Source organism: Primulina tabacum, chromosome 6, assembly GCF_025594145.1.
Source record: "Primulina tabacum isolate GXHZ01 chromosome 6, ASM2559414v2, whole genome shotgun sequence".
Classification (NCBI taxonomy): Eukaryota; Viridiplantae; Streptophyta; class Magnoliopsida; order Lamiales; family Gesneriaceae; genus Primulina; species Primulina tabacum.
The window spans coordinates 17,928,334-18,000,422 of NC_134555.1; the positions used below are offsets into that span (position 1 = coordinate 17,928,334).

The 72,089-nt window shown below is 38.9% G+C and overlaps 1 protein-coding gene across 2 annotated transcripts; it reads right to left on the reverse strand.

Moving 5' to 3' along the window:
• Positions 1-5,121: 5,121 nt before the first annotated feature.
• LOC142549179 (protein yippee-like) lies at positions 5,122-36,594 on the reverse strand. 2 transcript variants are annotated; one of them, XM_075658006.1, is made up of 6 exons: positions 36,152-36,594; positions 34,922-34,965; positions 33,561-33,669; positions 33,427-33,482; positions 33,221-33,331; positions 5,122-5,264 (listed from the first exon to the last, which is right to left on the reverse strand). In XM_075658006.1, exons 1-5 carry the CDS (start codon positions 36,245-36,247, stop codon positions 33,247-33,249), a joined length of 390 nt encoding a protein of 129 aa, XP_075514121.1. In that variant the 5' UTR covers positions 36,248-36,594; the 3' UTR covers positions 5,122-5,264; positions 33,221-33,246. The 2 variants fall into 2 exon arrangements, with proteins under 2 accessions (XP_075514121.1, XP_075514120.1); XM_075658005.1 differs by lacking the exon at positions 5,122-5,264 and having other exon boundaries at positions 33,072-33,331; positions 36,152-36,583.
• Positions 36,595-72,089: the final 35,495 nt, after the last annotated feature.

The window sequence follows — 72,089 nt, forward strand, 5'->3', positions numbered from 1 at the left end:
TAAGAAGAACGTTCCATTCCATTGGGGCGAAGAGCAAGAGAAGTCTTTTAATATTATTAAACAAAAGTTAATTAATGCGCATTTACTTGTTTTGCCTGATTTTTCTAATACTTTTGAAATTGAATGTGATGCTTCAGGTGTAGGTATTGGTGGTGTTTTGATGCAAGGAGGACGACCAGTGGCGTATTTTAGTGAGAAACTCAATGGAGCAGCGCTGAACTATCCAACGTATGACAAAGAGTTGTACGCGCTTGTGAGGACTTTGGAGGTGTGGCAACACTAGTTGAGGCCTAAAGAGTTTGTGATTCACACAGATCATGAGTCTCTTAAGCACCTTAAGGGGCAGCAGAAGTTGAACAAGCGGCATGCCAAGTGGGTTGCATTCATAGGTACATTTCCCTACATCATCAAGTACAAACAAGGTAAGGAAAATGTAGTGGCTGACGCATTATCACGGAGGTATGTACTAATCTCTACTTTGGAGTCTAAAGTTTTGGGGTTTGAGCATGTGAATGAATTATATGTGCTAGATGAGGATTTTAAGAATGTATTTGAAACATGTATGCATGGTCCACATGACAAATTTTATTTGCATCATGGTTTCTTGTTTAAAGAAGATAGGTTGTGCGTCCCTAGATCATCCATTCGTGAATTACTTGTTAGGGAGGCACATAGAGGTGGCTTAATGAGGCATTTTGGTGTGGCTAAAACTTTAAGTGCATTGCATGAACATTTCTATTGGCCACACATGAAACGTGACGTTGAGCGTGTTTGTAATAAGTGCATTACTTGTAGACAAGCTAAATCTAAAACACAACCACATGGCTTGTATACACCACTTCCCGTCCCTAGTGAACCTTGGGTTGATATTTCTATGGACTTTGTTTTGGGGTTGCCTAGGACAAAGAAGGGGAGAGATTCTATATTTGTTGTTGTGGATAGATTTTCTAAGATGGCTCATTTTATTGCTTGTGACAAAACTGATGATGCATCTCACATTGCAGATCTATTCTTTAGAAAAGTCGTTAGGTTGCATGGCATGCCTAGGACTATTGTTTCGGACCGTGATGTTAAATTCTTGAGTTATTTTTGGAAAACGTTATGGGCTAAACTTAGCACAAAATTGTTGTTTTCTACTACATGTCATCCTCAAACGGATGGGCAAACTGAAGTTGTCAATAGAACTTTAGGAACACTTTTGCGTGCTATTCTTAAAAAGAACTTAAAGAATTGGGAGGATTGTTTACCATTTGTTGAGTTTGCTTATAATCGTAGTGTGCATTCTACTACGAATTATTTATCATTTGAAATTGTATATGGTTTTAATCCTTTGACTCCGTTGGATTTGATGTCTTTACATGTGAGTGAAAGGTTGAATATGGATGGCAAGAAGAAAGCTGAATTCGTTAGAAGTTTGCATGAGAAGGTCAAGGATAACATCGAGAAGAAGAATTTACAATACACGAAGCAAGCCAACAAGGGAAGGAAAAAGATGGTTTTTGAAAAGGGAGATTGGGTGTGGTTGCACTTAAGGAAGGAAAGATTTCCACAAAAGCGACGTTCAAAACTCTTACCTAGGGGTGACGGACCATTTCAAGTGCTTAAAAAAAACAATGACAATGCCTACAAATTAGACCTACCAGGTGAGTATAACGTCAGCTCTACTTTTAATGTTAGTGATCTTTCGTTGTTTGATGTAGGAGATGATCAAGATTTGAGGACAAATCCTTTTCAAGAAGGGGAGAATGATGCAAATGTGGTTGATCAAGCACCAAAGAAAGCATGGGAGTCGTTGGAGTTGCCCGAAGGACCTATAACGAGGGGACGAAGCAAGAAGTTTAAAGATGCACTTTAAGGACTCATGATGAGCTATCAAGGAAGTCAAGGAAGTCCTACAAGTTGGATGTCTAAATTAGAGGAGGTTGAGAATCATGGGAATAATATTGGAGGTTTTTGGAATGTTATTCAAGTGCAATTGCCGAAGGTACAGCGCACCCGCGCCAGTTCAGGGACTGCACCTGCGGTCCATAATAATCAAATTTAAGAGAATATTGCCGAAGCTATACCGTACCCGCGGTCAGAAGGCGAGCGCACCTGCGGAAGGCGAGCGCACCCGCGCTCCTAAAAGGACCGCACCCGCGGTCCTTTGCATCCGAACTTCGCCGAAGCGGCACCGCACCCGCGGTCCAGTTTGCAGCGCACCCGCGGTCTTTTGTCAACTTCCGTGTCAAATTTGCTTGTTATCATAATTAAGCCTTTTTACACTACTTTTTCATACTTTATTGAATATATATTCAGTGTATCAGACCATGAACGAAAAAGGATGAATGATAGATAAAAGTTCTTGAGTTTTCTCTCAATTTGCAAAGCTTGTGCTTTGTGTTTATCAAAATCAAACTTATCAAAGATTGCATCTTTGTGGCGTTTGTCGATTGTTCTTCGCACGGATTGTCAAAACAAGTTCTTTGAAGGTTCGTTTGAAATTCAATTGTTTTATCGTTGATATTTGTTGCTAAGTTATAATCGCTTAGAGGTGAATATCACAAAATCGTTACTTGTTTCAAAAGATCGGGACAAAATAATCGTTCCTTGTTTGATATTGAATTGAGGGTGCGATTTATATATTCGTGCTTGCCTTTCATTCGTACGAGGATTCGTATCAAACATTGTAATGAACCAGCACAAAGCACTCACGGCTTTTTGTTCTTGACTTCACGGTTTTGCTGAATTTTGTTGCTTACAGGATGTTGTTCGGTTCCAGGCACTCAAGGCTGCTTCTAGGCATAAATTAGAATGTGTTAGGGTGTTATTGGTTCAATGGTTCAAGTCCATACACGCACAACAAAGAATTGACAGCAATATTTCCATGAGTTACAGTTTTGTGTCAAAGTTTCTGTCATTGAGTTGTCTAAGGGGTGTATTCGAATCCTGGCTGTCCTAGGGGATGTAGCCATGGTTAGAACCCTCCCTTGTCATGTCTAGGACGTGACCAAATCATCCTTTCAAGGTTTGGTTCACGGCTTCATCAGATTTTTACATTTACATGGCAAATGTCCCTCGGTTTTGAAATTTCTGAAATCCGTAGGAGTGAGCTTCGGTTTTGGAGTGTTGTGTGGTTTGTGGTTGGCTTCTAGCCCATTGCCATGGTTCATACAACACTTCATTATGTCTAGATCGAGCCACGGTTGATCACGTAGCCACTGGAACGATCTAAGATGACAAAACAATGCAATACATCCCACTGCACAGAATGGGTATGCTCGGTAGAAGCTTGATACTGTCCAAGGTGATTGATTGGGTTGTGGCTTGCTTTTAGCCCTTAGCCATGGTCCAAGCCATGCTTTAGGATGTTGGTAAGAGTCTTTGGTCGGTGGGTCAAGTCAGTGGTCATTAAATTTCAGAGTTTACACCACAAACACACAAGCTGCTACTGCTGTATTTTGACAGCAACTTTCAGTTTCGGTTTTGGTGCTTGTTTGAGTTCTTGGTTGGCTTTTAGCCCATGGCCTTGGACTAGACAGTACCTCAATGAGTTAGGAAAGTCATGTTTTTGGCCGTTCGTGATTCGGTTAAGTTTACAGGTCGTACGAGAATTTACGGTGCAATGTGCCAAAGTGACTCTCGAAAGAGCGTTTCATGATTTTGGCCTCCATTCACCAATTTTCAGTGTTTTCCAGTCCTCATGAGTATTTTTCAGTATGTTAGGGGTATTTTTAATCATGGTTAAACGTCGGTTTAATGTTGGTTCGGTTTAGTACGAAGCCATGATTGAAAAATTAAGTTGTTGGTCATAATAGTCTCGTTTTTGGTTCTATTGTTAAGTTTTGGTCAAGATAAGAATATTTGCATGTGTCACATAATAGAATTAGGTTGCACCAAGCCTGGGAGCGATCCAACTCATCCGGTAAAAAATTAAGGTTATAATTATATTACGTCCATAAAAATATAAAATGTTTATTTTTGAGATATATGCGATATGTCTTGTGGCCACCTTATGTTTATGGGTTTGGAAGTCGGTAGGCGCAACCGAGGACCTCTCCACCCGGTGACTTACGACCGGTTTACGATTATGTATGGGTACGGATATCCAGTCTAAGGGCTGTGGTGATCTCTACCGCCCAGTATGCTGTGGTTTAGTCTGATCAAGCACTCACGTTATGTTATGGGCCACTTGCTTAGAGACATTATCTCTACCAGAAAATTATGATATGATATGACTGAGCTCTATTCAAAGCTTTTACGTATGATTTTCAGATATGTACGTAGTCATAATTATTCATGATACGATTTTCACCATGCGTTTTACGATACCATATTTTGACTTTGCAGGCGATTTTATGATATATTTACTTGTTATTCACGATATATACATGTTGAGTCTTTAGACTCACTAGAATTGATTGTTGTAGGTATTGATGAGGTCGAGACTGCGGGCGGAGACCAGTGAGCTATTTTGGGGCAGCAGTAGTAAACCCGAGGACCTCATGTTTTAGTTTATGCACCTTTTAGCGTTCAAACTAAATTTTATTATGTTGGATTATTTTAAGTTGTTGTTGGAAATACAATGTTGACTTCCGCTGTTATTTTAAAGTTAAAATTATTTACATGTTTATTTTATAAATGAAGCAAGATAATTATTTATTTAGGAAAATTTTAATAATTCCGCTAAAATATGAATACGAAATACGGGCTTTTACACATTTTTTTCGTCAGTTAAAGGTTTTTGGCATCACCTTGGTCGTCTCTCTTTGGTATAATAAGGATTCAGTACCAAAGGATGGTAATAATCTTCCTACCGAAGTCCTTTTACTAAAACATGCTTGTTATTCTAGAGTTTGGATTCTTGTTTGAATATCTTTTAGTGTTACAAAAATTTCTTCTTTTCTTTCAAGGATTTTTTTTCACATATTGTGATACATAATACAACATATTGTCATAATTTTTTACCATCTTTTATATTTCTCTAAGAGAGGAATCTGGTACTATTTTCAAGAAAACTTATTAGATTGAATCATAATTTTACCTTTGGATTCTGATAAGTTATACTTTGCTCATGATATCTAACTTTGATTATATCTTCTTATTTCAAATATTCCAAAGTATTGGAATAAGTTCTGCAAATAATTAATCTCGAACCCGTGTTCGGATCCATATAATTTGAGAAAAATCTCTTCCTTGAACATTTAATTACATAGTAATAATAATTTTTTATGTTTGAAATAATGTTGCATCGGGTCTGATACCATTTCTGGGCCAGTAAATAATCAATCAATAAAATCAACAAATATAAGTTATGTATATTTGTCATTTTTCGCACTGTAGGGAATTTGAACAAAGTTTTTTGAACCTAAGAAAATATAATAAATGTGGCGTTGACGCATTTTAAAAATAACCAAACTCAACCAAATTATACGTAAATATAAACGAATAAAAATCTTAAAATCATCATCATTTGAAAATGTTCATCTGCTCTCAAATCTCATAAATCATAATGCGGAAATCATGCGGTCCTCGGGTCGTGTCACCGCACCAGGCCTGTCTACTCAGAGTTCGGCATGTCCAGTCCCCTCATCATCAAGCTCACCTGCACTACACACACCTAGTGAGTCTAAAGACTCAATACACATGTATCAGGAATAACAAGTACATATACATGGCACACATCAGTGAAAAATACCATAACCAACGTATACTTCGTGAACATAAAATTGTCGTATAAGCTCAAACGTGTCAAAGCATAACTCACCATGTCATCATATACGTATAAATTTTCTTTTCAATTGAATTCAGTTCATTAGTTGTGACTTTCGTATCAGCTCTATCGTATCTGCTATATTCTATGAATCCATCTACGTATAACCATGGTATCGGGCAACGGGGACATCAGCGACAGCATTACCCGTCCACTGAGCCTTGGCCTCAGCTCATCATATCTCATGTCATCGTATATATATACATCGTCAGTCACAACCAATTCTCATCATTCAAAAACATCATCATATTCATTACTTATTAAAAACATTCATATACTTAATTTTTTCCTTAAATAAGGCATGCACCGTATTTATCATAATTTCATAAAAAAAATCATAAACATGATGCATAAACATTTAAAAAATGATAAAATGTGCTCAGAACGCTGCCAGGACCAAAATCTTATCCCGATGGCAAAATGACCATTTTACTCCTGGACCTCTAAAATTTGACCCGAAGCTTATCAAACTCCTTAAAACATCCCAAAATATTTTATAATTATTTCTTAGACGTAAACTCGAGCCGTTTCAAAACTTATCAAATTCGTTTTAAAACTTGGATCGGGGTTACGGTTTTAATCTTAATCAACCTGAAACATTACCAAAAGTTTCCCTACTCAAACCATGTCTTAAATTTACTAAATCAGCTCCTAAAAAATTAATTCCAGACCATCTAAGCTCATGAGAACTAGCCCCAAATTTGGTGGAAAATGTTAGCTATTATCCCTATCAAAACCTCAATACACCAACTCGAAAATTAGCACCCTTAGGCTCCACCAGCTCGCACCAGCCACGAACCAAGCCACCTAGGACCTAGACCACACGGACCCATCTCCATGCAGCCCGTAACAACGCATATGATTTTTAGAACCCAACATCACCTCACCGAGCTTCACCCCTCCCACACGCACGGCTGACTACATGGACGGTCCCAACGATGGTTCAGTCTCCCTGAGCCGTGACACAGACCCACCAGGGTCTGGTCCATACCTCAGTCAGCCTTTGCATCGCCAGCACCACCCCTCACTCGATCTACAGCCCACGCGAGACAAGCCTCCGAGTACACCTCTCGGCCTTTCAACCTACATCAAACCACAACCGATTCTAACCCCAAAATAGCATCTTGACACCATAATCAGCCCCTTAACAACCAGAAACTGCAGCCCCTTGCGCAACAATAAGAAAAACTTGAGTAACAATCATGGAATTTGCAAGAACAATAGTAAAAACCAAAAACTTCTCATGCTCAAGGCTAGATCGAAACTTTTCTCACACAAATGTATACACAACAGCAACATTGGACGTGAATGATGCAGAAACAATGTTACATGGCTTGCCTTGAAGAATTCAACGCAAGAAAGTCGAAGAACGAACGTCGAGAAAGCACCAGAGAACTTTTTCTCGAAGGAAAAGGCTTGGCCGAAGCTTTTCCGCTGTGGGAGTTGCTAAAACCGAGAGAATGAGAGCTGAATGGAGGGGGTGTCGGCTTGTGTAAAGAATATTAGGTTTAGGGTGAGTTTAAGGGGTAATTAAAAAGGATAAGTATTCACTAATGGGCCCTAGGAATTTTTAAAAGAGGTTCCAAGCCCAATAAGCTTAAAAATAGGTCCATTAAGTCCAAACACACTCCCGCAAAAATATTTCATTTTGGTAAGTTTTTTAAAATATTAACCGAATCCTCAAAAAGTCCCCCGCTTCGATAAAATTTGCGTACCGCTGAAAAATATGTTCTGACGAGTAAAAATACCCAACAAAGTCCATTTCATGAAAAATACCTTTAAAACACATTATATTAATTAATAAAATTTAACCATGTAATTAAAATAATTTTCCTGATAATTCCCCAGGTCTCCGTTCCTCGTTCGGGCATGAAATGAAACTTCAAAATCATAGTGAGCGAACTTTTAAAATTTCGTGCAATAAATCCTATCATGCAATAATTATACATAAAATACATAAAAAAATAATTAAACACATAATTAAATAAAATCCTAAATTGCATGCATTCAGGTTAGTGAATTAATTTCCTGGACCTTACAACTCTCCCTCCCTTAAATAAAATTTTGTCCTCGAAACTTAGAACGTACCGAATAACTCCGGTAGCATCTCGGTCTCAGTCTCGGTCTCGGTCTCGGTCTCCCAAGTAGCCTCTTCTTCGGAATGATTCAGCCACTTGACCTTGACCATTTGGATCACCTTGTTCTGGAGCCTCTTCTCATGTTTGTCCAGTATCTAAGTGGGTTTATCCTCGAATGATTAGGTGTGGTGTCAGCTGCAATGGCTCATAGTTCAACACATGTGAAGGATTCGACATGTATTTCCAAAGCATGAAGACGTGGAACACATTATGAACTATCGCTAGATTCGACGGTAATGCAACTCTGTATGCCAGTGTCCCAACTCTCTCTAGGATCTCGAATTGCCCGATGAATCTAGGGCTGAGCTTGCCCTTCTTCCCGAAACTCATCACACCTTTCATCGGTGCGACTTTCACAAAACATGATCCCTTACTGCGAACTCAAGATCTCGCTGCCTCTGATCTGCATAACTCTTCTGACGGCTTTGAGAGGTCCTCATCCTGTCTCGAATCCTGCCCACTAACTCTGTTGTCTACTAGACAATGTCTGGACCCAACTCTGCTCGCTCTCCCACCTCATCCCAATAAACTGGCGACCTACACCTCCTCCCGTAAAGTGCCTCGTATGGTGGACCTATCGATGCCTGGTAGTTGTTGTTGTATGTGAACTCCACAAGAGGTAACTTCGGCTCCCAGCTGCCCTGGAAGTCGATCATGCGAGCTCGGAGTAGGTCCTCCAGAATCTGGATCACCTTCTCTGACTGCCCGTCTGTCTAAGGATGAAAATCAGTACTGAACAATAGCTTTGTATCCAACGCCTGATGGAGACTCTTCCAGAATGCAGACGTGAATCTCGGATCCCTGTCTGACACGATGGACATTGAAATCCCGTGCATTATGACTATCTATCTGATGTACAGCTCTGTGTACTGAGTAAAGGTGAATGTCTTCCTGATCGGTAAGAAATGAGCTGATTTAGTGAGTCGATCGACAATCACCCAAATGACATTGAATCCTCCAGTAGTCCTCGGAAGCCTTGTCACGAAATCCATGGAGATATTCTCCCATTTCCACTCATGAATAGGGAGTGGTCTCAGCTTCCCTGCAGGTCTCTGATGTTCTGCCATGACCTGCTGACAAGTCAAACACTCGGAGACGAATCGCAGATTATCTCGCTTCATGCCCGGCCACCAATAAAGAGTCTGTAGATCCTTATACATCTTCGTACTCCCTGGATGAAAGGAGTACGTGGTGTTGTGGGCCTCGCTCAAGATATCAGCTCGAAGGGAATCACTGTCAGGAACCATAGGCGGTCCCTATATCTGACTATGTCATCCACAACTGTGTACAGTCTCTAGCCCTTAGCCTCGTCCCTCTGTCTCGACTTCTGTAACTGCTTGTCAGAAGTCTGCCCTGCTCGAATTCTGTCTCTCAGAGTCGGCTATACTGTCAGAGTAGCAAGATTTGGGGCCTCGCCCCTGGAATAAACTTCAAGCTCAAATCTCTGATTCTCAGCCTGTAGCGGTCTCTGCACTGACAAATGAGCAATCACTGCGTGCTTCCTGCTCAAAGCGTCCGTAACCACATTAGCCTTACTCGGATGGTAGCTAATTTTACAATCATAGTTCTTCACCAGCTCAAGCCATCTCCTCTGTCGCATATTCATCTCTTTCTGTGTGAAGAAGTACTTCAGGATCTTATGGTTCGTAAAAATCCTGCACTTCTCCCCATACAGATATTGTCTCCAGATCTTCATGGCAAATACCACTGCTGCTAGCTCGAGGTCATGAGTTGGATAATTCTTCTCATGGACCTTCAATTGTCTGGACGCATAGGCTATCACTTTGTCATGCTGCATCAGAACCACGCCCAAACCGAGCTTCGATGCATCTGTATAAACCACAAACTCTCTCTGCCCTAATGGCATAGCTAGTACAGGTGCAGTGGTCAACTCTAGCTTCAATCTGTCAAAGCTCTCCTGAAACACAAATCCCTAGATAAACTTGGCATTCTTCTTCGTCAAGGCGGTCATAGGCACCAGAATAGAAGAGAAGCCCTGGATGAATTTTCGGTAGTAACCTGCTAATCCCAAGAAACTACGGATCTCTGTCACGCTCTTGGGCACTGGCAAATATCTGACTGCCTCGACCTTATTGGGTTCGACCTCTATACCATCCTGAGATACAATGTGGCTCAAGAATGCCACTCTGTCAAGCCAGAACTCACACTTACTGAACTTGGCATACAGTCGCCTATCCTGTAGAGTCTACAGTACTGTCCTCAGGTGATGAATTTGCTCTTCATTGCTCTTCAAATAGATCAGGATATCAGTCAATGAAAACTATGACGAACTGATCCAAGTATGGCTGAAACACGCGATTCATGAGATCCTTGAAGATCGCTAGGCATGTTCATCAGGCCAAAAGGCATCATCATAAACTCATAGTGTCTGTGTCGCGTCCGGAAGGCTGTCTAATGCACATCAGCCTCTCTCACTTTCAGCTTATGGTAACCTGGATCGAAGATCTATCTTTGAGAAAACTGATGCTCCCTGCAGCTGATCAAACAAATCCTCGATCCTCGGCAACAGATACTTATTCTTGACTGTGACCTTGTTCAGCTCTCAGGTAGTCAATGCACAGTCACATGCTGCCATTCCTTCTTTTTGACAAACAGAACTGGTGCACCCCATGGAGAAAAACTAGGGCTAATGAAACTCTTATCTAGCAGATCCTGAGTCTGATCTTTGAGCTCCTTAATCTCTACAGGCGCTAACCGGTAGGGTGATTTAGATATCGGCACTGTGCCTGGCATAAGCTCAATCGAAAAGTCCACATATTTGTCTAGTGGGATGCCTGAAACATCGTCATGGAAAACACCGGAGAACTCCCTGACCACATCAACATCCTCTAGCCTCTGCTCGACTGGCTCAGCCAGTGACACGATGCTGGACAAAAACGCCTGGCATCTTCTCCTCATAAGCTTCCTCGCACATAAGCAGCAAATGATATGCAGCATCTGCTGATGACTAGCTGCCTCAAAAACAAACGGCTTCCCACTGGGCGGTCTGACAGACACTGACCTCTGTCAAAAATCTATGACTGCACCATGAGAAGATAGACAGTCCATCCCCAATACGATGTCGAACTCCGGTAATGGTAGCACTATCAAATCTGCGTACACAATATACTTCTGTAACCGAAGCTCCAATCTCTTCACTATCTGAGAAGTGAACATTTGATCCTCATATGAGATCCATACTCTTAACCCTGAATCCATCGCTACTGGTACGATTTCTAGTCGTTTGACGAAGGATTCAGATATAAACGAATGTGTAGCCCCTGAATCTAGCAATGCATGCGTGGCTACACCTGCAATATATATCCTCCCTACGACAAAACATATCATCAAATCTAATATTGTTGAACTTAAGGAATTTCTTACCGACAATTAACCCAAGATCCTCAAAAATCACTGAATTAACCCAAACATCATTCCCAAAAATTTGAAATTAATCCTCAGAAAAATCAAAAATTGCAGCTTAGCCCCTCAAAATTCGAAAGTTGCAATATGACCCCATAAAAATCATTGGTTCATAAAATTGGTTCCCAATCAAACAATTACATTCTTAGTCTCAACTAGGTGGAGCATGCATCATAATTCCTCTTAAGTTATCAATCCCAATAAATAAATCCCCAAGCAAGCATTAAATCCATGCAATTATGGTGAGATCTTAAACAAAAGGGTTACCAGTAATTAGTGTCGAGTCTGGCTCTGCCTCAGCCTCCTTGGCATGCATCACATAAGCTCGGCCAGTAGTGGGGCCCTTGTTCCTAGGGCAATCCGCTGCTTTATGGCCCACTGTCCGTAAACGAAGCATTTAAAGGTTCCCCACCTGCACTCGCCGAAATTGAACCTGTTACACTGACTGCAAGGCTGGCCGGCCTCTGGCTTAGGTGCCCCTGGCGCCTGAGGAGGTGTCTGCTACTGTTGTGGCCTCCAAAACTGCCCTTGGAGCTCCTTCTGCCTCGGCAGCCCAGTAAACTGCATTTTTCTGCGGCTGGGAACTAGAGTGAGTCTGATGTCGCTTCCTATGCATCTCATGGTCTGTCTTGCAGAGCCTGCTCCGTCTGAAAAGCACAGGCGGTGGCCTTATCATAATCTGCCAGCCTCATCAGCATGATGTCCCGACGAAGGGTGGGTCTCAGTCTATCTAAGAAATGCCTCAGCTTCTGGGCGGCATCTCCCGCTATCATGGGCACAAAATGGCAGCCCCTGTCAAACATGCGGATAAACTCCGCCACAGATAAGTCCCCTGTCGGAGACTCATGAACTCCCTCGTCAGGCGGTGATATGAATCCTCGTACAAATTAAAAGCAAACACAATTAATTAGAATCGCGCCCTCAATTCAATAACGGACAAGGATCGATTATGTTGTCCCGATCTTTTGAAACAAGCAACGATTTGTGATATTCACCTCTAAGCGATTAACAGTTAGCAACAAATATCAACGATAATAACAATCCAATTTCATACGAACCTTCAAAGAATTTGTTTTTGACAATCCGTGCGAAAACAATTGACAAACGCCACAATGATGTAATCTTTGATAAGTTTGATTTTGTGAAGTACAAAGCTGAAATAGCCTTGAATATTGAGAGAAACCTCAAGAAAATTCTTATATCTCTGAATTCTTTCGTTCATGGTCTGATACAATGCATATATAATCAATAAAACATGAAAAATTAGTGTAAAAAGTCATAACAAAAGTTGTCTAGCAAGTTTGACACGGCAGTGCACGCGGTGGCGAGACTTCTCGTGCGATGGCGGGCGGCATTCTGCCTTGCACCAGCCCGGGGCGCGCGGCAGTGCCGGTTCAGGCGCGCATGCGCGCGTGCTGCTGTCCTCATGATCATTTAGCACTTGAATTACATTCCAAACACATCCATCATTGTGTCCATGTTCCTCAAGCTCCTCTAATTTAGACACCCAATTTGGATTACTTCCTTGGTAGCTCACCATGAATCCTTGAAGTGCTTCTTTAAACTTCTTGCTACGTCCCCTCGTTATAGGTCCTTCGGGCAACTTCAACGACTCCCATGACTTCTTTGGTGCTTGACCAACCACGTTTGCATCATCCTCCCCTTCTTGAAAAGGATTTGTCCTCAAATCTTGATCATCTCCTACATCAAACAACGAAACATCACTAACATTAAAAGTGAAACTGACACTGTACTCAGCTGATAAATCTAGTTTGTAGACATTGTCGTTAATCCTTTCAAGCACTTGAAATGGTCCATCACCCCTAGGTAAGAGCTTCGAACGTCGCTTCACTGGAAATCTTTCCTTCCTTAAGTGCAACCACACCCAATCTCCCTTTTCAAAAACCATCTTCTTCCTCCCCTTGTTGGCTTGCTTCGTGTATTGTAAGTTTTTCTTCTCGATGTTAGCCTTGACCTTCTCATGTAAACTCTTAACAAATTCAGCCTTCTTCTTGCAATCCATGTTTAACCTTTCACTCACAGGCAAAGACATCAAATCCAAAAGAGTTAAATGATTAAAACCATAAACAATCTCAAATGGTAAATAATTCGTAGTAGTGACTTCATTGCATGATTATTTTAAATGCATTTATTTGAAGTTAATTATTCATTATTTCAGTTCAGTAGTTTGATTTTTAGCATTTCAGTTATTTCAGTGAGGCCGGACTAGAGTTGGAGTTTTGAGATAGAATTTAAGATTTGAGAAATATTTCCAGAAGTTAATTTAGCTAGCAAGTAAGTTCATTTAAGTTAAAAAGAAGTTTAAGGAATTATTTAAGTTAGTTGAGGATTTTAATTTAATTATTGGAGGTGATTAAGAAATGAGCTCATTTAAGTTACTTAATTAAGGGGTTAGTTCACTAAATTAATTAAAGGATTAGTAAGGCTTTTAAGGGTTATTAAATTACTAGATAATCAATTTTCCCCCTACCATTTATCATGCATTTTCGGCCACACCCCTAGAAGAACAAACTAGGACTTGCCAACTCACCTTTGACCCATTCTTGGTTGATTAGCATGCTAATTATTTTAGCTATTTTTCCACCTTAATTAATTAATACTAGACCACTATCCTAACCCTTGTTTGGCATGATAAAATCGGCCACTATAGTCTAGAATCACCCAAGAGATCATTTGATAGCAATTCAAAATTCAAAATTCAAATTTGGGAAGACTTGGTCTTGATATGATCCTATTTTTGTGCACCCTTCTCCTCACCTTCATAACCATCACTCCCCCTCCACCTCCACCGAAAATAAGACCCCTTTTCAGTAGAAAAAACGTGAATAACAGCTAGGGAGAAAGGGAGAAAAATCGAGAGCCAAGAAAGGTAGAGAAGCAAGCCACTCCGTCTCCTCCGCGCCGTCTCGTCTCTTCTTTTCGTTTTCTTTCGAAACGAAACCAGGCATGTCTAGATTTCTTTCAAACCTCAATCAAGTCATATTATCATTTATTTTTCAGTACATGATCATGTTGTAGCAAGCAAAAATCGAGATCCATGTCAAAATATTTTGGAAAACACATGCAGAATTTTCGACTTCCCTTGACAAGCTTCACGTTTTTCTGAGTTTTGATGGTTTCAGGTATTGGATCGACTCCAGGCTCCCAAGGCGGCTCGTATACATGTAGTAGGATGCATTAGGACCATGTTGGTCCATTCAAACCAGCCCCATGCTTTCTGGAAAACCGAAATGATAGCAAGTTCCCCATAAGTGCAGAAATGTGATTCGAAAATTCAGTTTGGATGTCAAGGAGGAAGGATCTGATCTTGGCTGCCCCAAGGGCCTTTAGCCATGGTTGGATCACTTCCCTAGCATGTCTAAGACGTGACTAAGTCGCCCTTTTGGTGGCTTGGTCCATGGCTCATCGGTTTTTAAATAATCAACAAGAACAGCCCCTTTCCCCATTCGGCCCTTCCATTTTTCAGCATATGGTTTCGTTTCTTTTGTTGCTTGGTGTGGATCTTGGTTGGCCTATGGCCCTTAGCCACGGTTCATATCATGCTCCTAGATGTCTAGATCGTGCCATGGTCAATCAAATGGCCACTGGAACGACGCAAGACATCGATCATAGCATAAACACTACACACGCACGCATGAGGGCCCTCGGTGAGAACTTTCGGGTGGTTGCTGGAATGAGGCGAATTGTGGCTGGCCTAGGGCCCTTAGCCATGGTTCAAATCATTCCTTGGGATGTTGGTAAGAGTCTCTGGTCGGTGGTTCACGCCCCTAATGGCCGATAGTCTCGAAACCAACGCAAGTCTTGTAGTTGCGCAGCTGCTGGAAATTACAGCAAGTTGCTGTGTCGTTTAGAAGGCTCGTTTGAGTTCTTGGTTGGCTTTTAGCCCATGGCCTTGGACTGGACAGTGCCTCATTGAGTTGGGAAGGTCATGTTTTTGACCGTTTGTCATTCGGATCATTTTCGAGGTCGTACAAGAATTTACGGTGCAATGTGCCAAATTGACTCTCGAAAGAGCGTTTCGTGTTTTGGCCTCCATTCCACCTAGATTTCGACCCTATCATTTTAGGAACATTATTTTATGATTTTTCAGCGTATTTTAATCATGACTATACGTCGGTTCAGTGTCGGTTAAGGTTGGCTCGGAGTCATGATTAAATGCGAAGTCATTAGGCGTCATAGTCGCATCTTTTGAACGTAAATTGCATAGTTGGTCATGTTTAAGCTATTGCATATTTTTCATGGCACAGTTAGGTTGCAGCGAGCCTGAGAACGATCCAATCCAATCCAGTTGGTAAAATTACAGGAATTTTCATTACGCCAATTAATTATTTTACGTGCATTAAACAGAAAATGATTATTTTTGAGATTTATGCGATATGGCTTGTGGTTCATTCACTATGTGGGAGTGTTATTTTTATACGGTCGCCAGTGACCGATCAGTTCAGTATGGTACCACCCGGTCGCCAGTGACCGGCCAGCTCAGTTCAGTTTCAGCCTCCCCGGTAGCCAGTTACCGATCAGTTCAGCTTAGTGCAGTGGCCACAGGCGTAAAACATAATCTCAACAGAAAATTTTACCAGATATTTCAGTACAGGCTCCAAGGAGCAAATATTTTTACAGTGATTTCCAGTTCAGTTATGCACGTATTATAATTGCTCAGTACAGATTATTTTCAGTATGCCTCAGGACAGGATATTTTATCCCATGCATATTTTAAATTCAGATTTTTACTCGTTACCTGGGATTTATGCATGCTGAGTCTTTAGGCTCACTAGACTTGATTGTTGTAGGTACTGATGAGGCCAGGGCCGAGGGCGGGGACCAGTGAGCCAGCTTGGGTCGGCAGTAGTGGCACCCGAGGACCTCAGTGCAGCAGTTGTTATGTTATTCCGCAAACAATTTTTATCAGTTGTTGGATATTTTTAAATCGTTGTTGTTGGCAAAACTTTGATTTTCTTCCGCTGCAATATTTTGAAATATTGAACTTGATTCACCAGTGATTTTATGAATGAGGCCATTTGAGTTCTTTTAAAAATAAAATTTTTAATTTTCCGCAAATTTTCAAGAAAGGAGTTTTAGGCCCTTCACAGTTGGTATCAGAGCCAGGTTCTGTATAGGGTTTCACTACTACTGACCGCGAGAATCTCACGAAGCCACGCCTTTGGTCTGTAAGTTTTTCAGTTCAGCATTTTGTTCAGCATTTCAGTTATAGCATGAATTATTTTGTCAGCATGCTTCCAGATTTTGAGTATTTCAGTAATAAATTATGGAATTATGCATGTTAGTTACGTATGGGTTATGTTGGAACAGTATGCCCCCTAGACGCATTTTAGAGCGCAACAGAGAGGAGGAGCCTCGCCGAGAAGACAGGGAGGAGCGTAGACAGGAGGGAGACCTACCACCTCCTCCACCGCCCCCACCGGACATGAGTGCCCAGATGTTAGCTGGGATGGCACAGTTCTTCGCACAGTTTGTGGGGGGCAATGCCGCAGCCGTAGCCGCAGCCGCAGCCAGGCCGACAGGGCCCGAGGCTGTTTATGAGCGATTCATGAAGATGCGCCCGAAGGAATTCTCTGGGGCATCTGACCCCATGGTTGCCGAGGGATGGATCAAATCCCTCGAGGTTATCTTCGATTTTATGGAGCTGGAGGACGCAGACCGAGTCCGATGTGCCACCTACCTGTTCACTGGAGACGCCCGCTTATGGTGGGAAGGAGCTTCGGTAGCCCTGACATTGGCTACACTTTCTTGGACCCGCTTTACGGAGGTTTTCTACTCCAAGTATTTTGCTGAGGAGGTTCGCACCAGGCTGACCACCGAGTTCATGAGTCTGAGACAAGGGGATATGTCGGTTACGGAGTTTATCCGTAAGTTCGAGAGGGGCTGTCACTTTGTGCCCCTGATAGCGAATGATGCCAAAGCCAAGCTGATGCATTTCCTGGTGGGTTTACGGCCGATCTTGCGCCGGGATGTTAGGGTATCTGACCCTGCTACTTATGAGATTGCCGTCTCCAAGGCCTTAGCCGCAGAGCAGGATCTGCGGGATATCGAGAGGGATCGCCAGGGCAAGCGCCCAGTCCAGGCACCGCACCGCCCTCCTCCTCATCAGCATCAGCAGCAGAATAAGAGGCCTTTTCATGGACCGCCCAGGAACCGAGGCCAGCAGCAGCAGCGGGGACGCCCAGCCCCGAGGACTCAGGAGCACCCAGTCTGTCCCAGGTGCTCACATCGCCATCCTGGAGCATGTATGGCTGGCTCAGGAAAGTGTTTTAAGTGTGGCAGTCCAGACCACATGTTGCTGCAGTGTCCTCAGAGGAATCTGCCTACCCAAGGCAGAGTTTTTGCTCTCCATGCCGCGGAAACCAACCCGGAGACGATGTTGTTGACAGGTACCTTTAAACTTTAAGCTATTATTCGAATTTCCGCGTTTTGGGAATCGGGATTTAGATTTTGAACTTAGAACTGTTATAGGATTGCATGCTCTACTCAGATTTATTTCGGGGAAATTAAGCTAGAGGAACCTAGACCTTTGCATGTCTATAAGTTTAGATCTTGTAGTGGGATTCAACTTAGAGCTCCGCTCTTTCAGGGAGAATTTTTATATCTGGTTCCGCTACCAAGGCCTTGATAGATTCAGGGGCCACTCACTCGTTTATTTCGGAGGTCTTTGCAAACTTTCTCAAGATCCAGACCATTGGGCTAGATACAGCCTTTTCAGTAGTGTTGCCGTCAGGCGAGGAGATGGCAGCTACCAATGTTATCCGAGATATAGACCTTGAGCTGCACGGTAATCTTGTTTATGCGGATCTGATCGTGCTACCGATGCCGGAATTTGACATCATCCTAGGGATGGACTGGCTATTGAGGAACAGAGTGTTGATAGACTTCCAGAGGAGATCTGTTCTTGTCCGACCGCCTGGAATGGAGCAGTTCTTATTTGAGCCGGACAGGTACTTTCCTTTACCGCGCATTATTCCTTATGTTCAGGCTAGGAAGCTCATGCATAGAGGGTGTCGGGCATTTCTAGCAACCTTTTTATCTGTCCCCGAGGAACCCAGCCAGTCAGCCTCAGATGTTCCGATAGTTAGAGATTTCTTAGACGTTTTTCCCGAAGACGTCTCTGGTATGCCACCAGAGAGAGAGGTGGAGTTTTCCATTGAGCTTATGCCAGGTACGGCTCCGATATCCAAAGCGCCGTACCGACTAGCACCGACAGAGATGGCAGAGCTTAAGAAGCAGATCCAGGAACTTCTCGACAAGGAGTTCATTCGCCCGAGCTTTTCTCCATGGGGCGCGCCAGTCTTATTCGTGAAAAAGAAGGATGGCTCGATGAGGCTTTGCATTGACTACAGGGAGTTGAACAGGGTTACAGTGAAGAATAAATACCCACTGCCGAGGATTGAGGATCTGTTTGACCAGTTGCAGGGAGCTTCGATTTTCTCCAAGATAGATCTGCGTTCTGGTTATCACCAGTTGAGGGTGAGAGGTGCTGATGTTTCGAAGACAGCTTTCAGGACTCGTTATGGTCACTACGAGTTCCTTGTGATGCCGTTCGGTCTGACGAATGCGCCAGCGATCTTCATGGATCTCATGAATCGCGTATTTCAGCCGTACCTCGACCAGTTTGTGATAGTGTTCATAGATGACATTCTCGTCTACTCCAAGAGTCGGGAGGAGCACAGCAGGCATCTGACCACAGTGTTGCAGACATTGCAGAAACATAAACTATTCGCAAAGTTCAGTAAGTGCGAATTCTGGTTAGAGAAGGTGGCGTTCTTGGGCCACAATGTTTCTAGCAGTGGTATTGAGGTAGACCCGGCGAAAGTTGTAGCAGTCAGAGATTGGGTTGTGCCTCAGAATGCATCAGAGATCCGCAGTTTTCTTGGGCTAGCAGGATATTACAGGAAATTCATCCAGGGATTCTCCTCTATCGCCGTTCCACTCACAGCACTGACAAAGAAAAATGTGAAGTTTGTGTGGAGCAAGGAGTGTCAGAAGAGCTTCGATACTTTGAAGCAAGCTCTTATCTCAGCACCCGTTTTGGCTGTACCGTCAGGATCTGGTGAGTTTGTCCTTTATACCGATGCTTCGAAGCTTGGTTTAGGTGCAGTTTTGATGCAGCATGGGAGAGTGATAGCGTATGCTTCTCGACAGCTGAAAATCCACGAGAAGAACTACCCCACCCATGATCTGGAGTTAGCGGCCGTAGTTTTTGCTTTGAAGATTTGGAGGCACTATCTTTATGGAGAGAAGTGTCAGATCTTTACCGACCATAAGAGCCTCAAGTATTTCTTTACGCAGAAGGAGCTGAACATGCGTCAGAGGCGTTGGTTGGAGCTTGTGAAAGACTACGATTGTGACATTAGCTACCACCCGGGTAAAGCTAATGTAGTTGCGGATGCTTTGAGCAGGAAAGTCGCAGTGATGGCTCATTTGACGATGCAGAAACCTCTTCAGATTGAGATGCAGAGGTTTGATCTTGAGACTTACCCTCGAGGTAGAGTTCCTCGGTTATCTACCTTTACTATCCAGTCCTCTCTTATTGACCGTATTCGCAGCGGTCAGGCAGCAGATGAGCAGTTGGCACAGTGGAAGAAGAGAGATGAAGCTAAGGGCAGTGTTTTGTATTCAGTCAGCGACGGTATTGTGAGATACCGAGATAGGATATGGGTTCCTAGCAGTGATTCTATCCGAGCAGACATCTTATCAGAGGCCCATACGTCCCCGTACTCCATTCACCCTGGGAGTACGAAGATGTACAAAGATCTGCAGCTATTGTATTGGTGGCCAGGGATGAAGAAGGACATCAGGCGTTTTGTATCCGAGTGCCTGACTTGCCAGTTAGTGAAGGCCGAGCATCAGAGACCAGCAGGTTTGCTCAAGCCTCTTCCTATTCCCGAGTGGAAGTGGGAGAACATTACCATGGACTTTGTGACCGGATTGCCGAGGTCAGCCAGAGGATCGAATGCTATCTGGGTGATTGTAGATCGTCTTACCAAATCAGCGCACTTCTTGCCTATTAAGACGACTTTCACCATGGTTCAGTATGCAGAGCTGTATATCCGAGAGATAGTCCGACTCCACGGTATTCCAGTTTCTATCGTATCCGACAGAGATCCCAGATTCACTTCCTCGTTTTGGAAGAGTTTGCATTCGACTTTGGGTACGAGGTTGCTGTTTAGCACAGCTTTCCATCCGCAGACAGATGGACAGTCGGAGCGAGTTATTCAGATCTTAGAGGATCTTCTCCGTGCTTGCGTCATTGATTTCTCTGGGAGTTGGGAGTCGAACTTACCATTGGTAGAGTTCACCTATAACAACAGTTTCCAATCGTCTATAGGTATGGCTCCGTATGAAGCGCTGTATGGCCGCAAGTGTAGATCTCCTGTTCATTGGGATGAAGTAGGAGAGAGAGCAGAGTTGGGTCCAGAGATTGTTCAGCAGGCAGCTGATGTAGTAGTCAAGATCCGTGATAGGATGAGGACTGCCCAGAGCCGACCTCTCTTAGTACGGTGTGTTTCGGGGACGAACCAAGCGGAAGCTGGTGGGCATGTGAGGCCCGGGGCCGAAGAGGGCGGGGGGTGATCGCCGGTGCCATCAGTTGCACGGACAATGAGCGGCTCCTGGCAGGCTTCTAGGTGAAGGGAACATGAATGAACCGAACCACACGGGAATGAGAGGGATTCCGAGGCTGTTCAATGTAATGGACTGTACAGTTGAAGAGGGCTTAAAAGATTTGATTTGTACTACTCATATCACGAAGGTGCATCTTCTTTTCGGTAGCTCATCACATAAGAACTCCAAGTTAAGCGTGCTTGACTTGGGGCAATTTTGGGATGGGTGACCTCCTGGGAAGTTTCCCAGGGTGCGTGTGAGTGAGGACATAAGCACGCTGGAAAGACTCGTCGTGGTACAGTGAGGACAGTCGTCGAATCTGGGGCGTTACAGAATACATGCTACGATTATAAGCAAACTCAACAAATGACAAGCAATCTTCTCAATTTTTCAAGTTCTTTTTAAGTATAGCACGCAAAAGTGTTCCTAGAGTCCTATTAACATTTCAGTTTGTCCATCCGTTTGAGGATGACATGTAGTAGAAAACAACAGTTTTGTGCCAAGTTTAGCCCACAAAGTTTTTCAAAAGCAACTCAAAAATTTAACATCACGGTTAGATACAATAGTCCTAGGCATACCATGCAACCTAAAGATTTCCTTAAAGAACAAATCCGCAATGTTTGGATGCATCATCGGTTTTATGACAAGCAATAAAATGTGTCATCTTAGAGAATATATCAACAACAACAAATATTGAATCTCTCCGCTTCTTAGTCCTAGGCAACCCCAAAACAAAGTCAATAGAAATATCAACCCAATGTTCACTAGGAACAGGAAGTGGTGTATACAATCCATATGGTTGTGTTCTCGACTTAACTTGTCTACAAGTTATGCACCTTTCACAAACACGTTCAACATCACGTTTCATATGTGGCCAATAAAAATGTTCATGCAAAGAACTCAAAGTTTTAGCCACACCAAAGTGTCCCATCAAATCACCTCCACGTGCCTCCCTCACAATTAATTCATGAATTAATGACTTAGGAATGCACAATCTATCTTCTCTAAATAAAAACCCATTATGCAAATAAAATTTATCATGTGGACTATGCATGCATTTTTCAAATATCTCCTTTAGATCCTCATCCAACAAATACAACTCTTTCACATGCTCAAACCCCAAAATTTTCGACTCCAAGGTAGAGATTAGTACATACCTCCATGATAGTGCGTCGGCCACTACATTTTTCTTACCTTGTTTGTACTTGATTATTTAGGGGAATGTTCCTATGAGCGCCACCCACTTGGCATGCCGTTTGTTCAGTTTCTGTTGTCCCCTAAGTTGCTTTAGAGACTCATGATCCGTATGGATCACAAACTCCTTAGCCCTCAAGTAGTATTGCCACATCTCCAAAGTCCTCACAAGCGCTTACAACTCCTTGTCATATGTTGGATAGTTCAGCGCTTGCTCCATTGAGTTTCTCACTAAAGTACGCCACTGATCGTCCTCTTTGCATCAAAACCCCACCAATACCTACACCTGAAGCATCACATTCAATTTCAAAAGTATAAGAAAAATCAGGCAAAACCCGTAAAGGAGCATTAATTAATTTTTGTTTAATAATATTAAAAGACTTCTCTTGCTCCTCGTCCCAATGAATGGAACATTTTTTTTAATCACCGCCGTCATCGGTGCTGCCAGTGTGCTGAAATTCTTTACAAACCTCATATAGAAGCTTGCAAGATCATGAAAACTTCGGACTTGACCAACAGTAGCAGGAGTTGGCCAATCTATAATAGCACTTACCTTATCTTCATCCACTTGTATTCCCTGTGAGCTTACCACAAAACCAAGAAAGACAAGCTTGCTTGTACAAAAATCATATTTATTTAAGTTAGCATACAAATTTTCAGCCATTAGTGTGATTAGCACAAGTCTCAAGTGGTTAACATGCTCATCCAAGTTTTTGCTATACACTAGGATAACATCAAAATAAACCACAACAAACTTTCCTATATGTGCACGCAAAACATGATTCATTAACCTCATAAAGGTGCTAAGAGCGTTAGTTAAGCCAAAGGGCATGACCATCCACTCATATAACCCATATTTGGTTTTAAAAGCAGTTTTCCACTCATCACCTTCTCTCATTCTAATTTGGTGATAACCACTCTTCAAATCAATTTTGCTAAAGATACAAGCACCATGCAATTCATGTAACATATCATCTAGTTTAGGTATGAGATGCCTATACTTAATGGTTATGTTATTGATTGCTCTACAATCAACACACATACGCCATGAGCCATCTTTCTTAGGAACTAGTAAAACAGGTACAGCACAGGGTGACATGGACTCACGCAGAAAACCCCTATCTAACAACTCACTTACCTGCCGCTGAAGTTCCTTAGTCTCCTCCGGATTGCTCCTATAGGCTGGACGATTTGGCAATGCACTCCCCGGCACGAAATCGATTTGGTGCTTGATTCCCCTCAATGGTGGTAAGCCTTGAGGTAACTCTTCCGGAAACACATCTTCAAATTCCTGCAAAAGTGAAACAACAATGCTCGGAAGGGACCTGGCTATGTCACTTGTGTTAAGGAGAATCTCCTTGTAAAGAATCAACACAAGTGGTTCATGTGTGTGCATTAAATGTTTCATCTCACCTTTTTGGGCCATATATGTTTTCTTTTTTGCCTCTTTCCTCTCATTTTCTTTCCTCTCAATTTCTTTCCTCTCTTTTTTGTTTTGTATGGCTATCTCACCTTTTTTATCTCTCTTTCTTTCAGCCATCTCATCTTTTTTTTCAAGGGTCATCTCACTCTTTTTTTCGGCCTCTTCTCTCATTTTTTTTTCAATTGGTCCTCCAACACTTGTTTTGGGGACAAAGGAAGTAAAACAACAGTTTCTTTCTTGAGTACAAAAGAATATCTATTCTTAAACCCATCATGTGTAACTTGTTTATCATATTGCCATGGTCTCCCTAGCAAAATATGACAAGCATGCATTGGTACCACATCACAAAACACCTCATCAACATACTTCCTAATCGAAAATGCCACCAAGACTTGTTTGTTTACTTTCATTTCAGCACAGTCATTCAACCACTGTAGCCTATATGATTGAGGATGCTTTATCGTAGGTATACCCAACTTTTCTACCATCTCAATACTAGCCACATTGGTGCAACTTTCTCCATCTATAATAATGTTGCAAACCTTGCCACTGACAAAACATCTAGAATGGAACAAGTTTTCTCGCTGGTTAGTCTCCTCTTCCTTGACTTGGGCACTCATGATACGCCACTAAAGCCTCACCCACAACTGCCTCATATCCCTCGTCAGGATCCTCTAACGCAGGCGTCTCATCTTCATCCTCTCCATCATCTCCCTCACTATGAGATTCATACTCCCCATAAGTATGCAACACCATCACCCTTCTATTGGGACATTGGCTAGCAATATGTCCAACTCCTTGACACCTAAAACATTTGATATCTCTAGAACGATTAATAGGAGTTTCGAATTTACCTCGCACTCCATGCTTAGGCACCTCCTGTTTAATGTCAACTTTGGTCTTGGCCACAACCTTTCCTTCTTCACGTTTAACAACGTTGGAACGCCAAGGTGTTGATGCATTCCCCACTTGAGTGGTGCGACCAACTCCTCTCCTCTTGAGTTGTTGCTCCACTTTTATCGCCATCTGCACCATCTCATCTATATCCAAGTAGTGCCTAAGCTCCACTTGGTCTTGAATCTCCCTGTTCAAACCACACAGGAAACGAGCCATAGTAGCCTCACGATCCTCCTCTATGTTTGCTCTAATCATGACAACTTCCAACTCTTTATAGTAGTCCTCAACACTCTTCACACCCTGTCTCAAAGTTTGTAACCTCTTAAACATTTCTCTATAGTAGTGATTTGGTGCAAACCTCTTCCTCATTACGCTCTTCATCTCAGCCCAAGTTTCTACAGGCCTCTCATTGCATCTTCTCTTAGCGGTCAATAATTGATCCCACCAAATAAGTGCATAATCAACAAACTCAACCTCTGCCAACCTAACCTTTTTGAGTTCAAAATATTAGTGACAATCAAAAACAAATTCAACTCGCTTTTTCCCATTCTAAATAATCCTCTGGTTCTGACTTACCATGTAACGACGGAATTTTCATCTTAATACTACCTATGTTACCATCTTCCCTATTCCCATCATCTTACCTACCCCGTACAGCTTCTCTTCTTCCTCTACCAAACCCTCTACCTCTTCCGTTCCTACCCAGTTCTCGTTTTGACTCTCCTCTTCTCCTCTCAAATCATATTCTTCCTCTTCTTCTTCGCCTCTACCCAAACCTTTAGGCCTAGATTTATTTTCACTATTACTAACCTCAAGCCTATCCAACCTCTCATGTAAACGATCCAACTCGGCCCTCATCATCCTAGTAAAATGACCAAATAACGCCTCCATTTGGACCTTAGACGACCCCTGGTTCGAACTATCTCCTACTTCCCTCTCCATTTTACTTTCAAATTTTGTACCTGCAAGAAAATGTTAGTAGAAATAAAAGATATTCCTCACCCAAATTCTCACGATCACTCCAAAGAAATAACGCTCGCACTCAAATGTTTTCACTCGAATGTGATAGTTCTCTCGAAAGTGTGATCAATCTTTATATTTGTATATCAAACTAACAAGATTCAACTCGTGGACACTTGCAACTGTCTCACTTGAACTGCGCAAAACCAAGAACGCTAGATTAACGCAGATTTTACAACAATACAAAGGATAACACAGATCTGAAAACAGAAACGAAAGTATAACACAGATCTGAAAACAGAACAAAATTTTAGAAAGATCTGAAAATAAAAACGAAAGGATAACACAGATCTGAGAACAGAACGAGATTTTAGATAGATCTGAAAATAGCAATGATAACTTACTTGAATCAAAGAGAACCAAATGCTCTGATACCAAATGATACGAATCCTCGTATGAATTAAAAGCAAACACGATTAATTAGAATCGCGTCCTCAATTCAATAACGAACAAGGATCGATTATGTTGTCCCGATCTTTTGAAAGAAGCAACGATTTGTGATATTCACCTCTAAGCGATTAACACTTAGCAACAAATATCAATGATAATAACAATCGAATTTCATACGAACCTTCAAAGAACTTGTTTTTGACAATCCGTGCGAAAACAATTGACAAACGCCACAAAGATGGAATCTTTGATAAGTTTGATTTGTGAAGTACAAAGCTAAAATAGCCTTGAATATTGAGAGAAACCTCAAGAAAATTCTTATATCTCTGAATTCTTTCGTTCATGGTATGATACAATGCATATATAATCCATAAAACATGAAAACGTAGTGTAAAAAGTCATAACAAAAGTTGTCTAGCAAGTTTGACACGGCAGTGCGCGCGGTGGCGCGATGGCGCGCGGCATTTTGCCTTGCACCAGCCCGGGGCGCGCGGCAGTGCCGGTTCACGCGCGATGGCGCATGCAGAGCACGCGGCAGGGCCGGTTCAGGCGCGCATGCGCGCGCGCGGCTACGTTCCTTCTGGCGCGGGTGCGCGCGTGCTGCTGTCCTCTTGGTCATTTAGCACTTGAATTACATTCCAAACACTTCCATCATTGTGTCCATGTTCCTCAAGATCCTCTAATTTAGACACCCAATTTGGATGACTTCCTTGGTAGCTCACCATGAATCCTTGAGGTGCCTATTTAAACTTCTTGCTACGTCCCCTCGTTATAGGTCCTTCGGGCAACTCCAACGACTCCCATGCCTTCTTTGGTGCTTGACCAACCACGTTTGCATCATCCTCCCCTTTTTGAAAAAGATCTGAAAATAAAAACGAAAGGATAACACAGATCTGAGAACAGAACGAAATTTTAGACAGATCTAAAAATAGCAACGATAACTTACTTGAATCAAAGAGAACCAAATGCTCAGATACCAAATGATACGAATCCTCGTACGAATTAAAAGCAAACACGATTAATTAGAATCGCGCCATCAATTCAATAACGAACAAGGATCGATTATGTTATCCCGATCTTTTGAAACAAGCAACGATTTGTGATATTCACCTCTAAGCGATCAACACTTAGCAACAAATATCAACGATAATAACAATCGAATTTCATACGAACCTTCAAAGAACTTGTTTTTGACAATCCGTGCGAAAACAATTGACAAACGCCACAAAGATGGAATCTTTGATAAGTTTGATTTTGTGAAGTACAAAGCTAAAATAGCCTTGAATATTGAGAGAAACCTCAAGAAAATTCTTATATCTTTGAATTCTTTCGTTCATGGTCTGATACAATGCATATATAATCAATAAAACATGAAAATGTAGTGTAAAAGTCATAACAAAAGTTGTCTAGCAAGTTTGAAACGGCAGTGCGTGCGGTGACGCAACTTCTCGCGCGATGGCGCTCGGCATTCTGCCTTGCACCAGCCCGGGGCGCGCGGCAGCGCCGGTTCACGCGTGATGGCGCGTGCGGAGCGCGCGGCAGCGCTGGTTCAGGCGCGCATGCGCGCGCGCGGCTACGCCGCTTCTGGCGTAGGTGCGCGCGTGCTGCTGTCCTCATGGTCATTTAGCACTTGAATTACATTTCAAACACTTCCATCATTGTGTCCATGTTCCTCAAGCTCCTTTAATTTATACACCCAATTTGGATGACTTCCTTGGTAGCTCACCATGAATCCTTGAAGTGCTTCTTTAAACTTCTTGCTACGTCCCCTCGTTATAGGTCCTTCGGGCAACTCCAACGACTCCCATGCCTTCTTTGGTGCTTGACCAACCACGTTTGCATCAGGCGGTCCCTGACGTCAGCTGGGAAATAATTCCCGAAGAACATCTCCCTAAACCTGGCCCAAGTGAGAGTAGCCACATCGCTGCATGTGCAGCTCCCTCCCACCAAAGGGACGCGTCATCCCTCAGCATATAAATGGCGCACCTGGACCGGTCGGCATCCCTCATCTGAAGGTACTCAAAATTCAACTCCAGAGACCTAATCCATCCCTCTGCCACGAATGGATCGATGGTACCCCCGAACTCCTTCGGGTTAAGCCGACGGAACTGCTCAAAAACATCTGTCTGCTGACGGGGTGCCTGCTGGCCCAGCTGGGCCTGCTCCATGAGCCTCACTATCCCCTCAATTACTCGTGTAGCTGGTTCCCCTGGCGGTGGTGGTGGAGGTCCTCTGCCTCCTCCAGGAATCTCATCCTGCCTATCTATACTGGGAGCACATCTGGGAGGCATATCTGAATACTGTCCAATTTATAAACGTAACTCATCATGCTATTAATCTAGTTTTTTTAAAACATTTAATCTCCAAAACATATAAACAGCTCAACATGTACTGTAAAACATATATCATGTAAACACACAGGTGATAACATTAAAAACATTTAAAACATACAAGCTTATAGACTTGAGGTTTGAACACTGAGCGGCAGAAGCTGGCGGTGGCACAACCTTATACAGGACCCTTGTTCTGATATGAACTGTAGCGTCTACTCATTTAAAAGTGCGAAAATATTTTTTTTAAAAAAAAACTCACATTTTCGAATTTGCATTTACGTGTTTGGCATGCATGCGCCCTACTGAAAAATATAGCATTTTAAAAATGATCTTAAATATTTGACAGTAAAACTAATGCAGTTTAAAAATAATCAAACTCATCCAAATTATACGTAAACATAAACGAATAAAAATCTTAAATCACAATCATATGAAAATGTTCATCTCCTCTCAAATCTCATAAATCATAAATCATAATGCGGAAAACATGCGCTCCTCGGGTAGTGTCACCGCACCAGGCCTGCCTACTCATATTTCGGCATCTCTAGTCCCCTCATCATCAAGCTCACCTGCATCATACACACCTAGTGAGTCTAAAGACTCAACACACCTGTACCAGGAATAACAAGTACATATACAGGACACACATCAGTGAAAAATATCATAATCAACGTATACTTCGTGAATTTTAAATCATAAACATAAACGTGTCGTATAAGCTCAAACGTGTCAAATCAAACTCATCATGTCATCATATATGTATACATTTTCTTTTCAATTGAATTCAGTTCATTAGTTGTGATTTTCGTATCAGCTATATCGTATCAGCTCTATTCGATAGATCCATCTTTGCATAACCACGGTACCGGGCGACTAGGACATCAGCGATATCATTATCTGACCACTGAGCCTTGGCCTCAGCTCATCATATCTCATGTCATCGTATATATATACATCGTCAGTCACAACCAATTCACATCCTTCAAAAACATCATCATATTCACTACTTATTAAAAACATGCATATACGTAACTTTTTCCTTAAAACCAAGCATGCACCGTATTTATCATAATTTCATAAAAAAAATAATAAACATGATGCATAAACATTTAAAACATGATAAAATGTGCTCAGTGCGCTACCAGGACAAAAATCTCACCCCGGGTGCAAATGACCATTTTGCCCCTTGAAACCCAAAAATGACCATTTTACCTCTAGACCTCTAAACTTTGACCCGAAGCTTACCAAACTCCTTAAAACATGACAAAACATTTTAACAGTATTTCTTATATGTAAACTAGAGCCGTTTCAAAACTTAACGATTCGTTTTAAAACTTGGATCGATTTTAATATGAATCAACCCGAAACATTACCAAAATTTTCTCAACTCAAACCATGTCTTAAATTTACTAAACCAGCTCCTAAACCATTAATTCTAGACCATCTAAGCTCACGAGAACCATCCCCAAATTTGATGGAAAATGTTAGCTATTCTCCCTATCAAACCCTCAATACACCAACTCAAAAATTAGCACCCCTAGGCTCCACTAGCTCGAACCAGCCACGAACCAAGCCACCTAGGACCTAGACCAGACCCTAAGGAACCTACATGCCCACGGACCCAGCTCCATGCATCCCGTAACAACGCACATGATCGCTAGAAGCCAACATCATCTCACCGAGCTTCACCCCTCCCACACCTACGGCTGACTACATGGACGGTCCCAGCGATAGTTCAACCTCCCTGAGCTGTGACTCAGACCCACCAGGGTCTGGTCCGTACCTCAGTTCAGCCTTTGCACGGCCAGCACCACCCTTCACTCGATCTACAGCCCACGCGAGACAAGTCTCCGAGTACATCTCTCGGCCTTTCAACCTACATCAAACCACAACCGATTGTAACCCCAAAATAACATCTTGACACCATAATCAGCCCCTTAACAACCAGAAACCGTAGCCCCTTGCACAACAGTAAGATGAGTAACAATCATGGAATTTTCAAGAACAATAGTTAAAACCGAAAACTTCTCATGCTCAAGGCTAGATCAATACTTTTCTCACACAAATGCATACACAACAGCAATATAGGACGTGAATGATGAAAAACAATGTTGCATGGCGTGCCTTGAAGAATTCAACGCAAGAACGTCGAAGAACGAACGTCGGGAAAGCACTAGAGAACTTTTTCTTGAAGGAAAAGGCTTGGCCGAAGCTTTTCAGCTGTGGGATTTACTGAAACCGAGAGAATGAGATCTGAATGGAGGGCGTGTCGCTGGTGTAAAGAATATTAGGTTTAGGGTGAGTTTAAGGGGTAATTAAAAATGATAAGTATGCACTAATGGGCCCTAGGAATTTTTAAAAGAGGTTCCAAGCCCAATAAGCTTAAAAATAGGCCCATTAAGTCCAAACACACCCCGAAAAATATTTCGTTTTGATAAGTTCTTTAAAATATTATCCGAACCCTCAAAAAGTTCCCCTCTTCGATAAAAATTGCGTACCGCTGAAAAATATATTCTGATGGGTAAAAATACCCAACAAAGCTCATTTCTTGAAAAATACCTTTAAAACACCTTATATTAATTAATAAAAATTAATCATGTAAATAAAATAATTTTCTTGATAATTCTCCAGTTTCCATTTTTCGTTCGGACATGAAATGCAACTTAAAAATCATAGTGCATGAACTTTTAAAATTTCGTGAAATAAATCCTATCATGTAATAATTATACATAAAATGCATTAAACACATAATTAAATAAAATCAAAAATTGCATGGATTCAGGTTACGTGAATTAAATTCATAGACCTTGCAATAAATTTATATTTTGTTTGGGAATTTACCTCCAATTTATCCAAAAATAAATACAAATATCTCGAGGTCAACTATCAAACAAGAAACCCATAAAGGTCACGGGAAGTCAATTATCATCCCAAAAGCTAATCAACTCATCATCAATTAGCAAACCAATCCCAAAAGCTAGTGAAATTATAATATATGTGGCCAAAAAAGGGGAAATTCGTGGATTGAAAATGTTTTAGTGGTATCTTTCAATCTCCTACCACCTTGACGCCCTTCTGAAATAGAATGACATATTTACTTGCACAAAATCCAATATGGCGGTTTTGGGAATCTTTGACCCCCAAAAAAATGGAAAAATTTAGAAAATAAACCCCGCGTGTGTTGTTTTTTTTTTTTAAAGAGTGGAACTCCCACTATCCCTTCGAACAAAAACACACTCACGGTATTTTTAAATTGTCCCTAATTGTGTGCATCACATATCATTTTAAGGGATTATTTAGGAATATGACGTCCATCCTACCATTTCAAACAAATTCCTTCTTTCAATTTAATCTTTTAAATGACAAAAATATCATTCACTAAATATTTATTTTAAAAAATTTACGACACTCCAATTTTCCCAAATCCTCGCTTACGCGATATCATTTATTCTCCAAAACTTAGTCTCCACAATGCAACCATTAAACACCATCTTCTTGTCTAACCCAACAATCTCCACAAGACCCAAACAATCATCAAAAACCATCTTCTTCTATTTCCATTTTGGACCGAAAAATTCTAGTTTCATGTGAATCAATTCTATTATTGTAAACTTTAGGAACTAGAATTCTCAGCCACCAACTATATTCTTCATTATCATCTGAAGCATCACCATATCTATGATTATCGTCGGACCAACATCACAAGCAAGACCATAGTTGAAGCAACACCGCAGTCATCTTCCATCGGCAACAACTCAAATCCAAAAATTATAATGTCGGGTGAAAGTATTTTCGTAAGTTTATTTTTGCTTAAATATTGTAAAATTTGTTGCTCGGAAAATATTTAGTTTGAAATCTTCTTGTGTAGGTATGAATTTTTTACGCTGCTAGCTGATTTTGATCATAGTGGTAGCTTTTTGCCCCTAGTTTTTAGTGACAATTGGATACAGTTCAAACGAGTCACGACTACCGTTTTTTGGTTTGGCAAGTTTGAACTATATTAAATGGTCGCCAACCACTAGTATCAAAACCACCAACCAAGAAAATTCAAAAGTATATAAGAATATTTCAAACTAAACAACTTCCGGATTCTTCAACAACAAATTTTACAATATTGTATGTCAAAATATGTAAATAAACTTACAGAAACTCTTTTGCCATTGTAATTTTTGAATTTGAGTTGTCTTGGTTTTGCTTCAACTATGGTCGTTGTGTGGTGTACCTACGATGATGGCATCAACATGATGATGCTTTAGACGGTAATGGATAAGATAGTTTTTGGCCGACAACTTTGGTTTCATAAGTTTACAAAATTGGAATTGCCACACACAAACATAATAGCTTCACACAAAATCTGAAATTTCTCCAGCGATTAGGGTTCTACTCCACAAGCAGAAGAAGATGGTTTTTGACCGTTTCTGGTCTAGATTGTTGTGTTGGAGAAGATGGTCTTTGATGGTCGTTGGGTGGAGACTATATTTTGAATAATACGTGAGCTATAGCATAAATGAGGATTTCAGGAAAATTAGAGAGTTTGTATGTTAATATTGGAGGCTTTTATTAATTTTTTAAAAATAATTTATTTATATCATTTAAGAGATTAAATTAAATGAAGGTTATGTTTTGAAGGAGGGAGAGGATGGAGGTCATACTGCTAATTAATCCCATTTTCGGCTAGTGGACAATTGTACCAGGAGGCTGAACATGGAACAGATATACCGTGAGCGAACATGGTGGATATTTTTCCAATTTTTTAACATAAATTAATGATATAGCATCTTTGAGAAAGGATAAAAGTTATATTATTAAGAATAATGAAAGTTTAGAAGCTAAACCTTGATCAAAATCCAAAAATTGAGACCACATAAATGGAAATTTAGTATTTTTTTTCATAATTGTATTGATTATGCAGTATTATGTACAATAAACATAGAGACAGAATCCATCAGTTCAAGAGCAAGAACAAAGAGCTCAAAGAATGAACCTGTACATGCATGCATTTATGAGTAAATAGATACATCTTTAGATGTCAAGATTCCATCACACATCATCTGCGTCGCTTCCTCCACTGTGTACGTCATGGCCAACCCAGTATCTACTTCCATTGGGGCCACAAATCTTGAACCTGTTCGATGGAAACAAGGCATCTCAGAAACATGCAACCATTTATACACTAAATTGTATAATGCCAAAATATGTTGGTAACATGGGCGGGCTCACCGTTCAAGAACAGATTTGCCTTCTTTGTACTTTTGACTCTTTTCTTGAGCAGTTTCCTGGAGAGAATCAAACAAAATATCAGTATGGTTAAAACATGCAAAAAGTACAGTCGTTTCCTCTAATGTGGATCTTACATAGTTCCATCCAACAAGTGAACCACATAGGACACAGAAGATATCAGCAGCTATGTGCATTCCAGTTGTCATCATCCTTTCCTCTCTCTCCCCAAATGTTACATTTACTCTGCATAAAATTAATAAAGGAAATGCATGGGTACCAAAATGCATTGTAGGTTTTCTAACGCACAAGTCTAAGGTTCGAGCCACAACAGCTGAGTGAGTCATTTAGGAAAAAAAGAAACAAATGCTTTATTCTAAATTGCCCTTGAGTCGCATCTCACTAGGGCTAATCTGAATGTTTTCTTATATTTCTTCCGTTTTGCGCTGCTCATTGCAATTACATGAGTGGGAATATTTTCCTTTTATGTTTATTCTTACCTCTTTAAGCATTTAAATCCACCTGGCTTCATTATGCTTCTCGAGTATCACTCGAAACAACTACTTTGAATAAATTAAGGATGCAGATTGGGCTTTGGGAGGGTTAATTACCAAATATTAACAAGCTTACTATTGACTAAGACAACAGTACAGGAAGCTATGTATCACGGATACCATAAATTTTTTTTTTTTAAGTATCGGATACGAATACGTCACGGATACGGATACGACACGCAGATACGTGTGTCGGATACCTCAAAATTCGTATCGTTGACTTTGTTTAGGGTTGACCGGTCGGATACGTTTTGGACACGGCGAGGACACGCCATGGATACGGCATGGATACGTTTTTCGGATATGTTTGGGCAAAATTGTAAATATTTAAAAGTTTTAGGGGTTAATTAAAAAAATTAAAATTTCTAGGGACTAAAAGAAAAATAATTTAAAATAAATTTGGCTGGGCTTTTAATCCCTAAATATATTTGTCAATTTCTTTCATTTCATTTCTATAATTTTTACTTTCCAATACTAAATTTATATAAAAATAAATATATATAATATTTATATATATTTTAATGATTGTCGTATCATAGCCGTATCGTGTCTAATATTTTCAAAATTTGACGTGTCGCCGTATCCATATCGTATTCGATACGATACTCGTACTCGTATCCATGCAACATAGACAGGAAGTGATTACAAATACAGAGGAAAATGAACTCTGCATATCTGTGCGAAGTAAATTGAACATCATTCGTTTAGAGTTAGTTGCAAGCTCATAACACCAAAGGTTTGGTTAATGCGTAAAAAGCTTTAAGCCCTTGTAGTTGATCCAAAGACTAGCCAGGAAATAATCTTTGAACCATGTGCTATAACTTAAAATACAATCAGTTGCCTCCACCAAGCCCGATAAATTAATAACATAGAGTCATGAAAAAAAGAGAAAAACAGGGCCTTCATTTGAAGATTTGGTGAAGATTAGATTAAGGAGAACTTACACCTTATCGAAGAGATAAGCCTTCCCATGCCGACAGTGGAAAGACTGAAGCAAAGAACCACAATGCAAAACATAAGTCAATAGCTAATATGCATGCCATAAAAGACTAATATGCTATGGCGATCAAGAGTACAAGATGAGCTAAACTAGAGAGTGAGCCATTCACCTCGAGATCAAATTACTGCATACTCATTCCAAACAAGCTTTTAGTACTATTACTAGTTATTTATATAGGTTATATGCTACAAAAATATACTGCTTAAAATTTATTTTCATATGTAATTTTTTCTTATTAAACTATGATTCAACCTTTTCTTCGTCATATAGCGTAGGATATCCTAATTTGCACTCTATTGTGAATCAGATAATTTGTAACACGAGCTCATTGAGCAGCTCAAACTTTACAAAAATTCACGAGTCTAGACATGAGTCTCATAAATTAAGAAAGCTTGACCAGTTTCGACTTGTTTTACCCGAAATGGTGACACTCATTTTGCCTACAATATTGACCACACTAAGAGATTAAACCACACAAGTCTTGGATTTTGCCAAGATTACACCTTCCCCAATACCAGTCTCGAATTACCCTGCAAAGATGTTTATTTAAACAGAGTTATATTCTACAATGGATTAACGAATGCGGCGATGCATTAGTTATCTTCACGGGCGGCTTGTTCCAAGAACACAGTTGGGATAAACCTCGGCGCTCTCAAATCATTGGGGCTCAAATATCAACTTACATATATTTTAGATTAAAATAGCAACAGAAAAAATCCTAGAACACAGCATAATGAATGTAATAACATGTTTCCGCAATCATGCAATCAAACATACGGGTGTAGATTTTTGTAGACAGTATGATACTGTCATCAAGATAAAATCATCAGCAATCAAGTTATGATTCGTGTGGCATCATGATAATAGCTCTATATACAACCAAATTGAAAATAAGACTCCTCTTGGACAAGAGACAGAGGACTTCACTCAATCCAACATTTTCCACGCACACAAAACATGGAAGAAAATGAAATTCGTCCCATAACAATCAATATCAAATGAAAAAAGTCAACCACTTCCCACGGACACTCATCAAAATTATAAAAAAAACAATCCCCCCAATTCAAGATTTCGCATCCACCCGGAAACAGTAATAAGAAGGTTAATCATCAGCTCAAAAGAGAGACAAGATATTTGATCTTTTCCACGAATTGATAGGAAATTATCGCAAAACCTTGGACATGATGTCTTCACTGAGAGCAAGATGTGTCCCACAATGCTTGCAACTGTAGATCTTTCCTTCAAGAAATACAACAAACACCCTCCCCATCTCTCCCAATACCTCAATCCTCTAATGTTCTCCAAAAAATATAAAAAAAAATTAAAATTCAGAAACGGGTGTCAAAGAAATTGATCGAGGAAGCAAACAACTCAGAGATCAATTCACACGACGCGGATTTATACAAGATTTCAAGATGGTGGTTGAGTAGAGGTGAGAAAGAGGATAAAAGGGTGCTTGGAACAAACGGCAAAGGTAGAAAAATAAAATAGACCCAATCGAATTTCTTGAATACTTAATAGTAGTCTAAGAAAAAAATTTATACGAGGTTTTCCAAGCAATCAACAGTTCAAGAAATGTGGGTAAAATGATCTAATATTTCAAAAATTTCTAAAATAACAAGTACAGTGAATGTAATGTAATTGGACTTGCGCTTATTTTAAAGTAAACTGTGCACTTTTTCGGATGTGGAACGAGCTGTCGTTAGATAAACGTGGCCGCTATCACACTACCGTGTGGAGGGATAAAATATGGTTAATTTCGTAAAAAAAATTATTGTTTTTTTTGGTTTAGTTATTTCAAAATTCAAAAAAACTAATACAAATATATTTGTTAATGAGTTTTAAATCTCGAATAGTATTTTAAAATCATTATAGAAGATTTTAAGTTTTTCTCAACATTGAGTCAGTTCAAATTCTCTTCCAAATACTTTCTCAAATATAAATTATTTGATCCAAATGAAATATTAGAATACCAATATAGAGTAGGCTACAATCAATATTTATTTACTCAAACCTAAATCATTTTATCTAACCAAAACATTAGAATACCAATATAGATTAGGGTACAATCAAGAATTATTTATAAAAATAATCATGTCATGTTTTTTTTAAAAAAAACTTAAAAATATGTCATTTTGGATACATTTGAATAGTATTATTATTTTTTTTTAATGGATACTTTTATGATAGTCTACAATCACTTTTTCAATTAATCATGTTCGAGTTGTTTTCTCTCTAGCTTGACTATGAGAGTATGGTCTTGATTTGTTCTTGTAAAAATATTGTTCATCTAAGTTAAGGTGTTGTGCATGTTTTCTTTATATCGCATCACAAACCTCATTGCCGACGATCAATTCAGCTTCTTGTTACAGCAGGAGACCGGTCGATTAGGTAACAATAAATGAGCTTCTCTACTACCGGTCTTCTTTTAACCTTACTCTGGCAGAAGAAACTATGATTGAAGCAAGTCCAGAGATAGTGAAAACAAAGAGGAGGTGGGTCTGGTGGGCAAGCTCCTCACAACAAAATTGGTTAACAACAAGGCGTTGTGGATACTATTACCCAAATCTGGAGGATCGAAGGCATGAAAAAAATTTCCAAATGAAGTAGACATAGATCAGATTCTGTCTATGGATGGTGTTGGGTGCAATAATTATCCCTACTTGATAGAGCGATCGAACCATACCATAGTATTTGAGCTGCTGTGCGATTTAAAATATTTGAGTTGCACTATTATCACCAACTGTAGTTTTTGAAAAAGCGTTGTGCACTCGGTCTTTCAATTAGTATCAGAGTCAAGGTCATGAGTTCGATTCTCATTGATTACAAGGAGTGCAATTATTGAGAGGGAGATTGTTGGGTGCAATAATTGTCCCTACTTGGTAGAGCGATCGAACCATGGTGCTTGATCTGTTGTGCGGTTTAAAAAATTTGATTTGCACATTTACCACAAATTATAACTTTTGGTAAAGTGACAATCGCTCGATCCTACATAGAGAACTTCTCAATCTCGTTGCTTCTTCTAAAGAGGTTTGAGGGATTCTATATGGGGGATGTTGGCTCTTTCCCCACAACTTCTATATGGGGGAGAGCATCAAATATCCTCCTTCAAGGGTGATTCCAGAGGTTGGGACTATCATTGGCAACAATATTGGCGTATGTATCTAAGTGAATGGGGAAGATGATGGAAGATGTCTGGGAACTTTTATTCGTATCCGTGTTAAAATTGAGGTGCATAAGACTCTTCGTCGGGTTGTTAAACTTCCTATGGATCCCCATCTCTCGCCCATGGAATTTTTCTTCGTTATGAAAGGTTGCCAGGATATTGTTATAATTATGGTCAACTTGGACACCAGTTCAAAGAGTGTCCACTTGCTGTTGTGATTTATATATTAATGCGTTGAATATTCGTATGGGCCATGGCTAAGAGATGAAGATGGTAAGATGCAATCGCCTCCTATGAATATATTGGTAAAATCAACCCCATCTTCGAATTCAAATAATGTATTATCTAGAAAGAAACCTATGAGCCCAGTTATGAATTTAATAGGCCAAAAAAAGGACTTCCAGCGGAGGATGAAATTGGCATGATTTATGATATTACGATATAAGACACTTACTTACTTCTGATCCCAATTGCTAAAGGACGATCCACCAAATCTGCATCAACTAGGAAAGCGATGGAAATAAGCAAGGATTCAGTTGATCACTTCTCTATCAATTCCGCGGTGGTTGCCCTGTTAGGAATTATGAGTCTCTTAAGTTGGAATGCCCGAGCTTGGGAGATCCCCGGGCTCTTAGATGCTTCTTTTTTAAAATTAAGAAGCTCTACCCGTCTTTTTTTTATAAATCCATCGTGGTCTCGTTGGATTACTGTTATATCTAACTGCTAGTCGATCAGATATCATGTTTGCAGTGTGTCTTTGTGCTATATTCCAAGCTCATCCAAAATAACCTCATTACACTGTCGTTAAACGAATCCTTAAATATCTTAAAAGCACTATCAGTATGAGTTTTTGGTATCCCAAAGACTGAAGTTTTAACCTTATTTGATATTCTGGTGTAGATTACACATGTTAAAAGATTGCTATGAAAAGAACCAGTGGATCATATCAATTTCTTGGAGATAGACTGATATTTTGGTTCAACAAGAAGCAGAAATCAATGGTCACTTCAACCACTAAAGTAAAATATCTCGCAGCCGGAAGTTGTTGTGCCCAAATCTTATGAATTCAACAACTCCTCAGAAATTATGGGAACGATTGAGTGAAGCTCCATCTTCTGTGACAATGCAGGTGCTATTGCCATAACATACAATGTGGGGACCCTTAACTCCTAATCGTTATTACAATGCACTTTGATTAGGGTTAACTATACAGCGGAAAACGAGTTTAAAATTTATTTACAATGAGCCCAAAATATTTCTTCTACAATTTAAATACTAAAAATAGTATTTAATCTCACATCATAAACATGCCCACACGTAATCAAAACCAATCATATCCTCGGGACATGTCCCGGTATATAGACACATATACATATATACTGGGAACAAAGTATAAACCTCAACTCAAACTGTGACTCCCTCCAGAAGTACCCTCTCCGGTCTCCTGATATCCTGGAGTACCTGCCATTGTCCACACACAAAGACAACAACAGCCCCCCTTGGGGGTGAGCAAAGCTCCGTATGGAACAACCATCATATATACCACAAGTATCTAAACAATGATATATGATATGCAATGCATGCATGTCGTGGAGGTATCAGGTCAAATGCCCATCCACTGAGCACATGTCAGAATCAAATGAATCGCTATCAAATCAATGCTCGAGCTGGCACACCGGCCTCAATAAGGGATACTCGTATGATAGCGTCGACGAAGCGCCATCAAATCCCAAATCTCATATCAATCGTCGGGGCCACAAATGTCTATGTTTTAAGGGTCATATAATACTAAACATAGCATTGTATTCACAAACCCCAGAATCCAATCAAATCATATCAGGGTATCCAAGGATCATAGCTCAACGTGCATGTCATGTATCGATGTATGCATCAAACGATGTGTGTTAACAAAACATTGATTTTATACATCGATATTCAATTCACAATGTCATTTATGCCACATAAACTCAACAAATAAGGCATATAGACATGTATTCTCATTCCAATCAATCAAACCAATCCAACATATATCATATAATACAGATACCTGTCGTATGTTACCCGGTCGCAACATACCTCAATTCTTCGTTTCCAGTTGATGTAGCCTGAAGATATCGGTATAATACTTTATCTACATCAATAACATACTCAGTCCAATCAATAACATAATCCAAAATCATTAATATGAGTTTCAAATATCATTTGAAACTTCAAAAATTCATATCAAATCATAATCATATCATAATTCAATTTCGACTTCGAAAATGAGTTTCTTGTCGGTTATTCTACTACATACAGGAATTTCAACTTCAAATACAGGCTATTCCAGCACTTTGATATTTAAAGCTGCTGGAACCAGAAGAAATTTACCTCAGTCAGAAGCCCTCGACACGAAGATCACAAATATATAATTTGTTTCGCGTTTAGACAGCGTTTTGAAGTCGATTTGGACGAAAGAAATCGAATTCCAAACTTTCCCTTGAAGTTTTCTGAAAAGAAATGATGAAGGAAAAGAAGGAAAGAAGTTATTCTTATCCCCACCGATCACGCGCTCGGGCGGTAGAATTCTCGCGCCCGAGCGCGAGACATTCTGTCCCCGAGTGTGATTTATGCCGCGCTCGGGCGGTCAAACATTACCGCTCGGGCGCGGAGTGTTCTTCCTGAACACAACTTTCATATACCTCGGCGCTCGGGCGGTCATTTTCTACCGCCCGGGCGCCACATGTTCTGTACAAATATTGACTTTTGTACTATATTGGCGTCCGGCTTCTCCACTCGAGCTCTTACAACGTCAATTCATATTCAATATTCATTTTCTCAATTTCATTGTCACGATATACATCAAATACATAATCACATGACAATTTCATAGATTATCGATAATCACATAAGATTTACGATAATACGATACACGGTCCTTACATACAATCTCGTGATGCATTATAGAACAAAGTACATTGACATTAGACATAACTTCATTAGAGATCATATCATGAAGAAGGAGATTCGACTGGAATACATCTCAACCGATCAACATGCATCATATATTTTTACCAAACAACTACCAGACACTAAGTTTTCTTACTTCAGAAATATTCTTAACTTGGTAGATTTATTATAGTGCATATTTTTTAAAGAATAATCTATCACATTTCATTGCATTATAATGAATTAAAAATATGCGAATTTTGATAAAACAATTTTCTAGCCGGTACTAAGTTTTCAATCAGACGTTTGAATGAAATTTAGAAGCTGTGACTTTATCCGATCACTGGAACAATGTCTTCATTATTATACTTAACTTGATTTTTAGAAAAACGGTTCATAATATGTATGTGTGTGTGTATACATATATATATCATTAGAAATTTTTTACGGTTAATTATTTTTGGATATTTCTATTTTCTTACTCAAAAAAATCTTTCGAGCTTTCACAGGTTTCTAGCCTTTTCTTAACAGTTCAAAGATGTTGATCCAAAAGACACGCCTTGGCTTAAACTTTGAGGTTGTTTTTTCAATGACGAATGAGTCACTCTCTTCTGTTCTGGAAATTATCGAAGCTTTCAGTCTGAGGAAGTTTCTCTCTTACGGTTCTATCTTCAACCTCGCCATTATAATGTAGTTTTTTGCATCCGAAGGTATTGAGCATGACAACATCATTTACACTGTCAGAGGAACAAACTATATCATCTCCCAAAAAAATTTTGGGGGCTCACTGGAATTGCCTACCACCGGTTTGGCAAAAGTCTCAGATCTACCAAATGGGAATGCTGAAATCTGAAGTACTGAGTTTTCCTTGGATGGCAATCCTATCTTCATCTCTACTGAGAAGCAAAATTTGAAGGTTCAATACATACTGATGGCCAACATTGTGGACAAGTATCTAACCGGTCAAGGCTGGAGCACTACACACCTCAGATACAGTCGTAGGGATAGGCTAGTTGTTGATTGTCTCAATCTTGTTTGGGTAAAATGCAACCACATCCCTAGAAGTGACATGCTCCAAAAAAAATCACTTGCTCTAATCAAAAACTCACATTTCTTCAACTTTGCAACAATGTAGTCAAATGTTCTTGATGAGCTTATCTTTTTTCTGAGTAAATCATAATATCGTCAATGAATACGATAACAAATTTATCCAAGTAAGGATTGAAAATTTTATTCATTAAATCCATAAACATTGTTGGAGCGTTAGTTATACCAAATGGTATTACAAGGAATTCTTAGTGCCAATACCTGGTCATGAAAGCATTCTTCAAAACATCAGCTTCCTTAATTTTCAATTGATGATACTGTTAGGGTAGGTGCCCGTCGAGTCAAGTGTTGGCCGAGTGTTAACAATGAAACTATATGTATAAACAATCTTTATTTTAATAATATTTGAAATTATTGTTTTGGCACATCTTTATCTGTATACCCATGCTAGTTGCATAGATAAAGTCCTTGAATATACAAATAGTAGAAAGAATATGAGATGCGCATATGATGAGTATCATGAAACTCATATTTGGAATACTATATATTTTAAACAGTTCCTAGTCGATTCAGCCGCCGCTAAGAAGGATATAGGCCACTCGAGTTTGAGACTAGTATCTGCGATGTGAGTACCATGTTTAATTGGTAGGGGACATTGTGATGTCCGAACATAAAGATATGTGCTCTTGTAGAGTGTACTGAACAACCCTCCATAAAGGATTTTCCAAGTGGTTCTCACTTATCGAGTGGAAACGTCCTAGTTTATGGTTGTACACCATTAGTCCTTATGACCCGGGACAACATTGAGACTATGTGCTAGCATTGCACTTTGACTTGTTTACCGACTCTCATGGGGTCATCAGGTGGCAAGGTTGGGTGTTTTTCGAAACATATAGGAGTCTATGCATTGTAGTCGGGGATTCATCGCTTACCTTTGGGTATGGATATCCTATGTGATCACATGTATATGTAGTATGAAATCTCTGATCAGAGTATGGTGGTAATTATGAAAGGGGTTTCATAGATTACACCATCGATGCAACTACGACATGACACATAGTATCGATTCTTTGACAGCTCTCGATATACCAATAGTTGTCGAATCGATCGGGATATATGAGATGAAGGGACTGTACTGTACGCAAACCATAATAGATTGGTTCTTGCAGGCACTATCATTTGATACCTAGGGAATCATGTAAGCGATGCTGCTAGGCGTTTAACATGATTGGTTGGGTATTATCAGACTTGAGTTTTGACGTTCTTATTATCAAGGAGTTCATAAGTAAGAATGAAGCAACTGGGGTATGCTCGAATAAGGACATGTTTAGTCCCGAATCATATTGTGATGTGAACCCACGGCTAGTTGTATCATTGAACCATTGAGGGTCACACAAGTGCTAAATTTTTATATCCCGTTGAGAAGTAAAAATAGTTCAATGTGTTGAACGACTTATAAAGGAGTTTATAAGCATAAGGAAAAATAGAAGTATGACTTCTATAAAAAAAAATGTAACTTTTAATTTGAGGAAGTGGTCCTAAATTAAAAGTTGGTCAAACAAATAATGTATTTGAAAATTGTGATTTTCATAATCATTATTATGGACTAAATTAAATTAATTCAAGTGCTGAATTAATTAAACACTAGTGGGCCTAGTAGAGTCCAAATAATTAAATTAATTTAAGTGTTGAATTAATTAAACAACATTAGGACCTTGTAGAGCCCAATTAGAAATAATTATTAAACTAGTGGGCTTGAGTAAAATCAAGTAAAGTTTAAATGGTCTCAAATGTGTTTGAGACATTTAAATAAAAGTCCATGGACCTTGTAATTTTTACAAGCCCAAGTCAAAAGGCATGCAAGGGAGGTGAAAAGTTGGAGACAACTTTTTCATAAAACAATGCATGGCATGCTCATGCATTGAATCACTTTTTGTCCAACCAAGAAAAACCTTCTCTCCTCCCACACATGAGATGGCCGAATTTTTGGGTCTCCTTCTCCTCAATTTTTCTTCTTCATTTTGTTGAGGAAAGATCATCCTTCTCAATGAAAAATGCTCTAATTTTTCTAGTGCAAAATTAGAGTGGATCTACCTTGTTAGTAGTGGACCTAATTTGAAGAAAGGAGTCCAAAAGCAAGGTGAAGCTTGTAGATTGTCTACCTTCAAGAGCTAAGTTGTTTACAACTTAGTTGGAGCCATAATCAATCCTTGTGATTGATAGGTACATTTCTAAACACACTATGAATGTCATATTTTCGTGTTATGTTATTTGCTACACTACTAGTGGGTGCTCGTTTTTCTCTTTTTGAAAATCGTTTTTTTGAAACTTCGTTTGCACATCCGAGCACCGTAACCGATCCCCTTTCAGATACCGTGAGAGTAAATCTATCTTTTAAAATATTTATGTCCTATGTAATTGGTAAAACAAGTATCTATTTAAGGAAATGAATATTTATTCTTAATAATGATGTTTTTTAACTCTTTATAGTTGACACACAGTCTAAAAGATCCATCAATATTTTCACAAACAAAACATGTGCACCCAAGGCGAGAAGCTCGACCGAATGAAACCATTGTTTAACAAATCTTGTAGTTGTTCGTTTAATTCTTTCATCTTTGTTGGTTCCTTTTTTATGGTGTTATGTATATTGGTTATGGAGATATACAGGAACAACATCAATTAACAAATTTAATTTCTCGCCCAGGTAGAAGTCATGGTACATTCTTTGGAAATACATCTGGATGTTCTTGTACAACAACAATATTTGTAAGCTTCATTTCAGATTCCCTCCTTATATCAACCACGGCACAGGGTACCCCTAACATCCCTTCTGTAATAGTTTCTAGGTTTTTAATGCTGACACAAAAAAGACGGTAAATTGCATACCTAAATTGGTAAAGGGAATTGGCTCGCTCCCTTCTGTGAGGAATTGCACCGTTTATCTTTGGCAGTCAATAATCACATGAAACATAGATAACCAATCTATTCTCAAAATCACATAAAAGGTAATCATTGGAATTACAATAAAATCAGCATATAAGTTCAAATCATGTACTTGAATTGTACAAGTTCTAATCAATCGTGTTGGACAAATTTCTTCCCCTGAAGACAACATATTATTGTACTAGAAGGAGTGATACTCATATGCAATGTCCAATATCCGTATAAAATTTTCGGATATAAAGGAATGAGTAGCTCGTGTATCAATGAATTTAGTAGCTACTTTGCATGAAATGAAAATGTTACCGGTAATAACCGATGAGATGGAGTTTGTCTCTTACTTGGTCATGGCTGCTCTTTCCCCGCTGCTCTTGGATAGTCTTTAGCTACATGCCATGTGCCTTTGCATCTAAATCACATGTTTGATCCTTTCATATGTTCTCTTGAATGTGGTTTTCCACAATTAGTGCATATCGGTTTTTTGGCTCCAGTGGATGGGATGGGGGCCTTGGCATGTTGGTATCCTCATTTACTACCTTTATAACCATCCCTTGATCCATACCCTAGACTTTGCCCCTTTTGAACAAATTGTTGTCTTCTTTGTTGTCGTTCTCATTCAATTTCCTTCTCGTCTTGCTCGACCATCAATGCCTTTACCACAATCTCTTTATACATAGTAGCCTTGTATATATAGATTTTTCTCTTTATTTATGCTATTAGCCCTCGTATATAGTTCTCCCCTTTTCAATGTCATTTTACGCAATGCATGGAACAAATTGATATCCTTCTTCAAACTTTAGGATGTACTCATTCATCATCATCGTTCTTTTTTTAATTCCAGAAATTCCCTCACTCTTCTGGCTTTGGCGTCTCTTGTAAAGTACTTGTCATAGAACATCTCATCTTGAAGTCTACCCATTTCATGAATAAAATGCAGAAACATACAAACCGGGTTTCTCATAGGTTGGTGGAGTCATTTGTCATGTATTGGTCTGTAGGAACGTTGCTCTGATACCAATAAATATAATGCCTTAGACTTAAGCATGCACATGATATTAATTTAAAGGCATATGCTGGGTATGTAAAAAATTTCTTAATGTGAGAATAATGGTTGGCTTTGTATTTTCAAAAAATTGACAGTATTTTCCCGTAAATTAGACTTAACTACATGTCTCATTTTAAGAATAAAACAATGAAAATTCATAAACTAAAAACAAATATACTTCTTCATAGTCATAGATATTAACATTAGCATAGATTTAAATTTTCCTTTCACATGTAGTGTAAGCGCCCCGAAAATTCGAAGGTTCACGCGAACCACATGTACGCAGGTTATTAAATTCCTTTGTATTTTAATTAAATGTTTTAATTGCATGGATGAAATATATTGTGCATGTTGACATGTTTAAATTATACTTTTCTTCATGGTTGCATTAAAATATATTTTTAAAGGTTATTCGAGTTGCGATCGAGGAACGGAGACCGATGGCTGAAAAATGAAAAATGTTTTTAATTATTTAAACTAGGGTTGATGCTTTTTCTTATTTTTGCAAATAAGGAGTTTTGAGGTGATTTTATATGCTGAGACGTAACTTTTATCGGTGTTGGACTTTTAACAAAAATACGAACATTTTGGCAACCCGGCTAATAATTTCACAAACTTATTTAAACAAAATTATTTTTTATACTTTAATTAATCACTAATGGGCCTAATTACCTTCTTAATGGGTCTAAGCTTGTTTAAGGGATTAATTAAAGTATAAATTATACTAACCCTCCCCATAAACCCTCATTGTGCACGCCACTTTTCAGAATTCTATTCTCCAAAATTTCCCTCAAGTACACGGCACCCATATACCACAATTTAAAAGGAAAAGTCGAGAATTTCAAGAGGGAAAATTCAGCCGAGGGTTCTTGTCGTAGTTCTTCGCAATCGTCAACGAGAATTCGTGCATTAAATACGAAAAAGCATGCCATATTTCTTTTCTTCAAACATCTATCACACCATAGTATTTATTTGATCATGTTTTTCTGTGAAAACAACCACACATCTTAATATTTTCGCACATCCATCTTATGTGGTTTTAAAACATGTATTTTGATATCAAAAACCATGAAATTCTTGTACCTAAGGGCTTCCATGATTAGGATGTGTTAGGGTCATGTTTTATACAAGTTTACAGGCCTAGAACACACACCCCAAACGCAGCAAACAAGAAAAGTGCAAGCTGGAACAGCCGAGAGAAAATAGGGAAGGGCCGTGGGATTTTTAAGGCTTGTGTGTGCTTGTTGTGGCACATAGGCTTGGTGGCTTTGCATGGTGCCTTGGGGCTTGGCCGAGGCTAGCTGGGGCTCAAGGAGGGTCAGGGGTGTTGGCCTGGTAGAGTCCTAGGGGGCTAGGGCTCGCTCTAAGTAGGCTGGAAGAGTCCCTGCATGAAGGGACTCTTCACGCGCAGGATTCTGGGAAGGGGGCCGAGAGTTCCAGGGGCTATGGCTCGGGTTGGGGCTGGGCTAGGTGGTCCATCAGGGTCCTATGGTGATGGGCAGGGGTAGGTCCAGGGTTTGGGGTTGCTGGGCGCGTTGTGACTCGAGCTAAACCCAGATCATGTGAGGGAAGCATTAGGTGATCGCGCGCGGCTACTTCTGGTGCAGGGCTTAGTGCGTGCGACCAGGGGCTGGGCTAGGCTTGGTTAGGGTCTAAGTGTGGTCTAGGCTCGATGAAGGTCAGTGCTGGTAGATGGTTAGGGGGCTGTATGGTTCCTAGAAAGAGAAGGAGTCCTAAGTGCACAAAACTCTCGCACACACTAAAGGGGTCAAGGGCCGTAGGTTTTTGAGGGTCTAAGGGGCTGGTCAGGGGCTTGGGCTTGGTCAGGAGGGTCCCTAGATGGGTTGGCTCAGGTTTTGCTGGAGGTGGCTCGGGCGTGGCTCGAGTAAGTTGGGAGATGGCTTGGTGTGTTTGAATATGTGTAAAAAACGAAAATTAAAAGGCTAATATTGATTCCATGGGTCCACGGGTGTGGCTCATGATTTGGAAGGGTATATTAAATAATAAAAATGTTATGTTTAAAAGTTGGGATCAAAGTAATGAGTTTTGGTTTTATTCGGAATTTAATCGCCGCACGAAACGTTAATTAAAGAATTATTTGAAACATCTAGTTTGATGAGGAATAAAATTATAAAAAATTATATTTAAACTCAAATAATTATTAAAAGTCTAATTTTTTAATTTGGGAATTTTATATTAAGGTTTGGTTTAATTCGAGATTAAAACGTAGTAATGCGTTATATTTAAAGATTAATTTAAAAGTCCTCGATTTAAGCTAAATAAAAATATTAGAAAATTCATGTAAGCTTAAATAATTATTTGGGACATGTTAGAGTCAATAGAGTTAAGAAAAAGTCAAAAACATGAAATTTTACGTATAGGGGTAAAACGGTCATTTTACACCTAAAAATTAGTAAACGTCATGGCAGTGTCCTGAATGCTGTTTTATATGCTAATATGATTATTTTCAATGGTTATGGATGTTTATGAATTTTATAATGTTAATATGATTATTTTTATTGTTTATGGATTTTTAATATGTTAAAATGTTATTTTAAATGTTTACGGTCTATTATGTCAAAACGTTTAGTTTAAATGTTTATTTTAATTGTTTATGATGTTGAAATGTTTATTCTAACTGTTTAAGGAATTTTTATATGTTAAAACGCTTATTTTAAACGTTTATGGATTTTTATGATTTAAAGTGGACATTTGAAGGATCGATTGATGAGCATCTTTCGGATGCCTCAAACAAAATATTCTCCAATGAGCTACAATAGCTCGTGTTCTAAGAATATTAACACCGATTAATTAAATCGAGTTTCGTTTAAAACCAAGCGGAAGAAACTCGAAGTAATCCTTCGTGAAGAAGACTGTTATATTAGAAAGCATTTTATCTTATGTAAACTGAATAACCGAAAAGGGATAGATTAGTTTTTGCATTCATCAGTTCAGTTATGGTGAGAGCTGAACTAATGGATACTCTAACTGATCCAAACAGTTTGAAAGCAATAGTTAAACAATTAAATACACAAGATACGTTTATGGATGTTTGGAGACTTCAACTGCTCCTACGTCACCCCTTCTACCGTCTCGGGTAGGATCCACTAGAAGACTTTGATTTATACAAAACCTTGTACAAACCCACTCAGCTAGAACTTACACTACTGCCTAAACTGAACTCCAAGACTAGACTGAAGGCAGCACCTTCCAGTCAATACTTCTTTAATGTCTATGTGAGAAAGACTACATACACAAGTATAATGTCTTTGTGCAAGACTGTATTTGAGTGATTGAGAGTGTTTGTGTGTGAGAACTGAACAAAGATGTTCTCACACACTGAGGGAAATAAGCTTCTAATCTAAGCTGATATAACTGTGAAGAGTTCCCTCTGGGCTGATTACTTCTGAAAGCTGATGTGCAATGAGCGTGCCCTTTCTTTTCTCTCGTATATGCTTAAAAGCTTCTTTTTGCTCATTCTTCTTCTTTTTGTTGTTGTTGAGTCTTCACTGATATTCTTTTTATATAGGCGGGAAAATTGAACGTACAGTGAGACTCATTTGTTGTATCCGTTGCATCTTGAATCCGTTTCTTGGACTTTGTGTCTCGACTTTTCGACTGCCCTTCTGATACATTTTGTCTTTAATGCTCTGATGCAACGTCCATTATTGTCCTTTGACTGGAAAATGGCTTTGTACCTTCACATACAGCTGGATTCCATTGAAAGAGTTTGTTTTCATCCATAACTGAAAGATTCTTACTGATACTTCGAACTGGTCAGTTGAACTAATCTTCAGTTGGGCTGGTGAAATAAGTTGACTCGTCAGTGGAACTGATTTCACTCTTGTTCAGTTGGACTGATCAGCTAGGTTTCTTCATCAGTTGAACACTCCTTCGGCTGGCCAGGCTTCTGAGGTTCTCTTGCTGAACCACCTATCAACTGGACAATCAGTTGGACTGCTCAATTGACGTAACAGTTAGACTGATCATTTTTTGCGATCAGTTGGGTCTTCAGTTTGCGATGTAAACTGCTCGTGAGTGATCCTAGATACTGCACACTAAGGTAGATTATTAATAATACGATTAACAAGTTTTGTTATCATCAAAATCAAGATTGCGAACTTGAAAAGTTCCAACAACATTTAAAAGACATGTTGCATGCTTGGTTTAAAAGAAAAACGTTACATGCATGTTTAAATTTTTTAATTGATGAGAATATAAAATGTTGAAAGAAGTGAAGTAATTGTGACTAATACGATGATATGTTGGAGATATCGTGAGGGTTGTAGTCCCAGTGGGAGCCCGACTTTCGTGTTTCCTTGGATATGTATATGTATAGGATGATATGTTAATACGTAAGGCCAAGACCCAGTTGACCGGTGAAGTGTTGCTGGTGTCCCAGCCGTCCAGTACTGTGGTTACATGTAGATGGATCCATCGCCCAACACGTAGATGTAGACGTAGATGAACATGAAAGTCACAATTAACAATACGAATTCAACGAAAGAAAAAAGAAATATGTATATGTTCATGATGATATGAATACGTTGATGATGATATGAATATGAATATGTTTATGATGATATGAATATTTTTATGAAAAAGTTTATGAAAATGTTTATGTCTAAAGTTGATGCATCATTATGAAAATATTTTTATTTAAAGTTTATGCATCATGAAATGTTTACGAAAATGTTTTTGTTTAAAGTTTATGCATCTTCATGAAAACGATATTTTAAGTACAAGTATTTTTACGGTGCATGTGTTCTGTTTATGTATTACTTGTTATCAAGATTATGGTGTGTTGAGTCTTTAGACTCACTAGGTGTGATTGATGCAGGTGATTATGATATTAATGTTATTGGAGGTCTTGATGGTTGACTTTGCTGGACTGAAGGTGCACATAACCCGATGACCGACGCTAGTTTTCCGCACTAGTTATGATTTATGATTTTAACTGATGTTAAATATATTTTTATGACTTTTTTATTTATGTTTTGAGTGGTTTTTGAGATGTTATAGTATGAGCTATACTTTTCAAATAATGTTTTTAAGTTTAGTAAAAATTGGTTGTTTTACTTTTAAAATGGTTCCGATATATTTTATGCATGTCTTTATGCATCCCGGCCGAATTAGTGAGGTTTGAAAAAAAAAATTTCGAGCACGTTTTAATAAAACGAGTAGCAGACGTTTCAGTTGGTATCAGAGCAATGGTTCTGTAAAGGGTTGTGCCACCTATCAGTGCTGGGAAGCTCAGTCGTCAAGCCTCAAATTGTAAGTTTACATGTTTTATATGATTTATATGTGTTACCTGCATGACTACATGAATTATATGTTCACGTCACATGTTTAATAGCTTTATGATAATATATGATTTAGAATTTTTATACGTGATACGATATGAAATAAGAAATTATTTGATTTCAACGCATGTTAGTCTTGTGGTGGAATTGGACTATGTTAATTTTTGAGTTTTAGTATTGACGTTCTACTTTTTGGGTCATAAGTTAATTGTTAATATTATGAATGTCCTTGGGACACGTAGACTTTCTAAGAAAATATTTATGATTCTTGGTTGCTAGTTGAATTAATTTTTGGGAATTACTCATAAGTGATAATGATTCGAAGATCGCGATTATATTTGGAAGTAAGAAAATATATAAATTGGGATTTTAAGTTTGATGAAAGGTAATATTGGTTGTAGGAATTGATTTTGGGTAAATAAGTTTAAATTTTCGAGATTTATGTTATGGGAAACCCATAGAAGAGAATTAAGAATGCCAAGAACTTATGGGTTAAATGTAGGAATTTTGAAATTAAGGATCAATTAGGATAATTTTTGAGGAAATTAAGAATTAATTTTGCAATTGTTAAAGAAATTGGGGACTAATTTAGCAATAAGCGATAATTGAATGTGTTAAATGATAAGAATTTTCGATGATTTAGGGGCTTGTAAGGATGTTTAGAACCTTGGGTTATATTAGGTTATAACGTTATAAGGGATGTTAATCAAGGGTTTTTAAGGATGAAAAAGTATTACTCTTGGAAAATCTAAGCGTTAGCGGAGGCGTTTGAGATTTTAAGATTGAAATTGAATAAGTTGATGAACATTTTGAGTATAAAATACGGAAAATAATATACAATAAATATGATCATCCATATTTTAATATTGAGAATTGTAAGAAAAGTTGAAATTCGAGGTTATAATAGTAACATCACTAATTCATTATGGGCCTTTTTAAGTTGCAATTCGCAAATAAGGATTTAGAAGGTAAAATTAATTGGGATCAAGGAGACGTAAGAACATCCTAGAGCTTAAGTTTTATCGAACTAAGTTTAAACTTTTGATTATCAAGGGTAAGCGAATTTCGAGGACGAAATTCAATTTAAGGGGGGAAGATTGTAACGCCCCGAAAATTTGAAGGTCCACGCGAACCACATACACGCAAGTTATTAAATTCCTTTGTATTTTAATTAAATGTTTTAATTGCATGGATTAAATATATTGTACATGTTGACATGTTTAAATTATATTTTTCTTCATGGTTGCATTAAAATGTATTTTTAAAGGTTTTTTGAGTTGCGATCGAGGAACGGAGACCGATGGCTGAAAAATATAAAATGTTTTTATTAAATAAATATTTTAATTATTTAAACTAGGGTTGATATTTTTTCTTATTTTTGCAAATAAGGAGTTTTGAGGTGATTTTATACGTCGGGATATAATTTTTATCGGTGTTAGATTTTTAACAAAAATACAAATATTTTGGCAACCCGGATAATGATTTCACAACTTATTTAAACAAAATTATTTTTTTATACTTTAATTAAGCAGTAATGGGCCTAATTACTTTCTTAATGGGCCTAAACTTGTTTAAGGGATTAATTAAAGTATAAATTATACTAACCCTCCCCATAAACCCTCATTGTACACGCCACTTTTCAGAATTCTATTCTCCAAAAATTCCCTCAAGTACACGGCACCCACATGCCACAATTTGAAAGGAAAAGTCAAGAATTTCAAAAGAGAAAATTCATCCGAGGGTTCTTGTCGCCGTTCTTCGCAATCGTCAACGAGAATTCGTGCATTAAATACGTAAAGACATGCCATATTTCTTTCTTTCAAACATCTATCACGCCATAATATTTATTTGATCATGTTTTTCTATGAAAACAACCACACATCTTAATATTTTCGCACATGCATCTTATTTGGTTTTAAAACATGTATTTTGATCTCAATAACCATGAAATTCTTGTACCTAAGGGATGCCATTATTGGGATGTGTTAGGGTCATGTTTTATACAAGTTTATAGGTCTAGAACACGCACCCCAAATGCAGCAAACAAGAAAAGTGCAAGCTGGAACAGCCGAGAGAAAATAGGGAAGGGTCGTGGGATTTTTAAGGCTTGCATGTGCTTGTTGTGGCGCATAGGCTTGGTGGCTTTGCATGGGGCCTTGGGGATTGGCCAGGGCTGGCTGGGGCTCGAGGAGGGTCAGAGGTGAGGGCCTGGTAGAGTCCTAGGGGGCTATGGCTCACGCTAAGTAGGCGTGAAGAGTGACTCTTCACGCGCAGGATTCTGGGAAGGGGGCCGAGAGTTCCAGGGGCTATGGCTCGGATTGGAGCTAGGCTAGGTGGTCCATCAAGGTCCTAGGGTGATGGACAGGGGTCGGTCCAGGGTTTGGGGTTGTTGGGTGCGCTGTGACTCGAGCTAAAAGCAGATCACGTGAGGGAAGCGCTAGTTGATCGCGTTCGGCTGCTTCTGGTGAAGGCTTCGTGCGCATGGCCAGTGGCTGGGCTATGCTTGGCTAGGGTCTGAGTATGGCTAGGCTCGGTGAAGGTCAGTGCTGGTAGATGGTTAGGGGGCTTTATGGTTCCTAGAAGGAGAAGGAGTCCTAAGTGCACAAAACTCTCGCACACACTAAAGGGGTCAAGTGCAGTAGGTTTTCGAGGGTATAAAGGGCTGGTGAGGGGCTTCAGCTTGGCAAGGAGGTTCCCCAGATGGGTTTGCTCAGGTTTGGTTTGAGGTGACTGTGGTGCCCCGGGTCCGATATCTAATACTAATAATTATAATTGTAACAGACCAAACGATTGAGTAAAATACATAATTTGCGGTTCACAAAATGACATAACCATCGTCAAAATAATTTAAATGTCTTAATTGTTTGAAAGATATGTTTCAACATGCCAAAATAAACTAGTGGCCAAATTAATCCAAACATCATCAAATAGCTCCTAAGATATTCAAATAATTGATCCATATTCTCCAACCAGTTCTCACACTCTAATGCATTCTCGGTACCCTTCAACATCGGTGGGTGCAAAGACTGAAATCTGGCTAACAGTATCTCCATCGGAGTCGGATTTATATCCATCTGAGTATGAGTAGCACTACCCTGATCTTGTGCCACTGGTATGTTCTGTCTAGGTCTACCACGACCTCTACCACGAGTAGCAATGTCTGATATACAATAGATCAAACATAGATAAATCACAATATCATAATCATCTCAATCTTGTATCAATCATCTCTGGTTCTCGAGACTCAATAATCTCAAAAATCTCGAATATAGCTCAACAATAGAGTATCTCAATTATGATCATGTATTTCACATTACGGCACAGTGAAAATGCTAGAAAATATATCACATGATCAAGCAATTCGAACTGACTCGATCTACCCTGTTCCCAAATATCATACGCTCTGATACCACCTAATGTGGTGCCCCGGGTCCGATATCTAATACTAATAATTATAATTGTAACAGACCAAATGATTGAGTCAAATACATAATTTGCGGTTCACAAAATGACATAACCATCGTCAAAATAATTTAAATGTCTCAATTGTTTGAAATATATGTTTCAACATGCCAAAATAAACTAGTGGCCAAATTAATCCAAACATCATCAAATAGCTCCTAAGACCCGAGAATCCCACTCTAACTCGTATCTCCTCGCCTGGAGCTGCACTCTGGCATCCCAAGCCTCGCCTCACCTACCGTCAAGCACATGAAAACAAGAGGTAACCGACGTGCCGGTGAGTATAAACCCAGTATGATACAATCAATAACATATGAGAATTAAAATTTCACATAGTTCATATAAACTCATAAAGATGCAATATAATGCAATGTATGATCAGAAGCTGTGGGCTATCAATAAATCTCAAGATCAAGTGAATCATCTGGTCATAGGGTACCCAAGGAAAGAGAATCCCCAGCAACATCCACCGACTCATCCGCTCGGGGTGGTTTGCTGTGTTCTACAATCCCAGGACTATGGTGCGCCTATAGAGAGTGTTCAGGCCATAGCAGCGACCTCCGCATACACTATGCCAACTCAACTATAGCCCCATACGTCCAACAAATCAATATATCAAGGCGACCTCCGCCATATCAAATCTGAATCGAAAAGTGGCTCGATATGCAATGCAATGATGCATTTCAATCTCATCAAGCCAATATCATAATAAGCTCATCTCAAAAGATCAATCATCAACAAATCACAAGTAATTCATCAAGCCATCGAATTTTCAATTTAAAATAAAAATGATACTTTTACCTCGTATGTTACCGACCGTAACATACCTTTCCAATATTACCAAAAGAAGATCGAAATGTGTAGGTGAGAAGTCTTGAACCTCTGAATTCTATTATAACTCAAGAACTCGGATCATTTATCAAAACAGAGCAATTTCTGTACAAAATTCATAATTAATTCAATAATGCTTCGAATCAAGATCCGCAATTTGGATATTCAAGAAAACTCAAATCCCAACAATTGTGTAAAGAAGGAATCCATATCATTTCTTAACCGTAATATGACATAAAAACATTCATTGAATCATTTTGTCAAACACGTGACGTGCGTGCTAAAGAGTTAGCTCCTCTACAATTCCATTTCTTTTCCAAAATATCAATACATACAATACCATCAATCATTATATTAACAACTTTACCTCAACACTCAAACCAAACAACCCATTGTTTTCCCTTCAATCACTAACCCAAGGAAATAAGCTTTCATACCTTGCTTCTAAACTCTTGAGGAGAAGAACTTCTAATCTCCAAGCAAAGATTAAGGCTTCAATCAAAGATTAATGTCTTGGAAGAAATTGGATTGAAGGAAAATGAGGAACCCTAGCTCTAAACCGATGGAGAGAAATGAGGATGAGAAGAAATGATACAAAAATAATTCCCCAATCTAAAATATACCATCCAAACCTCAAAACACGTTTTTTGTACAAGTTCTGGGCACCATGGCGCGTGTTTTGGCGCAGGGGTGGGCAGAATTTCAGCAATGGGCGCGCCATCGCGCGAGATCTGGCGCAGGAGCGCGCCGTATTCTGTCCAAAACGCATTTATAACTTCAGAATTTGCGAAAGTGGTAAAACTAGAAAGTTGTAGCCCTATGTCTTGGCTTGCATCTCTAATTGGCCTCATGTCATTTGGAGGTCTGAGTAAAACGTTATGCTCAATCTCCCAACATGTGTCATTGTAGGAACGACGATACGCACGACACACTTCGGGGCGCTTTTGGCTTGTCTTCCCTAATGATTTGACCAAAACTCAAAATAAGAAAGTTATAGCCTTATGTCTTATCTTTCTAATGAAAGTGGCCTCACATAAATTGGATCAATATACAAAACATTATGCTAAAAACCACAACTACTGCCACATTTTTCATACCGTTTCTGCACTTCCATTACCTATTTAGCTCAAATTCAACCTTTGATTCTACCCATCCATTATCTATTCAATTCTATAACATTCATTACCATTCATACCATAATGTAAAGCCATAAACCATCACAACTACTGCCACAATTTTATTTTTTTCAAAATTCGGGCATTACAATTCCTCCCCTCTAAAAATAGATTTCTTCCTCGAAATCAATCATCTCTTTCAAGTCTAAGATGTAATGATCAATACTTAAAATAAAATCGAGAATAGAAGCGTACTTAATTTGAATAACTCTGGATATTTATGTCTCATTTTATCTTCTAATTCCCAAGTTGCCTCTTCGACACCATATCTGTTCCACTGTACTTTAATCAATGGTATCAATTTATTTCTGAGTTGCTTATCTTTTCTATCTAGAATTTTAATCGATCTCTCAATGTAGCTCAAATTCATGATCTAACTCAATTTCATCGGGTGGAAGTACATGAGAAAGATCTGGATGATATTTTCTCAACATGGACACATGAAAAACATCATGAACACTTGATAACGCAGGAGGAACAACTAATCTATAAGCCAAATCACCAACACGTTCCAAAATCTCATACGGACCTATGAATCTCGGTGATAATTTACCCTTCTTTCCAAATCTAACTGTACCACGAAAAGGAGATATTTTCAAAAAAACTCTGTCACCTTTCTCAAAAATCAACGGCCGTCTCATGATGTTCGCATACTTAGCCTGTCTATCCTGAGCAGCTCTCATACGACTCTGAATCAATTTCACCTTCTCTGTCATATCTCTTATCATATCAGGTCCTACAATTGGTGCTTCAGATAAATCGTCCCAATACAGAGGAGATCGACACTTCCTGCCATATAGTGCTTCAAATGGTGACATTCCAATGTTCACTTGATAACTAGTTGTTATAAGAAAACTCGACAAGTGGTAACGAATCCTGCCAACCAATACCAAAATCCATCACTATAGCTCTCATCATATCCTCTAATGTCTGAATAGTACGTTCTGACTGTCCGTCTGTCTGAGGATGATATGTTGTACTCAAATGCAAACGAGTACCAAGGGCCTCTTGTAAACTCTGCCAAAAATGAGAAGAAAATCTGGGATCACGATCTGATACAATTGACTTAGGAACACCATGCAATCTCAAAACTTCTCTGATGTACAATCTGGCCATCTGATCATGCCTATATGTCATCTGATAAGGAATAAAACATGAAGAATTGGTTAATCTATCAACGATAACCCAAATTGAATCGCAACCCCTCGACGACCTCGGCAATTTCATGACAAAATCCATGGTGATATGATCCCACTTCCATTCTGGAACTTTAAGGCTATGGAAAAGACCTCCTGGTCGCTTTCTTTCTACTTTCACTTGTTGACAATTCAAACAACGAGATACAAATTCTGCTATGTCAGATTTCATTCTTTTCCACCAAAATTGTTTCTTCAAATCATTGTACATCTTTTTACTTCCAGGGTGTACACTGAACTTACTGCAATGAGCATCACGCAAAATCTGTATCCTCAACTTTGAAATATTAGGAACTACAATACGATCATTCACAAACAAAATACCCTCATTATTGACCTGAAACTCTGATTGATGTCCTGATTTGACAAGTTCAACTGATTTCTGAATGCTTTGATCTAAATTTTGGGCCTCTCTAACTTTGACAAACAACTCGGGTTCTACCTGAATCATAAATACTCTTACATGTTGAGTATCTACCACAAAATCCAAACCAGAAAGACAACATTCTTCTACTAAATCAGATACACTGCTAGTGATCAAGGACATATTATATACTTTTCTGCTCAAAGCATCGGCTGCTGCATTAGACTTTCCTGGATAATATTTTATTTCGCAATCATTGTCTTTCAACAAATCTAACCAACGCCTCTGTCTCATGTTCAACTCTGCTTGTGAAAAAAGATATTTCAAACTCTTATGATCAGTGAATATCTCAAATTTCTCCCCATACAAATAGTGACGCCAAATCTTTAAGGCAAAAACCACTGATGTTAGTTCCAAGTCATGCACTGGGTATCTAAACTCATGTGGCTTCAACTGTCTTGAAGCATAGGCAACCACACAGCCGTGCTGCATTAATACACAACCCAATCCTTGATGTGAAGCACCAGTGTGCACTGTAAATCCTCCTACACCTGATGGAATAGTCAGAACTGGAGCACTAGTCAATCTATGCTTAAGTTCAACAAAACTAGCCTCACATTCCGGTGACCAAATAAATGGTGCATTCTTTTGTGTCAGCTGCGTAATTGGCCTAGCAATCTGTGAGAATCCTTCAATAAATCTGCGATAATAGCCTGCCAAACCCATAAAACTACGTACCTCAGGAACTGATGTCGGTCTAGACCAATTGATGACTGCTGCCTCAACTTTACTCGGATCAACTGATATACCAGCACTCGAAATCACATGTCCAAGGAATACCACTCTATCCAACCAAAACTCGCATTTGGATAATTTAGCATACAACTTTTCAGTTCTTAAAATCTGCAGTACAACTCTCAAGTGTTCGACATGCTCAATTTTAGACTTTGAATAAATAAGAATATCATTAATGAAGATCACAACAAATTGATCTATATACCGTTGAAACACACGGTTCATCAAATCCATAAATACCGCAGGTGCATTGGTCAACCCAAAAGGCATAACCAAAAATTCAAAATGCCCATACCTGGTACAAAAAGCAGTCTTAGGCACATCTGTCTCTCTAACTCTTAACTGATGATATCCGGATCTTAAATCAATCTTAGAATATACTGAAGAACCCTGCAACTGGTCAAAGAGATCATCAATCCTTGGCAAATGATACTTATTCTTTACTGTGGCTTTATTCAACTGTCTATAATCGACACAAAGCCTCATAGACCCATCTTTCTTCTTCATGAATAAAACCGGAGCACCCCAAGGTGAAACACTTGGTCTTATATATCCTTTAGCCAATAGATCCTCAAGTTGTTCCTTTAGTTCCTTCAGTTCAATTGGCGCCATCCTATAAGGAGCTCTAGAAATAGGTTGTGTACCTGGCATCAACTCAATGTTGAACTCAACCTCTCGGACTGGAGGAAATCCTTGAATTTCATCTGGAAATACATCTGAAAATTCACTAACAATTGGAATATCTGCCAATTTAGGTACCTTGAAATATCAATCGCATAAACCAAGAAACATTCGGCTACTTTCTGCAACAAACGAGTCATGGACAAAACAGATATCAAAGGAATCTTAGCTCGAGAACCTTTACCAGAGAATGTCCAGTGATCTGTCATATCAGACCTAAACTTAACAATTTTCTGAAAACAATCTACAGTAGCCATGTATCTTGTCAACATATCAATACCAACTATGCAGTCTAAAATCAGACATCTCCAATATAATACAATCAAGCTCAATGACATTATCCTCATAACGAAATTCACAACCACTTATCATTTCAGCTGACCTCATCACTTTGCCTAGTGGAGTAGAAATAGATAAGGTAGATGATAATGGTATATAATGCAACGAATGCAATGTGACAAAGTGCTCAGATATGAAAGTATGTGATGCACCCGTATCCATCAAAACATAAGCAGGAAAACCTGAGAGAAAACAATTACCTGCAATGACATTATCTGGAGCATTATGTGCCTCATCCTCAGTGAGTGCAAAAACTCGAGCCTGCTGTCTAGGTGGTTGTCCTACCCTGTGGCTACCACTCTGTTTGCTCTGATCTGTCCGATTTGACTGCTGATAAGAATGAATTGTAGGGGTCTGACGATTCTGGTGAGGTGTCTGTCTCGATGATCCCCCACTTTGAGATATTTCACTGCCACGATTAGGACACACACAAGCATAGTGTCCCACCTGGTTACACTAAGTGGCAAGCTCCTGAGATTCCTCTACACTTATCGGTATAATGTCTACCACCACACTGACCACAAGTTGTGCCTGAATAATCAGTGCTCTGAACAGAACCTGACTGTCTCGATCCACTAGAATTCGAAAAATTATTGCCATGCCTCTTAATTTGCTTCCCTCTAGCCCTAAACTGCTCTCTTATGTTGCCACTATTACCCTGTCTGAACTGCTGTCGGAACTGTGGCTGTTGGGGTCGTTGCGAATACTGAGAACCTCTCTGCATATTGATTCCGATTTCAGCTCCCTTTGCTCTATCAAGAGCCTCAACAAAAGTGTTAGGCCTTCTAGTATTAACCAGGGTAAAGATATCAGGATTAAGACCATTTATGAAGTGATCAGCCTTAGCTTCTTCATCGGATGCTACATGAGGAGCAAATCTCAGTAAATTCGAGAACTTAGCAACATAGTCCTCAATATTCAGATTTCCCTGCTTTAAATTTGCAAACTCGGCTCCCCTATCTTTCCTGTAAGAGGTAGGAAAGAAACGCTGATAAAATTCAGATTAAAAATATCCCAGGTAACAATCGTACCTCGACCCTCTAAAGCTTTCTTTGTCATGATCCACCAACTCTTAGCAACATCCAATAACTGATGAACAACTAATTTGATTCTACGATCATCTGGTTACTCAAGATATTCAAATAATTGATCCATATTCTCCAACCAGTTCTCACACTCTAATGCATTCTCGGTACCCTTCAACATCGGTGGGTGCAAAGACTGAAATCTGGCTAACAGTATCTCCATCGGAGTCGGATTTATATCCATCTGAGTATGAGTAGCACTACCCTGATCTTGTGCCACTGGTATGTTCTGTCTAGGTCTACCACGACCTCTACCACGAGTAGCAATGTCTGATATACAATAGATCAAACATAGATAAATCACAATATCATAATCATCTCAATCTTGTATCAATCATCTCTGGTTCTCGAGACTCAATAATCTCAAAAATCTCGAATATAGCTCAACAATAGAGTATCTCAATTATGATCATGTATTTCACATTACAGGCACAGTGAAAATGCTAGAAAATATATCACATGATCAAGCAATTCGAACTGACTCGATCTACCCTGTTCCCAAATATCATACGCTCTGATACCACCTAATGTGGTGCCCCGGGTCCAATATCTAATACTAATAATTCTAATTGTAACAGACCAAATGATTGAGTCAAATACATAATTTGCGGTTCACAAAATGACATAACCATCGTCAAAATAATTTAAATGTCTCAATTGTTTGAAATATATGTTTCAACATGCCAAAATAAACTAGTGGCCAAATTAATCCAAACATCATCAAATAGCTCCTAAGACCCGAGAATCCCACTCTAACTCGTATCTCCTCGCCTGGAGCTGCACTCTGGCATCCCAAGCCTCGCCTCACCTACCGTCAAGCACATGAAAACAAGAGGTAGTCGACGTGCCGGTGAGTATAAACTCAGTATGATACAATCAATAACATATGAGAATTAAAATTTCACATAGTTCATATAAACTCATAAAGATGCAATATAATGCAATGTATGATCAGAAGCTGTGGGCTATCAATAAATCTCAAGATCAAGTGAATCATCTGGTCATAGGGTACCCAAGGAAAGAGAATCCCCAGCAACATCCACCGACTCATCCGCTCGGGGTGGTTTGCTGTGTTCTACAATCCCAGGACTATGGTGCGCCTATAGAGAGTGTTCAGGCCATAGCAGCGACCTCCGCATACACTATGCCAACTCAACTATAGCCCCATACGTCCAACAAATCAATATATCAAGGCGACCTCCGCCATATCAAATCTGAATCGAAAAGTGGCTCGATATGCAATGCAATGATGCATTTCAATCTCATCAAGCCAATATCATAATAAGCTCATCTCAAAAGATCAATCATCAACAAATCACAAGTAATTCATCAAGCCATCGAATTTTCAATTTAAAATAAAAATGATACTTTTACCTTGTATGTTACCGACCGTAACATACCTTTCAAATATTACCAAAAGAAGATCGAAATGTGTAGGTGAGAAGTCTTGAACCTCTGAATTCTATTATAACTCAAGAACTCGGATCATTTATCAAAACAGAGCAATTTCTGTACAAAATTCATAATTAATTCAATAATGCTTCGAATCAAGATCCGCAATTTGGATATTCAAGAAAACTCAAATCCCAACAATTGTGTAAAGAAGGAATCCATATCATTTCTTAACCGTAATATGACATAAAAACATTCATTGAATCATTTTGTCAAACACGTGACGTGCGTGCTAAAGAGTTAGCTCCTCTACAATTCCATTTCTTTTCCAAAATATCAATACATACAATACCATCAATCATTATATTAACAACTTTACCTCAACACTCAAACCAAACAACCCATTGTTTTTCCTTCAATCACTAACCCAAGGAAATAAGCTTTCATACCTTGTTTCTAAACTCTTGAGGAGAAGAACTTCTAATCTCCAAGCCAAGATTAAGGCTTCAATCAAAGATTAATGTCTTGGAAGAAATTGGATTGAAGGAGAAATGAGGAACCCTAGCTCTAAACCGATGGAGAGAAACGAGGATGAGAAGAAATGATACAAAAACCATTCCCCAATCTAATATATACCATCCAAACCTCAAAACACGTTTTTTGTACAAGTGCTGGGCGCCATGGCGCGTGTTTTGGCGCAAGGGGCGTGCACCATACTGCCCAAACACCAAAATTTCAGCAATGGACGCGCAATCGCGCGGGATCTGGCGCAGGGGCGCGCCGTATTCTGTCCCAAATGCATTTTTAGCTTCAGAATTTGCGAAAGTGGTAAACTAGAAAGTTGTAGCCCTATGTCTTAGCTTGCATCTCCAATTAGCCTCATGTCATTTGAAGGTCTGAGTAAAACGTTATGCTCAATCTTCCAACATGTGTCATTGTAGGAACGACGATACACACGACACACTTCAGGGCGCTTTTGGCTCGTCTTCCCTAATGATTTGACCAACACTCAAAATAAGAAAGTTATAGCCTTATGTCTTATCTTTCTAATGAAAGTGGCCTCACATAAATTGGATCAATATACAAAATATTATGCTAAAAACCACAACTACTGCCACATTTTTCATACCGTTTCTGCACTTCCATTACCTATTTAGCTCAAATTCAAACTTTGATTCTACCTGTCCATTATCTATTCAATTCTATAACATTCATTACCATTTATACCATAACATAAAGCCATAAACAATCACAACTACTGCCAAAATTTTATTTTTTTCAAAATTCGAGCATTATAGTGGCTCAGGCGTGGCTCGAGTAATTTTGAAGATGGCTCGGTGTGTTTGAATATGTGTCAAAAATGAAAATTAAAAGGCTAATATTGATTTCATGGGTCCACGGGTGTGGCTTATGATTTGGAAGGGTAGAATGAATAATAAAAATATTATGTTTAAAAGTTGGGATCAAAATTATGAGTTTAGATTTATCCAGGATTTAATCGACGCACGAAACGTTAATTAAAGAATTATTTGAAACGTCTAGTTTTAAGCGGAATAAAATTTTGAAAAATTATATTTAAGCTCAAATAATTATTAAAAGTCTAAGTTTTTAATTTGGAAATTTTATATTAAGGTTGTTTAATTCGAGATTAAAACGTAGTAATGTGTTATATTTAAAGATTAATTTAAAAGTCCTCGATTTAAGCTAAATAAAAATATGAGAAAATTCATGTAATCTTAAATAATTATTTGGGACATGATAGAGTCAATGGAATTAAGAAAAAGTCAAAAACGTGAAATTTTACGTCTAAGGGTAAAACAGCCATTCTACACCTAAAATTTAGTAAACGTAATGACAGTGTCCTGAATGCTGTTTTATATGCTAATATGATTATTTTCAATGGTTATGGATGTTTATGAATTTTATAATGTTAATATGTTTTTTTTTAATGTTTATGGATTTTTAATATGTAAAAATATTATTTTAAATGTTTACGGTCTATTATGTCAAAACGTTTATTTTAGATGTTTATGATTTAAATTTTAATTTTAATTGTTTATGATGTTAAAATGTTTATTCACTGTTTAAGGAATTTTTATATGTTAAAACGCTTATTTTAAATGCTTATGGATTTTTATGATTTAACGTGGACATTTAAAAGATATGTTGCATGCTTGGTTTAAAAGAAAAACGTTACATGCATGCTTAAATTTTTTAAAGTGATGAGAATATGGAACGTTGAAGGAAGTGAAGTAATCGTGACTAATACGATGATATGTTGGGGATATCGTGAAGGTTATGGTCCCAGTGAGAGCCCAACGATCGTGTTTTCTTGGATATGTATATGTATACGATGATATGTTAATACGTAAGGCCAAGGCCCAGTTGACCGGCGTGAGTGTTGCTGGTGTCCCCGCCGTCCAGTACTGTGGTTACATGTAGATGGATCCATCGCCCAACACGTAGACGTAGACGTAGATGAACACGAAAGTCATAATTAACAATCTGAATTCAACGAAAGGAAAAAGGAATACGTATATGTTGATGATGATATGAATACGTTGATGATGATATGAATATGAATATGTTTATGATGATATGAAAATGTTTATGAAAAAGTTTATGAAAATGTTTATGTTTAAAGTTGATGCATCATTATGAAAATGTTTTTATTTAAAGTTTATGCATCATGAAATGTTTACGAAAATATTTGTGTTTAGACTCACTAGGTGTGATTTATGCAGGTGATTATGATAATAATGTTATTGGAGGTCTTGATGGTTGACTTTGCTAGACTGAAGATGCACATAACCCGAGGACCGACGCTAGTTTTCCGCACTAGTTATGATTTATGATTTTAAGTGATGTTAAATATATTTTTATGACTTTTTATTTATGTTTTGAGTGGTTTTTGAGAGGTTATAGTATGTGCTATATTTTTCAAATAATGTTTTTGAGTTTGGTAATGTTGGTTGATTTACTTTTAAAATGGTTCCAATATATTTTATGCATGTGTTTATGCATCTCGGCCGAATTAGTGAGGTTTGAAAAAAAAATTTCTAGCATATTTTAAGAAAATGAATAGCAGACGTTTCAGTTGGTATCAGAGCAATGGTTCTGTAAAGGGTTGTGCCACCATCAGTGCCGGGAAGCTCAGTCGTCAAGCCTCAAATTGTAAGTTTACATGCTTTATATGATTTATATGTGTTACCTGCATGACTACATAAATTATATATTCACGTCACGTGTTTAATAGCTTTATGATAATATATGATTAAGAATTTTATACGTGATACGATATGAAATAAGAAATTATTTGATTTCAACGTATGTTGACTTGTGGTGGAATTGGACTATGTTAATTTTTGGGTTCTATTATTGACGTTCTATTTTTTGGGCCATAAGTTAATTGTGAATATTATGAATGTCTTTGGGACACGTAAACTTTCTAAGAAAATATTTATTATTCGTGGTTACTAGTTGAATTAATTTTTGGGAATTACTCATAAGTGATAGTGATTCGAAGACTGCGATTATATTTAGAAGTAAGAAAATGTATAAATTGGGATTTTATGTTTGATGAAAGGTAAGATTGATTATAAGAATTGATTTTGGGTAAATAAGTTTAAATTTTCGAAATTTATGTTATGAAAAACCCGTATATATATATATGCCGAAATCAATTTTATTTTGAACGGTTGAATTGATCACCACTCTTAAACCATATGTTTTTCACTTTTCTGACACTTGATATGTCATGATACAATCATTCCTTGGAAACATTGAGGCATATGACTTCGTGCACCACCTAGAAAAACCTACATTGAGCTAACATTTATGATCTGTGCCACATGAAACTAAATAAATGATTTTGGAAAACTCAGCAAGTGAATTTTATATAATAACGTACATATACCATGATCATGAAATGAAAGGTAACCTCTTTCAATACATTCATATAATTCATATTTAAACGAAATAATAACAATATGACATTGATGGTTTGTATAAATTGATTCATATCATAATATGACTTTCATAGATCAGTGATTCATATCAATCATGTTATTTGTCCAGCCTATCATGTTTTGAGGTTTTTTCATCTTTCATGTATTTACCACCATGTTCATGTATTGTGGATATACCATCATATTCCTGTGTTGTGGCTTTTATATCTGTCATGTATTTATCACAGTTGACATATTACTTTTTAACTCATGTTCATTCAAACATTGTATCGAACACTTGGGAAAAACATGTTGGTTTTATAGTCCCTTTCATTAGAAAATTCACTTGTATATCATCATGTTTATATCCAGATTATTGTATTAAGAAACGTAACCACTATCATTTTCTCATACAATTTCATGTACTTAAATCTTCTATTTAGCTCAAGCTCAGTATTTCTTTCCACCATTTCATTTTCATTTCCATAATAAACCGCTAACATCACAATTTTTTATCATTCACATCTCAACAGCAATATCAACCTATATATATATATATATTGTGGTGAAATGGTTTATGCCTTACTATCTCTGGACGTTGGGCCACCGTAACTTTTGGGTCAAGGAAGGGTGGGCTGGAAAAATATGAAAAGCCCAACTTCAAGCTGAGGAAATCGTCTTGTACTCTAACAAACTGAAGTATTGGTTATTTCAGTTGCTGAGCAGTGTGCTCCAAAATACACAGGTGTGAGTGGTGTGCGATTGTAGAAAAGAGAGTCCAATTTGCTTCTCTCTGGTTTTTTTTTCCTTTTTCTTTTCTCCCTTGTAATCAAAGCTGGTAGCAGAAATAGATACATGCAAGAATTCATTGTAAACTTTCCCCAATCTTGGTTTTAGTGGATTAATCTCGGTCAAGTGGATGTAGGACTTGTTTGTAGTCCGAACCACTATAATTCCTCTTGTCATCCTACTCTCTAATGCGTGGTTGTATGCTATGTTCATAAGTTCTTGCACAACTCATTATAACAAACTAGTATCAGATTGCTGGTTTTGCGAGAAGATAATGGGTTCAGCAAGATTTGATATTGAAAAATTCACAGGCAAAAATGATTTCGGGTTGTGGCGCTTAAAGATGAGAGCTCAGTTCGTTCAACAAGGAATTGAAGATGCACTTCTTGGAGAAGACAAATTGCCTTCAACGCACAAAGATTCTGAGAAGAAAGATCTGTTGGCAAAAGCGCACAGTGCATTGATCCTAAGCCTTAGTGACAGGGTCCTGCGCGAAGTATCTAAGGAAAGGACAGAAGCTGCAATTTAGGCCAAATTGGAACAACTCTACATGACCAAGTCTCTGGCAAATAGACTCTTCTTGAAACAGAAGCTCTATACATTCAAGATGCATAATTCGAAATCTATTGAAGATCATGTGGATGAGTTTAACAAGATAATACTGGACCTGGAAAATATTGATATCAAGATTGATGTCGAAGATCAAGCCCTGTTATTCCTGTGATCTCTTCCTGATATCTATGAAAATTTGAGAGATACAATGATATACGGAAGAGAATCCCTCACGGTAGAGGAAGTACATTCGGCCTTAATGTCAAAAGAATTGAATAAAAGATCTGACATCTTCAATGAGGGACAAACCGAAGGGCTGTTCGTGAGAGGCCGTGTTGAAAGGAGAGAATTTAAACCAAGAAACAGATCTCGATCAAGATCCAAGACCAAGTTCAAAAGGAAGTGCTTCTTGTGTCACAAGGAGGGACATTATAAAAGGGAATGTCCAAAATTAAACAAGAAACACAGAGAGAAGGAGATGGATTCAGGTGATGTGGCTCTAGCCCAAGATGGGTATGAAAGTGCAGATGTTCTATTGGTCACTACCCAAAGAACAGAAAGTGAGTGGGTTTTAGATTCTGGGTGCTCTTTCCACATGAGCCCTCATAAAGACTGGTTTTCTGAATTTGCCAGCGTAGATGGGGGCAAGGTACTCATGGGAAATGATGTGACCTGTAAAGTGGAAGGAGTGGGATCCATACAGGTTAAAGTTGCTGATGGATCAGTCAAAACACTTTCTGAAGTTAGATACATCCCAGGCCTCAAACGGAACTTGATCTCACTTGGAGTTTTGGACAAACTTGGCTATTGCTTCAAAGCAAAAGAAGGGGTACTCACAGTGACCAAAGGAGCCTTGGTATTCATGAAAGGATGCATAAGTAATGGCCTTTACATCCTTGAAGGAAAAACATGTACTGATAACATGGGTCTCACTGTCACGAATGCAACAGACAAAACTAAACTATGGCATCTCAGGTTGTGTCATGTGAGTGAACGTGGATTACTTGAATTAAGAAAGCAAGGAGTCTTTGGAAAGGACAAGTTGAGCAACCTGGACTTCTGTGAACATTGTGTTTATGGGAAACAGAAAAGGGTCAAGTTCTCCAATGCCATTCATAGGACAAAAGCTACCTTAGACTACATATATTCTGATGTTTGGGGGCCCTCCAAAACCCTTACACATGGGGGTGCTAGGTACTTCATCACATTCATTGATGACTTCTCAAGGAGAATATGGCTCTACACCATGAAGCATAAAAATAAAGCACGGCAGAAATTCATTGAATGGAAAACCTTAGTGGAAAACCAGACAGGAAAAAAGGTTAAGAAGGTTGAGGACAAACAATGGACTGGAGTTTGTGGATAAAGAATTCACGGAACTTTGCAAGAAGCATGGAATTGCAAGACAATTAACAGTCAGACACACTCCTCAACAGAACGGCTTGGCTGAGCGCATGAACAGAACTCTATTGGAAAGGGTGAGATGCATGCTCTCTAGTGCCAAGCTGTCAATAAGTTTCAGGGGAGAAGCTGTCAATACAGCTGCATACCTAATTAATAGGTGCCCATCTATTGCTTTGGATCTCAAAACTCCCATGGAAGTCTGGTCTGGGAGACCAGCAACATATGGACACCTCAGAGTATTTGGCTCAACTGCCTATATGTATGTGAGTGATGGAAAGCTACAACCAAGAGCAAAGAAGGTGATCTTCCTAGGCTACCCAGATGGGGTAAAAGGCTACAGAGTATGGCTTTAGGATGGAGGTCTAGGAAAGTGTGTGATAAGCAGAGACATTACATTCAATGAAGGTGATCTACTGCAGGAAAGCTCATTGAATGAAATTGTTGTACCTCAAGAAAACTATAAAGATGGTTTTCATCCTAAGGTGGAGCCCATAATACAATCATCAGGAGATAAAAAATCAGAACAAGGTGAGCAAAAGGAGACAGTAAGTGAGGAAGATCCAGATAAAGAAACTCTAGACAATTATGTACTGTCAAGGGATCGGGAGAGGAGAGAAATAAGACCTCCAACAAGGTTTGGCTATGCTGATTTGATAGCATATGCACTGAATGTGGCAGAGGAAACAGGTGGAGACGAACCAAGAACTTATGAAGAAGCCTTAAGGTGTCAAGAAAGAACACACTGGATATCTGCCATAGAAGAGGAGTTGACCTCTCTAGAAAAAAACAAAACGTGGACATTGGTGGACTTGCCAGAGGGACAAAAGTTGGTGGACTGCCGGTGCATTTTCAAAAAAAGGAAGGGATTGCTGATATTGAGAAACCAAGGTTTAAAGTTAGGCTTGTTGCAAAAGGCTTCACACAAAGAGAGGGAGTGGATTTTAATGAAATTTTCTCCCCGGTTGTAAAACACACCTCCATTAGAATTTTATTGTCCTTGGTGGCATCTCAAGATCTGGAGCTAGAACAGATGGATGTGAAGACTGCTTTTTTGCATGGGAACCTCGATGAAACTATATACATGAGACAACCGCAAGGTCATGTGATATCAGATATGGAGGAAAGAGTATGCCTACTCAAGAGATCACTCTATGTCCTGAAGCAATCTTCTCGACAATGATACAAACGTTTTGACAACTTCATGATTGCAAATTTTTTCTCCAGAAGCCAATATGATAGTTGTGTGTACTTTAAAATGACATCGAGTGGGTGCAAATTATTCTTGCTATTGTACGTCGATGATATGTTAATGGCATGCAAAGAAATGAATGAGATTTTGAGGCTAAAGGATCAACTAAGCAATGAGTTCGAAATGAAAGATTTAGGACCTGCAAAGAAAATCCTTGGCATACAGATCCAAAGGAACAGACTGAACAAGAAGATGTATCTTTCACAAAAGGGATACATACATAAGGTGCTTGAAAGGTTTCTAATGGACAAGTCAAAAGGAGTCACAACTCCATTGGCAACTCATTTTAGGCTGTCCAGTGATCAATGTCCAAAGACCTCGGAGGAGCGTGAATATATGATGAGTATTCCCTACTCAAGTGCAGCAGGAAGTCTCATGTACACAATGGTTTGCACAAGACCCGATCTAGCTCATGCTTCGAGTGTGATTAGCAGGTTTATGTCACAGCCAGGAAGAAAGCATTGGGAGGCTGTGAAGTGGCTACTGCGGTACCTTAAAGGGTCGGAAAATCATGGCTTAGTATATGGTGAAAGACGAACAATCATTGAAAATGAGTTGGTGGGATTTGCTGATGCTGATTACTCTGGAGACCCTGACAAGAGAAGATCAACTTCTGGCTACACATTTACGTTGTGTGGAAATCCGATAAGCTGGAAAGCTACTTTGCAGCATGTTGTTGCATTGTCCACTAAAGAGGCAGAGTATATTGCAATCACCGAAGCTGCAAAGGAAGCTTTATGGTTGAAAGGGTTAATTGGAGAACTGATTAATGACAAAGTAGAGGTAACATTGTTCAGTGATAGTCAAAGTGCTCTACATCTGACCAGAAACCCGATGCATCATGAGCGGTCAAAGAACATTTATGTAAGGTCACATTTTTATCAGGAATTTAGTGGAAGAAGGAAAGATTGAAATGAAGAAAGTATGCACAAAAGAAAACCCAGCTGATATGCTTACAAAACAAGTGACAAGTGCTAAACTCCAACATTGTTTAAGACTCATCAATGTTGGGAGTGTGCCAGGCCTCTGAGACATCAGAGGATTGATCTGAGACTATTAGCCAAAACCAAGGTGGAGATTTGTGGTGAAATGGTTTATGCCTTACTATCTCTGGACGTTGGGCCACCGTAACTTTTGGATCAAGGAAGGATGGGCTGGAAAAATATGAAAAGCCCAACTTCAAGCTGAGGAAATCGTCTTGTACTCTAACAAACTAAAGTGTTGGTTATTTTAGTTGCTGAGCAGTGTGTACCAAAATACACAGGTGTAAGTGGTGTGCGATTGTATAAGAGAGAGTCCAATTTGCTTCTCTCTGGTTTTCTTTTCCTTTTGCTTTTCTCCCTTGTAATCAAAGCTGGTAACAGAAAGAGATACAGGCAAGAATTCCTTGTAAACTTTCCCCAATCTTGGTTTTAGTGG

Excerpts from the sequence above, each read along its gene's own strand:
- LOC142549179 (XM_075658006.1), bottom strand. The coding sequence starts at position 36,247 with ATGGGGAGGGTGTTTGTTGTATTTCTTGAAGGAAAGATCTACAGTTGC. Across the intron at positions 33,670-34,921 it reads GCTTATCTCTTCGATAAGGT|AGTAAATGTAACATTTGGGG; the intron begins GTAAGTTCTCCT and ends AATTTTATGCAG. Across the intron at positions 33,332-33,426 it reads GGCAAATCTGTTCTTGAACG|GTTCAAGATTTGTGGCCCCA; the intron begins GTGAGCCCGCCC and ends TCCATCGAACAG.